The 64,779-nt window shown below is 35.3% G+C and overlaps 1 protein-coding gene across 1 annotated transcript; it reads right to left on the bottom strand.

The window, feature by feature from the left end:
* Positions 1–36,111: 36,111 nt before the first annotated feature.
* LOC145297790 (E3 ubiquitin-protein ligase MARCHF2-like) lies at positions 36,112–37,752 on the bottom strand. Its single transcript, XM_080144075.1, has one exon. It carries the CDS (start codon positions 36,950–36,952, stop codon positions 36,284–36,286), a length of 669 nt encoding a protein of 222 aa, XP_080000201.1. The 5' UTR covers positions 36,953–37,752; the 3' UTR covers positions 36,112–36,283.
* Between the last annotated feature and the right edge of the window lie 27,027 nt (positions 37,753–64,779).

Below are 64,779 nucleotides of genomic sequence, written 5' to 3' on the forward strand. Positions count from 1 at the left end.
TAGATGGCGACTCTCTTTTGAACCCTGTCCAGGAGAGAGAGACAAGCAGCAGATGCACCAGCCCAGATGTGACAACAGTACTCCATACATGGGCGAATGGTGGCCTTATAGAGGTATAGGATACTGTCAGGCGTAAGTAGTTTTCTAGCACGGACGAGGGAGCCAACCTTCCTTGCAATAGCCTTGGCAATGCTCTCAATGTATCTATTCCAGTTCATATTCCCTGTAAATGTTAGGCCGAGGAATTTTAAAGAAGTACTTTCAGGCAATGTGTTCTTGGCCATTGCTATTGGTGGTAGAGAAGGTTTCTTGTAGTTATTGAAGGAAACAAGCTTAGTCATAGCAGCATTGAATGTGACCATCCATTTTTGTCCCCATTCCTCTAGAGATTAGAGGTCATCCTCTAGTTTTTCTGCCATTTTCTTGGATATGTGTTCATTTGTTTTCCCCTCATATCTGTTATAAAGAGTGGTGTCATCGGCAAATATACTCATCTCCGAAACAATTTAATCAGGGAGGTCATTTATGAATATCAGGAATAATAGCGGTCCAAGGATAGATCCCTGAAGTACTCCCGCATTTATGTCATATTGTTTGGATGCATGACCGTCGAGGACAACTTGGATTTTTCTCTTACTTGAGAAAGATTTAATTACATTATGAATTCTTCCAGTGATTCCATATGATCTAATTTTCCTTAGAAGACCATCGTGCTATACCCTGCCAAAAGCCTTAGATATATCAAGACCTACCGCTCTACCCTCTCCTGTTTTGTCCAATGAACGGTATATGCGTTCAGAAACTACAGTTAAGATATCTGCTGTTGAACGGGCTTGCCTGAACCCATATTGTATGTCAGTCAGGAGTTTAGCAGCTGTTAGGTGCTGGACTAGTGCTTGATTAACTAAGGACTCAAATATTTTGGCGAAAAGCGGGAGGAGGCTAATGGGGCGATAATTTAGTGGGTCAGTTCTTTCACCAGAATTCTTGAAGACTGGTACAACAGAAGCGGTTTTCCAGCAGTCGGGAAAGCAAGATTCGTTAAGGTATTTATTGTAAAGTTTGGAGAGAACTGGAGCAACCTCGGCATAGCATTTTTTTAATAGCACAGCCGGGATGAGATCTGGTCCACATGCTTTAGAGGTGTCTAGGTTTTTTATAATAGCATGTACCTGAGAAAAGGTGATTTTCAAATCGTCAAGTGTGGCGTCTGTTCGCAGAGAAAAATCAGGGAGGGAGTGGTGAACCGGGTTCAGTTTGGAGTTTGTTGCAAACCGACTGGCAAACAGATTAGCCTTGTCAGTTGCGGTGCAGCAACCTCATGATTGTTTGATAGTGGGGGAATAGTTGACTATCCATTATTTACTACGCTGTTGTAGATTTTCCAAAAATCCCGGGTTCCTAATTTCTGTGCTTCAGTGCGTTTTCTGGTGGTTTCAGAGTAATCTGCCTTAGCTGTCTCTATCACTCTTACAATTATTTCTAGCTTTTATAAACTTCTTTTTATTTGAGATGGACTTATGTCGGTTGAATCTGCGGAACCCATGCTGCCTTTGACAAATGGCAGCTGCACAAGCAGAAGTAAACCATTGGGAGAGTGGGGCTTGCTATAGAACTTCCGTGCGGGAACATGTACCTCAATTGCAGTTTTGAACCATTCAGTGGTTTCATTTGCACACTGTTCCGCTGAAAGAGTAAAGATATATTGCTATGGGGCATCTCTGATGTGTTTTCTGATGGCTTTCCAATCAGCCTTTTTGTAATACCTCATTGTTTTGAGAAGTAGATCTTCAGTTTAAGGGCGAGAATTTAGGCTGATTTCTACCATTATCACAGCGTGATCAGCATTCCCAAGTGGGCTGTGGGCATTTGTTGTACAGTCATCGGGAACCGTTGTCAGAAAGAGATCTAGAAGTGAGGCCAGTTGATCTTGCTGGTCTGGGAAACGTGTCGGAAATGTAACCAACTGAGATAGGGAATGGGATATAGAGAAAGTATGTGTTGTGCTACCAGCTACCTCTGTGTGATTAGAGAATCCTAGCCAGTTACTGTAGTGGACATTGAAGTCACCAAATACATGTACATGTGCGCTAGTATCGAGGGAGAGTGTTATATCTATGCTGTCTGAGACTTTGTTTATTAGGGTACAGTCTTGGTTTGAGGGAGAGCGGTAGAGAAAATACAAGTAGCTAATATTGTGTTGCATATTTAGTCTGAAGCACATCAAGGCCTGATCGTCAGATTCTAGTTTTATTTCTCTAGTCAGGTGGAGGTTGTTACGAATATAGACTCCAAGCCCATGCATATGTCTGCCCGAGTCCTTACGGTAGACTGGGAGATAACCAGGCATGTTAAAGTGGTTAGGGGGGAATGGAGGAGTGACTGTTAGTTTCACTTAATGCTAAGATATCCGGGGTGTTTATAAGGAGAAATGACTCAACATCATCTGAGTTAGTTCTAAGCCCGCGGATATTAGTAAATGCAAGCCTCAAGGGAGGAGGCAGGTTGGTTTTCTCTGAGTTTGGTCCTGGTTTAAACGTAACTTTTGCTTGAGCTGTCTTTCTATTTTATGTAAAAGTTTCAGTTAGGGTGAGTGAGTGAGTGAGTGAGTGAGTGAGTGAGTGAGTGAGGGGGTGCTGGACAAGTAGTTGTGCAGAATACCAGACATGCAATACAAGCAGACCATCAGCTGTCCTCACCCACAGGAGTGTGGCCTTAGGAAAGCCCACCGGGGATGAGTGCAGGATCCCTTTCCATGCGCGACATGGCACTACAAACATCCCGGTATTATACAACTGTTGATGGAGCAGCCGCTCTAAGCGCTACCAAAGAGTTAGGGCGCCTGTACTATCAGTCGGAAACAGCAGCCAGGAACTGTCAATCCGGTACCCTCAATCCATTAGGCAAAAGGTGCCCAGTCCAACTGCACCGACATATATGGCATTGAAGCACCCCACTGTGTCCAGTTAAGGGGGATGGGATGTGGTGGAAGCGGGGAAAAGCGGCGTTCATTGCCCTAGTCAGGAAACAAGGTTAACCACTGGGTGATTCAGACGAATCCCTGTAATAGTTCCTCTACACCTGGCCAATAGGCAAAGAAGGAGTATGAAAGCCGTGCGATAAACAGAGCCTATCTCCTCCTTAAGCAGTTTAGGTTTGCCAACCGGTGATTTGTTTGAGTCACCAGCTCTAGGAAGGTTGTCGTCCAAGACTGAAGAGGCCTCCCTCCCCTAGGTTTAGCTTCAGAGTTTTCCTTCTCCTAGACGGATGACCTGGGAAGATCTACGGGTCCATCAGATCCGAGGGGGTTCACCCCGCGCTTGGGTCCCAATACAGGTATTTCTGCGACCTCGCATGGGTAGTTAATAATGATTGGTTATTTAGGTTAATATCTCCTGAAAAAAATAGGCTATTTACGTTAACATCTACAGACAATTTTCACTCCTCAACCGTGGTTAAAAAAGGACATTACTCTGCTTAAATGCTTATGCAAATATGTTTCAGTGACCACGCTGCTAGGGAAAATCACATCCTCAGGCCAAGAAAGTATCAGTCAAAAACATTACTTTTTTATATTAAAACTAATCTATGGGAGTATATGATTGCCAGGGTATATATATATATATATATATATATATATATATATATATATATATATATATATATATATGTGTGTGTGTGTGTGTGTGTGTGTACTCGTATGAATTTGTTTTTTGTGCATTGATATTCGTCTAAAATACCCTTTTTTCTATAGATTTAAAAAGAAAATAAACTTTGTTATATATGAGTTGTGGAATTGAATTCGTCTGCAAAAGATCTAGCAAAATTACATATTTATTCAAACATTAGTTTTAATTAATTCCCTATTAGTTTTTTTTTCGGTTTTCTCATGGGATGATATTCTTTAGTTAACTATTACGTGCAATTATATAACTGCGGATATTACATATGATTTATACTTGCGCAATATTTGCATATAAAGTTTATAGTAAACACAAACACTTTCTATGTATAAATATTATGTAAGGGTATATATATATGTTTTAAAAATATTGCCTCTGTCGGCTTTTAGTCTACAAATATAAAACTTCATATATAGGGTATTCGGACACACGCGAAGCTTTATATTTCGGTTTTAGCCGGTAAAAAAAACGGAGTAAAAGTGTGAAAATTACAGAAATAAAATTTCCAGGTGACAGTCGAACGACAGCATTACGAATATGCATGCGTAACATAATATCTATTGTTTCATTTTTTTTAATTTGTAGCCTTACAGAAAACATGGTTCATAGCTTAAGCATTAACGTCAAATGGAAAAAAAAGTTAATTGTAAGCTAAACGCTTCGGTTTCGTGTCTCGATAGTAGCACACGATTCATTTATTTATTTTATTTTATTTTATTTTTTTCAAAACTTTTCAAATAATTACTACATATTGGGTCCAATATAAAATAATAATAAATACGAATCTGCATTTATATATATATATATATATATATATATATATATATATATATATATATATATATATATATATATATATATATATAGTAGAAATGGTAATTAATAAAAACTGAAGAAAGTGCTCAATACTGTTATATATATATACATACATATATATATATATTTTTATATATATATATATATATATATATATATATATATATATATATATATACTAGCTGGTTCCTAGACGTTGCCCGCTCATACATCATACAACACGTCTAAACATGTTATGCATTATAAAATCAACCTTCTATTATTATATATCACGAGGAATAATTTGCACGGAGACCTATTCGCATCGTCAAACCCAAATATCTGTTGACTTAATATTGTAAACGAACGGAGACGGAGTTTGAGGAACGACATTATCATTATTATTTATTTTTTTTTTTTCATCTTATTTTTTTTTGGCGAATATGTATATATATATTAAAGAGTTTTACTAATGCCCAGGTAACCTACATCTAAAATTTCAAGAGTGTGTGCGCGCGTGTAACGCTGGAGAATGAGATATGACTTCATTTTCATTTATAGTCGCGCTAATTAAAGAGACGTATCTTAAATCATTTCATTTTTGCTCTATTTGTTTTCTTCTGCGTGTTTTCCAGCACTTTCCTTCTGTCTTTCATTCCAAATATTTTTAAAATTAAAAAAAAGGGTCAGCTTCATTTGTGAAGAGAGGATTCTCATCTGATCTGACAGGCTGTGTGAGTAGAGGCAACGTAGATCAACCGTAGAAACAGTGTGAATGGTAAAAGGAAGAAGAGAGAGAGAGCGGAGAGAGAAATAGAGAGAGAGGAATGAGAGAAAGGAAGGGAGGGAGAGAAAGAGAGATAACGCAAGATTGAAGAATCAAAACAAATGTTAAATAGACAACAGTGACAAGACGATGGGGAGAGGGGCAGTAGAAGATCCAGAATCATTTTTTTTTTTTTTGTATGAGGTGGTGTAGAGGGAAAGTTGTGAGGGTGCTGAAAGACAAATTGAAACAAACTGGAAAGCGATTGCCTTTCCGACCCCGACACACACACACACACACACACACACACACACACACACACACACACACGCGCGCGCGCGCGCACACGCACGAACGCACGCACACACGCACGCACACACTCATACAAATACACAGATAGAGACAGATCGCACTGCGTGACCTGCATGTCTTCCACTGTAGCTCAATCCCCCTGGGTCTTCAAGATTTTCGGAATTATTTCTTTCTCTGTTCTCAAAAGTTCTCCCTTTCCTTATTCAAGAAATCCAAGCAATTTTTTTTTTCTAAACGTCTTTCTCGTCGCCCTCCCCTCCCTTTCTTGGAAACTCTGTTTTTCATATCCATTAAAACCTGCTTGTTTTTACGGCCCTTGTTTACGCCCCTTTGAACATTTGGTGTCAACGTTTCTGGCACTTATTTTGCTCCCCGCGGAAGAAGCCGCACAGCCTGACATGGAGGGTCTTGCTCCCACGGAAAGGCTCCACTATGTTCTCCGATTTCCGGACACGGATGGAATTTCTTTTGATGTAATCGACTCTGGACGATTCCCGGTTTACACACATAAAAAATAAAAGAAAATGTGAAAAAAAAATCATGAATCTTCTTCTTCTTCTTCTTCTTCTACTTCTTCTTCTTCTACTTCTTCTTCTTCTTCTTCTTCTTCTACTTCTTCTTCTTCTTCTTCTTCTTCTTCTTTTTCTTCTTCTTCTTTTTCTTCTTCTTCTTCTTCTTCTTCTTCTTCTTCTTCTTCTTCTTCTACTACTACTTTTTTTAAACAACTCCATCATAATAGTTTTATATATTATTAGCCTTTCAACCCGGCGTTGCTCGTGTGTTTGACACGTCATTTTTTTTTAAACTTTGACCCCTATTATGACCTCTTAACATTTACAGTTTTGGGCTATTAAGTTTGATCCATGTCCAAGGAACTTATATCTAAAATTTCAAGTGTTTAGACCCCAAATTGTCGGAGGAGTTTGGTAGAGTTCTCAAAGGAGTTGAACTTTGACCCTCTTAACAGACAAATTTTTGGCCGAAAACAAAGATTACAAAGATTTTTCAAAATTTCAGTACCTTGTATATCAAATTCCGAGTCTGTAGACTAAAAATTGATAGAGATATTGTGTAGGGATATGTACACAGACACACACACACAGACACACACAGAGACACAAACACACACACACTTTCACTTTTATATATAGAGAGATTTATCACTTTTCTTGCAATTCTTTAAATTTTTTCTGTTCTTTAATTTTTATAAAGATTTTCTCTTTTATCTATTGTTTATTCAATAAATCAGTTTGGAATATAACCATGGGGTTTAACTGGACATGGTTACAGTAATTAGCTAAATTTAAAATAAACAAAATAACCTTTAACAGTTGCATACGTGACACACGCTAGGAGACGTGCGTCTTTATGATAACGTAACGAAATTAAATTTGAGAGTTTTGAGTTTGGTCACTAAAGTGAACAGACGTGCTTCAAAACCAGGAAGTGGGGCTGAAAGGAACAAGTACAATCGTTGCGAAGACCACTGAGCCACTGAAATAACTATATTTTGTAAAATATAAAGTCTTCATCGTTTCTGTGGTTTAACAAAGAAAGAAAAGAAAACCTATATTTCAATCGGTCATGGTGTTGGTCGTTGCATGTTCCATCACAGAGTCCAGCAGTGAAGATAGAAGTACTCCTACATAAATAAAAGAATTCTTCTTATAAAATATGATATGTAAATACGAACTGAAATATATCCCGATAGCTATACTATACAATATGACTCAGTTGATACGTCGATATCACCTCCCTCTCTATACAACCTTCCTGTTTTTCTTTCTACTTTTAAATCTTGTTCTTCTACCATTTTTCGTTTTTTCTCCCCATTTTCTTTATCTTGATCGATTCATTTCTCGCTCGCATTTCCCTTCTTCTTCTTCTTCTTCTTCTTCTTCTTCTTCTTCTTCTTCTTCTTCTTCTTCTTCTTTTACTTTTTGTCCCTATTTTCTTTCCTCGCTCTCCTTCACCTCTATCTACTCTCCCCTCCAACTCTTCATTCTCTTCCTACTTTTCTCTACTTTTTTTCATCCCTCTCACACGAAAACCAAGAAAAAAAAGGATAAAAGAAAATGAGACAAAAATCATGAATCGTCCTCTTCTTCCCACTTCGAGGCTTTTGTTATTCTTCTTCTATTTCTATTGTCTTCTTTTCTTCTTTTATTATCTTTTATCTAGATTTATTTTATTTATCTATTTTTCTTTCAATTCCCTTTTTCTTTCTTATTTATTTCTTTTACTTCTTTGTTTTTCATTTTTTTTGTTAAGTTTGCTTATACCTTTCACTATTTTTCCTCTTATTTCCTTTTTCTTTTTAACGCTCTAATCGTTCCCCGGTCTCTTCCTTCTTCTTCTTCTTCTTCTTCTTCTTCTTCTTAACTAAGTTTTAAACCCTTTTCTTCGAGTGTATCCTAGGCTTTCATGAGCGGAGAAAAAAGGCTTCCTCCAGTCTTGACATACTATGGATACCCACGGTAAGGGTACATGCACGTGAAATTTTTGAGCCAAATGTTGCACAAAACCAACCACACTTCTCCTGAGTCGGCATTGTTGAATATCAGTGGCAAGTGGAGGGTCAGGACGACTGGAAACAATGCCGATATAAGCAGAAAGCACACATACAGCGACTAGAATTCCCCAATAGTCACTCATCTAGAACTAGCCAAGCTCAACGTTGCTTAAATGCACGGGGAACCATCAGTCATAATAGGCATTTATAATTTTCAAACATGTGTTATTGTTTCTGGTCATCTTAGACATTTCTCTTATTACCAGAATCACGCGGTTTCAATTCAAGATAAATGTGACAGTTGATTGCGCAACCCTTGCCTCAACGTTACATGCACAGTTACCCTTGTACAGGGTATTCACTCTCCTGAGGCAGAACGAAGGCAATAATGATGATTATGATATGATGATGATGATCGTTGAATGTGTTGATGTGATGGAACCAGGCGCATACAATTACTTAGGAGTACATCACAATCTATAAATATAAAAACGAAAATGTGTGCGTGTATATATGTATGCATAGTTTTTGTGTATGTCCGCAAAAGGCTTTTTTTCCGGGGTCTGCTCGCTCGGCTAAATTCTTCTTAAAACTTTTTATATGACCTCTAAATCGTAATATCTACGACTTAACAAAGGGGATCGCCTGTCTATTTAATTTTTCCGACTTTGAAACGTTAAATGTTCCACATTTTTGGATCGCCGTGTGTTGCTTTCTTTTTTCGGTATAAAAAAAAGAAACGAAACTCGATTCGATTGGTCAATGTTGGCTTTGCCGTCATATCAGACAATTGCTTTATTACTCCACCCCTAATGATAAACGGAGGAGCCGATTTTCCTTCCTTCCCTCCTTCCTCCCTTCTAAAAAACAATCATTAAAAACTTTCCTGCACCAAAAATATATACTGCTGAAGAGGCATTGCTTACGCCGTGGTAACGCTCCTGTGATGTTCTCATTAAGTGGCCACCTGTCAATAAATCCTCTTTCACTTACTCTTTTTTGACTCACTTTCTAATGGCTCTTACATTGCCACTTTCGCCGTAGCACAGTTGTTCAGGCTCAGCATATTGGTGTCAACGCTCCGGATTTAAGCCTACCTGCCCCCCCCCCTGTTTGCCAGTTTTAAAATCGCTATCGTTAAGTTTCCTTTTTGTTCTGATTTACACCCCCAAACACACACACCTTCAAACACCCGGGCAACGCCAGGTACTCCTTGCTAATCTATAAATATAAAAGCGAAAATGTGTGTGTATGTATGTGTGTGCGCTTTTTCTGTATGTCCGCAAAAGGCTTTTTCTCAGGGGAGCGCTCGGTCGGTTCACTCGTTCATACAACTTTTTATATGTTGTCTGTATAATAATATGTACGAATTAAGAACGGGGGTCGCGCGTGTATTTCATTTGCCCGACTTTTAAACGCTATTTTTTCCAGATATTTAGATAGCCGCGTGTTTCTTTCGCTATTCGGTATAAAAAAAGCGAAACTGTATTCCAATTGGCCGGGTGGTCTCCAGAAAGCGATGTAAATGTTTGGTCAATTTCAGCTTTTCACCCTCATATCAGGCGATTGCCTTAGTTTAGACAACACTCCCCCAACAAACGGGGGAGCTGCTTTTCCTCCCCAAAGTTGGGGTTGCACCTCATTAAAAACTGTCCCGCAGAAAATGTTAACTCCTAAATAGCCGTTGCTATCGTCGTAAATCTAAACTCCGCGACTTCTATTTGACCTCATTAAACAGGCACCTGTCAATTCTACTTAAATAAATTCAAACGTCTTTCACTTACTCTTTTTTGCTGGCCAAGTGGTAAACGTCTCACGTTTTTCCCCCTCAAATTCGCCTCAGGGCTTCGGGTTCGATCCTAACTACCTACCAAAACTTTTTTTTTATTTAAAATCACACACACCTCCAAACACCCGGGCAACGCCGGGTAACCCGCCAGTATTCAGTAAATAGGAGAATAGAGATGACTCCCCCATATATAGAACTTTATTTAGAACAGAAACGTTGGCGCTTTTTTCTGAAGGACATGTGCATATATTTTTTATCAAGTATTCTGACCACTCACGTTGCATGTCCTTGTGGATAATTTTAGTACGAATTTTAGGAACCTTAAACCTACTTTTATGTCGGCATGTAAATATCACTATTTATTACTACACTCTGTTACTTTTTATTGCTATAGATATATATATACATGTTTTCCAATTAATTAAGTTCTTTTTCAGAGAGAAGAAACAAAAATAGAGGGGTTTGTTAAGATGAGATTTTAAAATGACCGCACGTTTTGTACCCTGAATTAAATTTTCAAGGGATAAGCGTTATCTGAATGACCTTTCCATACGTTATCCGTGATGCCCCATATGAACCGTACCTATCAGTCATTTTGACAACGACATGACTGCGACGGACTGACCGCAAAGGCTATGTTTTATTTTTTACAATTGACAAACGTTCTCATGGCCGTAAAAAAAGATTATCTTCTATGTTCTGGTAATAATTGTCAGTTTGATCAATGTATTATTTTTATTAGTTCTCTCTGTCTGTCTGTCTGTCTGTCTGTCTGTCTCTCTCTCTCTCTTTCTCTATCCATCTATCTATCTATCTATCTATCTATCTATCTATTAGTAACGGGACGATACCAATATATTTCCCGATTTCGATACAATTGCTAATTCTGTTTAAAATTTCCAATTTCAATAAAATTACCAATACCGATTCTTTCAAAATATTTCAATATTTAGCTACAAATTTGTTCATTATTTTTGTGTGTGTGGGTGGGGCAGATTAATGTAATACTTGGGTAATATTTTTCGCTAACGTACAAATACACTTGCAGTTAGAGGGGGGAATAGATTTAGTTTTACTGGTAGTTCAAAATACAAGAACGAAAAACTAACTCTTAAATAACGTAAAAAAAAAAGACAATTAAAAGAATCGTTGGTTCCGATTACAGTAGCGATTTTGATACAAAAAAAATGTTCTGATTTTTCCGAGTCACGATTCCGATAATCCGTCCCAACTCTACCATCAATCTATTTATCTGTTTATAACGCTTAAAAATACTTATCCATCATCTTTGAAATTTGCGAGATGTCAGTTTTACATATCCCCGGAAGTTGAATGACGTCATATGCCACATCCAATTTAAAATTGCGAATTAGCCTTGAATAATAATCGTTGTTTAAGTGAATGTGTCATGTTAATTCTCTCTTTCTCTCTCTCTTTCTATTTTTTTTTACACAGTGATCACCACTTATTAAGGCCTGGAAGCCACTCAGGGATAAGGGTTATTGCAAGTACATTACGTTAGTGTGGAGATTTGATGAAGTGTTTACTTAAGGGGGCGGTTCATTAGGAATTCGTTAAAGTTGGACTTGAACACATCCAAGTTGTAGTCCGGTGGGAAGCAGGCAGACAGAACAGAGTTCCCGTCCTCTTTGCACTCCTCCCTCTCTTTCTTTCTTTCTTTCTCTCTCTCTCTTTCGCACGCGCTTAAAGTACTCATGTATTGTATCAGAAATTTGGGAGATACCAGACTTACATACGACCGAAAGTTGAATTCCGTCATAGGTCATATCCAATCTATATAATTCTAAAACTCAAATGACCTTGTAACGAGTGATGCAACCCACTTTCCGGTTTACGACATCCGGTTGTGCATCCGCGCATAAACATTAACCCATAACAACGTAAACAAATAAACACAATCGCTTCTTTTGCAGATTGTGATCTGCGCACTGAAATATTAACGTTATTATTTCAAAATTATTATTTAACATGGGAAGAGTGGGGGTGTTTTGCAACTATTCTTTATTACAACTATACTGTCGCTATTTTCTTACAACTAAACAACTTTAACCCGTTGACAAACATAAGAATAATGGTAGTAAATCCAAGACTACTACTACTACTACTACTACTACTACTACTACTACTACTCTCTTTGCCTTCCTTCCTTTTTTTTTATTTTTTGTTTACATTTCTAGATACAAAATAGTTGTGTGAGAACGGTAAATTTGTTGACACATTTCCTAATCTCTTTCAATATTAGTTTTATTTTATTTTATTTATTTAGGTTTTATTTTTTTGCTTCAGGGTTTATTAATTATTATTTTTTTTTTTAGATTTTAAGTTTCTATAACTTGGTTTAAGGATTCCAATACGGGATTTTCATTCTTCTATTTCTCATCGGTAGGTTCATGTACGTTTTTGCTGCTAAATGACTTTTGTCAGCGATCGATTCGTAGGAAAATCATGTTTAATTTTCGGATTTTAAGCGATTATTCAGAAAAATAGGCAACTTTATGCGAATAGGGAGAATTTTTTTTTCATGTTTGAGTGATCCGTCCGTGATTTTTCATTCCAATATACTTTCATAGAAATGTTTCTGTTTTTTCAAAAAAATAAACTATTTTCTTTACGTCACAAGTGTCACGCTCATACATGAATTCCATAGCTAATATAACATACTGACCAAATGGGTCACGGGTAGTCTAGTTTTAAATACGATCCTTTTTTATGATTTACAAATGTTTTTGTATCAGTTAAGAGTTCCCCATTTTGGCGAGTCGTATTCTGGTTACATTAAACATTATTAAAAGATACACGTGGAGTCAGGTACCTTCTGAAGAGGTAGAGTGATGCTACCATTTTTCCAGCGACATAAGCACTATTATATCGAAACATGTTTTGACTTGGTTTATCATCATCTTAAGACATTAATTTTATTTCCAACGCACAAATAGTTATTTTGTAATTTTCCACCAAAAGAACACGCATGGTTGAATTTATTGTCGTTAACCCGTACAATTTAATAATAACAAACACTCTTAACTCAAACATATTTCCAGATAACGAGATAATATCTACACCTTGATGCTTTCACCTCGGCGTCCAAGTGCAACGAGGCCATTAGTTATTGACCGTGTCGGTACAATTCAAATCTCTTGGACTCACACGTTGTCCAGCGCCACCGCAAAGGAACGAACAAATACAAAAGAAACAAACATAATCCTCCTCAACTTTTTTTTTTCTGTTTAAACAAATGCCATTTATTTACGGTTACTTTCCAACGAATGTCTGCTTCTTGTTCTTTTTACAGTTCATTTTGTTTACTATTACATTAACAAAACCCTGCCGTCTCAACACCAGCTTAAAAGTAGCATGCTGCCACCACGAGTCCACACATCCATCTCACCTTTGGTTCTGGCCTTTTTTTTTTTCCTTCATCAGGCATTTCGTATCTCTCCTTTACAACGTGGTGTATTTTTCTCTCCTTTTCTTGTGACGCAAGGTCGCGCACACTAGCTAATCTATATAGTGCTTTAACGGCTGCTGCTAATATTTTCGCTAGTTAGCTATCCTTCGGCTGCTGCTGATTCTCTTACACGCGCAGATACACGCTCTATTACACAAAATGAAAATGCTAGAATTGGTTTCTGCGCATGTAGCCTGACTCCTACTTTATTAAAAACAACATATAAACTCATTCTTAGCCAATCAGATGCATTTTTTCGAATTTGTAAAAAATGTAGTATTCAATACACCTTTAATGCTATAAGAAGACAGGGGTTTCTTCAATAAGCAGTTGAGCCCAAGTACACAGACACGTGTTCTCTCGCTTCCCCTCTGTTTGAAATTGAGCCTACTGCCATGGCTCAACTCTCACTTGCAAAGCGCGACACACACACACACGCACACACACACACACACACGCGCGCACGCACACTGTTTGAATCGCTTCGTTTTCGCCTACTCATTGAAATATTCCCAACCGTTCTCGTTGAACTTTCTTTCAAATATGAAAACAAATGAACTTATTAATGACTTTAGGTGAAATATATTTTGTATAATTGAGTGGCGTTTTTAATTACGATTTTCAGACCCGTGTAACACACGGCCCTTAAAGTATTGGTTCTGATTTTTTCGATATCTTATCTACAGAGTACCCGGTGTTTTACAAGGAGTCTAAAATATTCATGAACATTCTACGTTTTTCCTACTGATGTAAAGTTACAGTTTAAACACATATAAAATATTGTAACGTAACCGTTACACTTAATCTATATCGTTACATTTCAACCCGTCGGACGCACATGTTGTCTTAAAAAGTGATGCGACGATTGCAATATTTTGTTCCGATTTAAATACAATTACTGATTCCATAATAAATTTTTGATTCCGATACTATAACCGACTCCGATTTCGATTCCTTATAAATCTTTAAATATTTAACCACAGAGTTATTATTTTGTCCCGATTACAATAAGAATACGTAAGAAATATCAATTACACACTCGTGGGAATTATCTACAGATTATAGTTTTACACGTAGTTTAAAATCAATAAATATTTATTGTTTTATTATTAATACCGGCAGCGGGAGATTTTGCGTTAAATAAAAATAAATAGAAAAGACAATTAAAATAATTGTTTTGACATTGAAAAATAAGGGTAAATTCTTCTGATTCCGATACCACTTCTGATATCCTGAAATGTTCCGATTTTTTCTAATTTCCGATTATAATTAATCGCCTTAGCTCTAATCTGAGAATTCGGTGCAAAGAAGAGAAACGACAGAAATAAAAATCTAACTTGGTATTTTTAGGGCAAATGTTAAGTATGTTTTCGTGGTTCTTCTGAAAATACCGCATTCCATTTTCTTTAAATCTGCCTTTTAAAAATCTTTCTCTCTCTGCCACCTGACGCCGAATGTAGCTAGCGCTTGACCGCTCTGATTTTCACACGTCTATCTTCCCCGGTTAATTCTGCTTCTCCACTTCATCACGTGCTGCCCCTTTTTTCTTTTTCTTTTTCATTTCTTCTTTCCTGTAATGGCAGCGTGTGCACACTTACTTAAACGGCTGCTGTTGCTAATATTTTCGCTAGTCAGCTATCCTACGGCTGCTGGTGATTTGGTTTATCGACGCATTGTTACAATAGGAGAGCACTTTTTTTTTCAACGTATGCCAGTGGAATCATTTTTTTTTGGTTTTATTGCTTATGTTATATCATGTTTCTTGTTTGCATACATATAAAGACTAGTTGGTACTTAGTAATTTTCTGTATTTTTTTAGATGAGGCGTTTTCATTGATATAGAGTGTCGGACTGACTTCTTCATCTTGGTTGTTTGAGTCACAACGTTTCGCCCGTTTTGTCCTCCGTCCTTCATCAGGTGTTTTGTATCGAACTGGGGAACCGAACCCAACCCTTTATTATTATTACGGGGGTGACATATGGCCGAGTGGTCCTAGACGTTGTATCAAAGTTTACAGTTACCCAAAGGTGCTGAGTTCAATCCTAAATGAAGGCAGTGAAAAGTAACATTAAAAAAAGAGAATCAGCAACTATGCCCCAGAGCCTAGCGGAAGTCCGAACACGGTACCCCGTAATAATAATAAAGGGTTCGGTTCGAGACTCCTAACAAACGGTTCTCCAGTTCGATACAAAACACCTGATGAAGGCTAGTTAATACTTGTGCATAATTTGAACCAGGCGTAACTCAACGTCCGATCGGCGTTGCTCGAGACACGACGTTAACCGCCGAGCTTCGCCGCTTATAAAAGCGTAACAAACGCTGCTAAAACAAACAAACAAAAAAATGAGGAAAACATGTAAACATAATAATGTTTACAGAAGAAATAAACAAAACAAAAAATAAACCCAGAAACAACGACCTACCGTAACAAGTTTTTTTTTTTTTGTTTTCTTACTCAGCGTTGCTCCGGATGTATAATATTTTGAATTTCGAAATAAATATTCATTTTTTTACCCTTAATTTGTACAAATTTTTTCTTGGGGTGTGTGTCTGTTTTCTATCTGCTTGATGTTACTAAAGGGAAGTAACTGTGTTTTCCGAGTTGAGAAGGTCCCTTTATACCGATACATTCCTTGAATAATCTATAAAATGTGGGTGTGCATACAGAAAGAGAGAAGAATGAGTTGGGCGAAAAAGGACAAAAAACAAAAGGGCCAGAACAATAAGAAGAAATAGACGTTTTGATAAGAATATATTGCACTTTGACCCCGGGCAATGCCAAGTAGCCCTGCTAGTTTAATTATAAGCCTCAACGCTTTTTTTTTCACTGTATACATTTCTCTGATATAGGATCATCCCCAAAATATCTTGCCCAAATCAAAACCCCTCAACGTAACCCTCAAAAACAGGTGACTCCCCAAAATAGTGATACTCCACAATTGTTGACCCCCCCCTTTAAAAAAGTAGCTTTCCAAAAATGTCCTCAGTCGCCTTTATATCAAAACATTAGAGAGACAGATATACAAACTAACAAACAGAAAGAGACAGATATACAAACTAACAAACAGAAAGATAAATAAATAGATATTGAGATAAGAAGAACGGAGACTGCATGACTGATGTGCTGTGAATGCGTCCGGAATTGAAGTTGTACCTAAAAAATATGTCGACCCTTTTTTCGCAGTCCGTGTCACCATTCTCTAAGCGAATAAAAAGCCTTTAGCCCAACTCCACGTTCGGAATGCGTCAACACGTGATAAATTGTTCTTCAAGTCTCTTCTCAAGATAAACCTAATTTGTCTTAGCAAAAACACGGCTGCCAGTAATGGATTTTCGGATCCATTTTATCATTGACGCATCTCGCAATGCGAAGTCATATGTACGTCTACAGACGCGTACAAAAAGGGGGATATCAACCTCATTACGATCTACACATACAGAGACAACAGGACTATTAAACAGGTGCGAATTATCAGACGTTATAGTAATTAAGAAAAAAAAATGGTTACTCTTTTTGGAAAGAGTAGCTTTCGTGCTTCGGGACACGGGTCGTCAATATTCGCTATTTTTTAAAAATCATTTTGTTATGTCAGCTTTTATTATATTTTCACGGATATTGGTATTTATTTGCTTCCCTACGAAAGTAAAATGTGACACAAGGTCGTTTTTAATGTGTGGAAAAAAAAAAGCTCTCCAAAAAGGAGCACTCTGGAAGTAGGCAAAATGAAAAAAAATTGCCTTATTATAGAGGGTTTTCCCTACATTGACCAAGGAGAAATTGACTTAAGGGTTGCATCAGTACAGATACTACACTGTGATCTTGGTCCGTAAGCCAGATCCTAATTATATTAATTTGCCTTGATCACGTGCTGCCCCTTTTTTCTGAAAGTAAGAAAAAATTAAAAAATTGTCTTAGTATAGACAGGCTTTCCCTTCATTGGCTAAGGCCAAATTAATATAATTGTAGTATCAGAACAATAATACACTGTGATCTTGGTCTGGAAGCCAGATCCTATTGGTATTTTCATTTATTTGTTTGCCCACGTAAGTAAAATGTGACAAAAAGTTGTTTTTAATGTTAGAGAAACCAGCTCCCCAAGAAGGGGCACTGAATTTTAGGCAAAACTGAAATATTGACTTAATACATAAGTATTTTCCGCACACTGACTAAGGACAGATAAACTCGGGTATAGTATTAGGTCAGATACTACACTCTTATCTTAGCGTGAAGGCCAGATTCGATTAGTATTTATTCGTATTTATTTGCTTCTTCAGAAAACCAAAATGTGACACGTCGTTTTTATGAGGGAAGAACCAGCTCCCCTAAAAAGGGGCACTCTGGAAGTAATCAAAAATAAAGAAAACATCCTTAGTATAGAAGGGGTTTCCCTCCATTTTCTGAGGACAAATTAACTTTTGCGTCGCATCAGAACAGATACTGCACTCTGATCTTATTTATATAACTACAAGGGTGTGAGTTCATATAGAGACGTTGTTTTAATTTGAATAAAACAAAATACGCATCAAGTGCACTTGAAAGCCAAATCACAACGTAATATTGGAAAATAAACAAATATTTTATTTGTTTGAAATTTTTAACAAATATATTTCAGAGATATACTCCATCTTCAGTATGTTGTTTTGTTTCTTTTTTTCCTAAAGTTGGAGAAAAAAACCTGTTTGTAAAGAGCCGTGCGTTGTATCTAGAAGTTGTATTATATTTATATAGGTTATTATTCACTTGAAAAGTTATAATTAATGTTGACACAATAAAGGTAAAAATTAAAAAATAAAAAAATCTTAGGCATGAAGCCCTATAAGAAATTGGTGGAATCGAAGGAAGGGTGCAAACTCTTTTTTATTGCCTATAAAACGTTAGAGATTACTTCTGACTGGCACCATTTACCACAATACCACATTCACTCTATGGAGTTAAACCTATTTAATAAATTCCTTAAGCGTTTTTGTAAAAAATTGTATATATTGCACGTGGGTGCGTGTGAATAATTTTTTTCTCGAAGGTCAGTTCCTATTTATTAACCTACCCATGAGGGCAGAGTTGAATACAGTTCGTTTTTTTGATATTGGGAAAATCCAGCTCCTCAAAAAAGGGAACTCTGGATAACAACAAACAGTAATAATTGTCACAGTTATGAAGGATTTCTCCACCATGGACTGCGGACCGAAAAGGCGAAGTACAGCATGAGAACAGATATTACACTATGATCTTAGCATATATTTTATTGCTGAAGTTTAAAATTGGAAATCCAAATAATATAAAAAAAAAAACAAAATTAGCCACAAGACCCTCTAAGAATGGTGGTGGTGGGGGTACAGGTTCTTCATGACTATAGAAAAATGAAAGAAAAAGTTGACTTTGAAGTCTTACTCTTGACTGGCAACATTTACCACAATACCACATTCACTGTGTGGAATAATCCCTAATTGATTGCTTATCGTTTTTTGTAAATCTATGTACATTTTAAAAAAATATTGTAAAATGTTTGTGTGTGCGCATTTTTTTATGTGTGTGTGTGTTTTTATGTGTGTGTGTGTGTGTGTGTGTGTGTGTGTGTGTGTGTGTGTGTGTGTGTGTGTGTTAAATAAAAAGTTCAAATCCATTTGATAAAAATGTCTTACATTTATGATTTCTATGTACAGAAGTTCGTGGTTGGGGTTGGGTAAATCTAAGAAAATGTTCATGTACAGAAATAAAGAATAACAACTTAGAAAGGTATAGACCCCCCCAACCCCCTTAAATTTATGTGATAGATTCTTCACTGTTTTCCGGGGGACCGAAAACAAGCAGGAATATCTCTAATTAGGGATCGGGGTGGTAGCAATGGGAGTTGGGGAGTAAAAGACAATGGGGGGGGTTGGAAGGTGACCACCGAGTTGGGGATGACCAGGGATGGCAAAAATAAAGAAATGGTGCAAAGGGGTTGGGAAGACTCTGAGGTTCTCTTATAAAAACAAACAAACAAACAAAAAAAAACAGGGGCTAGGATCTCATTTATACCACCAGGCAAGAGTATCTTTACTTTTCTATTACTAACCTAGCGGGATGAGTTCCGAAGGACCCAGCATCGCCTGTGCCATGCTTAAGGAGTGAACACGTATTCAAACTTGGCTTCTCGACGGATGCACAAACTAGTGTTGTTCACCCACCTCTTATTAAATTCCACTCTATAACGTCCGCTCTTTGTGACGTCTTCGTTACTTTGCGTATCTAGACAACCCGATGTCATTATGACGTCATCATGTTTGCACGAATACAAGTACATAACAAACAGTTAAAATTTAAAAAAAACTGTTAACTAAGTGTTCTTCTACTATATCTTTTTATTATTGCTTTTTTTTTTTTTTTACTCCAAACAAAGCACAGTGCCACTTGGATGTAAGGGTCTACTATTTGGGACAAAATTTGCAGGGATACTATGTAGGGAGTTGAGCAGCGATATGTCTGTTCCCATTACACTTGAACTTCTGCATATCAGTACAGTCGGGGAATCTGAGATCTGGGAGGGAATTCCAAAGTCTAGCAGTTTGAGGCAAGAAAATATTTTAGTAGAAGGCTGTCCGGCGTCTACGGATCTCTGCTATGAAGGGGTGGAATTTTGCTACTTGTCTGACGAGTAAGGGGTTACAATTGCTTGGAGCTCGTGGAAATACATTCCATAAAAATGCCTGTGAAGTAGGAACGGGACGACCAAACAGAAATAATAAATTGTTTTTATTCCAAAAATTTTTTTTGATCAAATTCTGTAAAAGAGTGGAAAAATGGCAAAAGACGATGAATGCTACAGTTTCGTTTTCGATTCTAGCCGATGGCACACACAAATCTGCAAAAATTAAAAGATCATATTTAAGCGTATTTTATGACCGGACAAATCCGTGCGCTCCCACTCCATCCCGCTAGTCTATATATATACAGTGTTTGTAGGTATAAAAAAAATAATAATAGTAAGTAGCGGGAGCTGTGGAAATTCGACAGCGTACTCTTTTAAGTGTAATATATTGATGTTGATATTTTGTGGGTGTTCACCGTAAATGGTTACACCCTGATGTTACTGTAGCTCTTTTGTTAAAACTGCAAAAGTATTTATCTAAGCTAGCAGAGACGCCTGACATAGCTCGGTTATAAAATACACTTAAATATGATATTAGAATTTATGAAGAGTTCTCATATATTATTATAGAGTCAATTTTCTATTGAGTTTATATATTATAAAGTTGTCATTTAAAAAAAAAATATGGCTTGGGTGCATCAGCTTGAATCGAAACTGAAACCAAAACTCATAAAGAAAAAATATATGAAATACTTATAACTTCAGTTCCTTTAGCTATAATTGAAACTGAAACCAAAAGTTAAAAAGAATTCTTGGTAAAATTATTTATTACAAGAAATGGAAAGTCGTAACAATTAAACTACAACCACTCGAAAGAAAACAGATGTCAGCGTGACACATAAAATAACACACACACTATCGTATTAATATATATATATATATATATATATATATATATATATATACACGTTTCCTGGTTCAATTTTAAATTCTGAAAAACCAACACATAGAGACATATATTCGATTTAAGAATTTATTGTTTGACAAAGGAATATATAAAAGGGGTAATTTTTATTTCCTTAATCCATGGATTTTCAACACTGAAATGCAGTTAGCAAATTGTTCAGCTGCGAACGGACGCTATTTTGCTTTTCAGCATAATTATTGAAATATAATTAGCCACAACCACTCAATTATTGAAATATAATTATCCACAGCCACTCAAAAAACTATTTTCAATAATTGTGCTGAAAAGCAAAATAGCGTCCATTCGCAACTGAACATTTTGCTAACTGCATTTCATTTCCTTAGATGATATGAGCTATTGTTGAAAATCCATTTATTAAGAAAATTAAAATAACCCCTTCTATATATTCCTTTGTCAAGCAATAAATTCTTAAATCGAATATATGCCTCCATATGTTGTTTTTCCAGAATTTAAAATTGAACCACGAAACTTATATATTGCTCTATTCTTAAATATTGAGCATTTCCTTTTTGGCTAGGATGTCCTTGAAAGTATTACTTTAAGCAATATCTATCAGGATTTTTCATCTGAATTCTATCATGTATTATATATATATATATATATATATATATATATATATATATATATATATATATATATATATAATTATGTTTGTACGGTGGGTTCTTATTGTTGAGCACTTTCTTACTGTTTAAGCACTTGACGTTCAAATGAAAATAAATAATCATTCACCCCAGGTGAGCGGATTGCGTTATTATAATCACTTGATCACTCTCGATGATGTTATCAAAATAATTTGATAACACTCTGCCTTCTTGAATGATATTCAATCTTTACATAAATGTTAATTTTCACTATGTTTTCGCCACGGTTCACGCTGACCGAAAGGTTTCTTCGTTGCTAATGGAGTCATAGATGGCTTCGTAGTCGGGTTCGGATCTATTTCACGACACCCTATTTTTTTTTTAATTAATTGCATTAAAGTTTAAAATTCAAAAGCCAAGTATTTCAAATGCTTGTAGTGCTAACTTTAATCCAAATTGAACATTTATTCTTTAATAGAATTATTCAATTATCGATTTTCGATACTTTTCGGAGAGGTTCCAATATAAAACCTATCGAAAAACATTCTCGGGCACATAAAATATATTTGCAGGGAAATTAAAAAAAAAAGGTTGCTTAACCGTTCCAGAGTTCATAGAGAACGAAATCACACAGGCACACACACAGAGGGAGAGAGAAAGAAAGAAAGAAAGAAAGAGAGAGAGAGAGAGAGAGAGAGAGAGAAAGAAAGTTTTATGTATAATGAGAGATAACCGGGATGGTGGATGTCTTTGATATTTCGAGAATATGATCTCTTTTTCAGAATCTAAAGGACAAAATAATTACTGTTAAAAGATATATGAAATATTGACATGCAAGACTACAACTGTGTATTGCGGCATATTAATTTATTAGAATCTATTTATAAAATAGATATGCACATTAAAAAGACGCAAAAGTGTTTGTTGGTATTAGCAGTTAACAATATATACAGCATTTCTGGGTGTAATTCTGTATCGCAGAGTTACATAAGCTCCAACTATCTTGATGTTAATATATTAAGATAGATAAAATAACAAACCGTACCTCATTTTTTAACTTTGATATATGAGGGATATTACGACGAAATAATTGAATACAAAGTCTAATCACGTTTTTTCAACGCCTCTAAATAAAAAAATATATACCCGATATGTTGAGTGTTGGTCAGGGGGGAAAAACTTTGAGTGATGATCTGTCGGGGAAAGGGTAACATTAGGCAAAGGATAGAAGTTTAGTTGGATGATAGGGAGAAAATAAAATGTCTTGGAATGGAGAGAAAATGTTGTATTCTACAATGTCGACATTGTTTGTGCAGAAAGTAGCAAACCATTGAAGAAAAAATTCTTTAAAGCAGACGTGTTCATGCGTGACAGATAAGCTTGCGAAAGCGAGAGAGACGCAAAGAAAGACGCAGAGAGAGAGAGAGAGGGGGGACAAAGAATAGAGATATAAAGACAGAGAAAGCGAAAGAGATAGAAAGAAACAGAAAGAAGAGAAAAAGAAAAAAAAATTGGAAATGAGAAGAGAAATAGAGAGAGAGAGAGAGAGAGAGAGAGAGAGAGAGAGAGAGTGTGTATGTGCGAGAGAGAAAGAGGGGTAAAGTGTGTGGGAGATATGGGGATGAAGCAACTAATACATGGACAGAGAAAACAGAGGAGAATATTAGAAACAGAGACACTAAAAAGCAAAGAGAGACAAAAAGAGACAAAAAGAGACAGAAAGAGACCAAAAGAGGCAGAAAGAGTAAAAAGAGACAGAAAGAGACAAAAAGAGGCAGAAAGAGACAAAAAGAGACAGAAAGAGACAGAAAGAGCAAAAAGATACAGAAAGAGCAAAAAGAGACAGAAAGAGACAGAAAGAGCAAAAAGAGACAGAAAGAGTAAAAAGAGACAGAAAGAGACAGAAAGAGCAAAAAGAGACAGAAAGAGACAGAAAGAGCAAAAAGAGACAGAAAGAGACAAAAAGAGGCAGAAAGAGACAAAAAGAGACAGAAAGAGCAAAAAGAGACAAAAAGAGGCAGAAAGAGCAAAAAGAGACAGAAAGAGCAAAAAGAGACAGAAAGAGACAGAAAGAGCAAAAAGAGACAAAAAGAGACAGAAAGAGCAAAAAGAGACAGAAAGAGACAAAAAGAGACAAAAACAGACAGAAAGAGACAAAAAGAGGCAGAAAGAGACAGAAAGAGACAGACAGAGCAAAAAGAGACAAAAAGAGGCAGAAAGAGACAGAAAGAGCAAAAAGAGACAAAAAGAGGCAGAAAGAGACAGAAAGAGCAAAAAGAGACAGAAAGAGACAGAAAGAGCAAAAAGAGACAAAAAGAGAAAGAAAGAGCAAAAAGAGACAAAAAGAGACAGAAAGAGCAAAAAGAGACAGAAAGAGCAAAAAGAGACAGAAAGAGCAAAAAGAGAGAAAAAGAGACAGAAAGAGCAAAAAGAGACAGAAAGAGACAGAAAGAGTAAAAAGAGACAGAAAGAGACAAAAAGAGAGAAAAAGAGACAGAAAGAGCAAAAAGAGAGAAAAAGAGACAGAAAGAGCAAAAAGAGAGAAAAAGAGACAGAAAGAGCAAAAAGAGACAGAAAGAGACAGAAAGAGCAAAAAGAGACAGAAAGAGACAAAAAGAGGCAGAAAGAGACAGAAAGAGACAGAAAGAGACAGAAAGAGCAAAAAGTGACAGAAAGAGACAGAAAGAGACAGAAAGAGACAGAAAGAGCAAAAAGAGACAGAAAGAGACAGAAAGAGCAAAAAGTGACAGAAAGAGACAGAAAGAGACAGAAGAGCAAAAAGAGACAAAAAGAGGCAGAAAGAGTAAAAAGAGACAGAAAGAGACAAAAAGAGGCAGAAAGAGACAAAAAGAGACAGAAAGAGACAGAAAGAGACAGAAAGAGACAGAAAGAGCAAAAAGAGACAGAAAGAGACAGAAAGAGCAAAAAGAGACAGAAAGAGCAAAAAGAGACAGAAAGAGACAGAAAGAGCAAAAAGAGACAGAAAGAGACAGAAAGAGCAAAAAGAGACAGAAAGAGACAAAAAGAGAAAGAAAGAGACAGAAAAAGGCAGAAAGAGACAAAAAGAGACAGAAAGAGACAGAAAGAGACAGAAAGAGCAAAAAGAGACAAAAAGAGGCAGAAAGAGACAGAAAGAGCAAAAAGAGACAGAAAGAGACAGAAAGAGTAAAAAGAGACAGAAAGAGACAAAAAGAGGCAGAAAGAGACAAAAAGAGACAGAAAGAGCAAAAAGAGACAGAAAGAGCAAAAAGAGACAGAAAGAGACAGAAAGAGACAAAAAGAGGCAGAAAGAGACAAAAAGAGACAGAAAGAGACAGAAAGAGCAAAAAGAGACAGAAAGAGCAAAAAGAGACAGAAAGAGACAGAAAGAGCAAAAAGAGACAGAAAGAGACAAAAAGAGAAAGAAAGAGACAGAAAAAGGCAGAAAGAGACAAAAATAGACAGAAAGAGACAGAAAGAGACAGAAAGAGCAAAAAGAGACAAAAAGAGGCAGAAAGAGACAGAAAGAGCAAAAAGAGACAGAAAGAGACAGAAAGAGTAAAAAGAGACAGAAAGAGACAAAAAGAGGCAGAAAGAGACAAAAAGAGACAGAAAGAGACAGAAAGAGACAAAAAGAGGCAGAAAGAGACAAAAAGAGACAGAAAGAGACAGAAAGAGACAGAAAGAGCAAAAAGAGACAGAAAGAGCAAAAAGAGACAAAAAGAGACAGAAAGAGACAGAAAGAGACAGAAAGAGCAAAAAGAGACAGACAGAGCAAAAAGAGACAGAAAGAGACAGAAAGAGCAAAAAGAGACAGAAAGAGACAAAAAGAGAAAGAAAGAGACAGAAAGAGGCAGAAAGAGACAAAAAGAGACAGAAAGAGACAAAAAGAGACAGAAAGAGACAGAAAGAGACAGAAAGAGCAAAAAGAGACAGAAAGAGACAGAAAGAGACAGAAAGAGCAAAAAACGACAGAAAGAGACAAAAAGAGACAGAAAGAAACAGAAAGAGACAGAAAGAGACAGAAAGAGACAAAAAGAGACAGAAAGAGCAAAAAGAGACAGAAAGAGACAAAAAGAGACAGAAAGAAACAGAAAGAGATATAAAGAGATAGAAAGAGACAGAAAGAGCAAAAAAAGAAAGAAAGAGACAGAAAAAGACAAAAAGAGACAAAAAGAGACAGAAAGAGACAAGCCCTATAACTTTATGATGAGTACAAAGTGTAATACTGTACGCTACATAACAACTGTTATTTTACTGGAAATATTGAATTCCGCTCCAAACTATTTATGCATCATCTCGAACAGCCATGTTCTTTTTCTTTAGACTTCAAACTTCTTTCTGAAAAAAATTGGAATTAACCAAACTTTTTTACACACGCAATCATACCAGCTGAGAAAATTACTCATCAGAAATATGTCTTTAATTTCTGCAGCAGCAAATGTCAATTATAGATAGAAGCCTTTTTATTGATCAGCGGCAAATTTCCCGATTTTCTCAGAATATTAATTTTTTATACTAATTCAATTCAGGTGGTGTCCTGCTTGATATAGGCACTGGCGGCTATGGCCCTCCATCTACTTCTCTCCCTCGAACCATTCATGAATTCATTGTTACTCTTCATATTTGATGTTATCATATGCTCAGACTCTCAAAGTGAACTTCTCGCTGTCGTTCGCTGATTCTTCTACCCACGATCTTTCCTGTTATTCTTTGCTGGTTGCTGGAGAATAGTCTGATGGCAATCATGTGCCACATTTCTATCGTGGTAATCCTTATCGAGCGAAGTGATCTGACTTAGAACCATGACCATGCTGTTTCTTGATTAAAGAGTATGATATATTGCCATAACTTTATTTGCATATTTGTACATGCAGTATGTTGCAGTTTCTTTCTGTCCGAGCAGTGCCCATGTTGGGCGAGAGTCCTGACCATAGTACTCATCGGTCTCTTCTTCTGAACACAACGAATTACGAAACGAATTATTTCTGTTTGCTTCTGTATTACACCAGTCACGTGCTTTCGATGATCTCACGTTACCGTGATTAGAGGGATAAGTGGCTTTTCGACCGTCTTCAAGCGTCTCCCACAAACTGGTGGAGGAAAAGAGACGTGTTACTTTTTCCTTTAATAGTAATGATGCCCTGTTACCTTAAAATACTGATGATCTGGACTTTACAGAAATGGAAACGCACCTGTGGCGAGCACAGTTTTTAGACGTTTACGCTTTCTGCATTGTTTTACGTTTCAAAAATGGTTTGCCTATTTTTCATTTTTTTTTTACATAGGTATCATCACTTATCAAGGTCAAGAGGTAACTCGAGGCTAAGGATTAAAGAGTGTACAGTAGAAATTGGACAATATAGTAATCGTTAGTAATGGAAATTCGATAAATTTGTTAACTTATATAAAACGGCTAATCAAAAACTTGTTTACGTTAGACTTGAAGACAACCATATTATTGTAGTCAGCTGGAAAGCAGAAAAACGGAAGACAATTCCATAGGCGTGCAGTTCTGAGAAAGAAGTTTTGTTCATGGAATCTACGTTTAGGTTTAGGCACAGATAAAGAGTGGGGAAAATTAGTGATGGCGTTTTCTGCTAGACGAGTGTTTCTTGTGAAAGTTTGGCGAGGGGAGACCATAGATTGGAGCAAACACACACACACACACGCATACACACACATACGCGCACACATACACACGCAAATACGCATCCACACGCATACACACATACGCACACACATACACACACACGCGCACACATTTCTACGATCGTTACAAACACTGGGACATTGCCTTCTTTGTCTCTCTGGTGCGGTTGATCCTCTGTTGTTTTCTGTTTCGAGTAAAACAGATATTCTTATTATTGCAATTGATAAATGCAAAGGAAGTTTTAAACGATTTAAAATCATTACAATGTTTTAAACAATTTTACCTTTAAGAGAAAATATTAACACTATCAGGGAGGCCAGGTGTTTTCCGGGATTGAATGAGGATCACCGGATGCTCTACACTTCTAATACTCGTATTGTCATAGAAATCGACTGATTTCCTGCTCTGTTCGGAAATCCACCGTGGTGCACCAGGAAGAATATTACGTGCCTCCCCGCAGACTTGATGATATGAAACTATTTCATATAATTATTTGAATTAAATAGTCAAATGCAAAAGTTAAGTACCATTATTTAATTCATTTCCATCACGCCCATTACCAATCAAATACCATAGTATTGATTCTATAGTCTTCTTTTTATGCTATTATTAATCTTCTTAAATGCATTTCTGATGTTAGGCTGTATAACAGTGTTAACTTTGATAAACATCGGACGATTCCTTTTTTAATCAGATTTATTTGATTATCGGTTTTTTTTAGAGTTATCTGATGTATTTCGATAAAAAAAAAACTATCTAAGAACACTCCTGGGCACATAATCTACATTTTGTGTGAAATTTCATGAAAATCGGTCAGACTGTTTTGGAGTCCATAGGGAACGAACAAAGGCATAGACAAAGTGACTTTTATGAATGAAAAAACTAGTCCTTACACTGAAATGATTGTTTTGATATCTTCTAATAAAAACATATTTTATTAGTATTCACATTGAAATGTTTTTCCAAGGTTTAAGTGAAAAAAATTTTTTATTAAATGTTTATTTTTTAAATATTTCCTAAAATTTTTTTTTTAGTTTTAAAATGGGAATGTATTTTAAATGTTTGCATAAAAATCGTCAAATATCTTGTAAAAATACTATTCTTATTAGTCTTTAAATCAAAATTAGTACTTGGACGTCATCAGATAAAAATCTGATGACATGTAAAGACTATTTTAATGTTGACACCTTAGCATCTATTTTTAAGATGAAAACCAATTAAACAGTTTTACACATGTCTGAATACCTTATATACAAAATTTTACGTTTATAGATACAAAATCGTAAAGTACTGAAAGAACATTTTCAGTCATAATAAAAGCGCTAACTGCCACTGTATCGATTAATTTGATTGGTCAAATCTAACCAAACATGTCACGTGCCTTTGTGCGCCAATTTCTACTTCCTTTTCAGTTTTTCAGTTCCTTCCAGACGACCGAAGGAGGAAGAACGCATTTTTATTATGTCTTCTAAGAAGGAGACTTGAACGGTGACATTAGTGCCTTCTATATTTCAGATCTCAGCTTTGGCTTAAGTATAGAATATTTGTAAACGCCTACGAATTAAGCTTACTTATAAGACAGAATGTCTTCAACAGAATTACGGACTATTTTTATCATTGTGAACTTTTTATCTTCGCTATTAAGCCTGTTTGCGTTGTTACAAATTTTTTAAGGCCAGGAGGTCCAATGGAACACGGCTAGATTCATCCTTCCCTGCAACAGACTACGAGAGCATACGGATTGCAAAAAAACTCAAACTATCGCTTTATTGAAGCCAACTACCCGCCCAAACGTTGGATAGAAGGGGGCGCACTATTTTGCAATAATATCCTGTGTATCAATAAAGTTTGTCTTGAATTTTACAGGTAGGGTTTGTTGTTTTGTGATTATCTCATTCCATGCCTTTAACAGATATATAAAATTCCCAGCTTGACATAAAAATAATTCATAGAGTATATAGGTTTAGAAGTGTTCTCACACACACACACACACACACACACACACACACACAGGTACATTTTCACTTTTATAGCTATATGTTCATATTCATCCATTAGAAAGAATATCACCACTTCGACGCAAGGGGCTACTATGTGGGGCCATGTCAAGGAAATATTAGCAAGATATTTATGTTACATTTAAACTTCTGCATATCAGTACAGCCAGGAAAGCTGACAGCAGGAAGGAGATTCCAAAGTCTAGCTGTCTGAGGGAAGAAACTATTAGGATAGAAAGCTTTCGGGCATTTAGAGACAACAACAGTGAAGGCGTGAGATCTTATTGCTAAACGGGTTTGTCGGGGATATGTACGTCGAGGGGGTACAAGTGAAACAAGTTCATCAGAACACGCCCATTAAAATATTTGTAAAACAGGCACATTGATGCAACATTGTGACGATGGGACAGGGGCTGGAGCTTAGTTAGTAAAATGGGACCGATTAGATTGACAACTCTTTTTTTGACTTTATCTAAGAGGGAGAGACTTGTGGCAATATAGATTTAGAATTAAAATAATATATGTTTATTACAACAAATATTTTGTAATATTGTATATTCTTTCTATTCTAAATATATTAAAAAAAACACATTTTAAAGTAAATAGGTTTTTTTTATTTAAATCTTTAAAATACATAGCGCTGGAATTACGTAAGTATAAATGCGATCTGACTTTTCTTTGATATGCAAGATTTGGCAAGACTTTCGTTAAACCGGAAGTCTATAGAAACAACTTCATCTCATTTATTTACATTTTATGTCTGTCTGTCTGTTTGTTTGTTTTTGTCTGTCTGTGTGCCCCTCTTTTTCAAACTGTATTTCCTCCTAGATGAAACATCGCAGAGCAATGTGGGGTGACTCAAATAATTGCATCATTTGTTGACCCTTTTGTATGGGTCTCCAAGTGGTTAAAATAGTTGCTATGCCGTCAGAATAGCTACTAAGGGGTAACATTAAAAGTAATTAAAATTTGGCAAGTGTAAGTCGACTTAAACTGCTCTTCTACGCATGCCCAAATGCGTATATATTTGTACATTAATGTTAACTAATTTATAGCTTTTTCTTACCCGACTAACGATGGCTCACACAGTAATGTATCAGGCTGGAAGAATACAAATCTTGCTTTCAATTTCGGTTTCAACTCTAACTAATGGCATTCAATTTATATATATTTAAATTTTCAAATCACCACGTTACATTGGGTACAATGCAATATGAAATAATCAATAGAGAAAATATTAGCCGTATCTTACGACAGGACGGTGCCCGATGGTAATTTTATTTTGTAACAGCTAACTATATCTTATATAATATATACTGACATATAACAAGAAAGTGAGAGAGAGAGAGAGAGAGAGAGCACGTGACAGAGACAGAGGAACCGAGAGAGACAGAGGGGGAGATAAAGTTCGTATAAGACAATCAAGCCAGTGTAAAAAACATTTACATTCTAAGAACTGAGTATAGACTTAAAGGGGAAGGATATTTCTAGAAATGTGATTTTTTTTTCCAATGAAACCTGCAAAGAAATGACAATAATTAAAATGCATTGCATTAACAAATAAATCAAAATAAAATAAAGAAAAATACGAAAAGATAGTTTACTGCTGAGCACATAGTTCCAATTTTCTTCAAGTCGAGGATGGGGATGTTTATACGCTGACATTTACCACAGATATGCTATCCATCATGCGGGAAAATTATATACCCAGCCTTCCTCTAATGAGAGGTACATACACAAATTCAACGTTATACGATCAATACAACAATATATATATATATATATATATATATATATATATATATATATATATATAAGGGGTATCTATATATATATATAGGCGAAAATGTGTGTATGTTTGTGTGTCTACTAAAAGATTTCGACAGACAAGACGAAAATTCACAAACTCGGTATCATATTGAAGCCCTAGCAGTATCAGAATTTTGGGGACATTCGCAGGCGAAGTCGCCATATTGAATATACACCTATCTTTCTATCAGATTTTAATAATAGTAAAACGTAATTTAAACCCGTAAATTTTATTTCAATAAAACAAGCAAAGACCAAATTTTAATATCATAAAAGCTTTAATAGAGAAATAAACAATTTTATTTATTTTTCCGTCGATTTCTTCACTTAACATTCGAACAATAACATTACTTGAATCTTACGATAATTATTTTAACGGCAAATAAAGAACTTACCTGGTTAATGAGTAAGATATGCTTTCTTTTAATCTTCCTGTATGAGAATTTATTCATATTTATGTATTATAATCCATGTATTTTTAAATGGAAGGATTTTTCCAACACACGGCGACGACGGCGTGTCTTTAAAGCAAGTTGTAACGACACCGGAAGTGAAAAATTATCTATTACTTATGTACGGAGGCCTATAAGTGTAAAAAAACCCCACTAATTCAGAAACCTTAATAATCTCGATATTGGATTATATTCCTTCAAATTTTCCACTTTTAAAGGTTTTCGGAGGCGCTGAAAACATAAATAACCATTTATATATACGGCAAACGAAACTAGTAGTTTCCAAGATAAAAAATCTTACAAATGGTCACAAAGTGGGGGGTCACTTTTCTATAATGATGTGACGTCAAATGGGCACCCACTTTATGGCCACATTGCAATGAACAGATTGACGGTAGCAGTACGTTTTTGCCTGACTTAAGGGAGATAACTTGTCCGGTTTTTTTTATTTTTGTGCCTTGACGCTATCGTAGACAAAATCTGATAGTTTTCATTTTTTCATTAACACGAATTACGATATGACGCAGATGTGCAATGGTATTTTTCTTTTTTAATATCTTAAAGAAATACCTGAATATTTTTTTTTATTATACTATAAATCTGCATTATCCGAATTCGTCTTTTTTTTTATATATCGAAAAAAAGGAAACCAGGAATTAAATATAATTATATCAACTGATGGACTATTAATTACTGGAACATTCTAAACAAAACTTAAGCTTCCACGTAAAAAAAAAAACCCAAAAAAAACACGTGGTTATCGAAAAAAGAAGGATTTAAATTTTGGACTTTACCGGTAAATTACCAGATAAGTGATATTTTTTGTTGTTTTAAATTTGAGTATTTTATTTATTCATGTTTTATCTTCAATTTGTGATATATAAAACGTTTCAAGCAAAATAAATTATTAAAATTCTCATAGACATTCCAAAATGGGGGGGTGAATTTATAAAACAACGTTTGTCTAAAATATTATATTTAGTTTATCGGAAAGAGCATAAAATTTTACATTCACCCTGAAAAAAACGTAACAATTGAACGAATAGGAAAATTTTGATAGATTTTTAAAGTTTAAAAATTGAAAAATATTCATCTCATAAAAATCAATTGATTTCACTACGTAACAAAATGGCTTCCCAGAACGCACGCACGCACTTTGTAAACAATGTTTTTTAAACAATGAAAAATAATATTTCTATTATTTTTTAAACAACTTAAATAGTTTATTTTGGAAGCATATTCTATAAAGAAAATAAATAACCCACTTTAAAAAGAGAAATTACGAGTTTTCTATATTTTAATCGCAGTTTTCTGTTAGGGGTGTCAAAAATTCCCCCAAAATTCTGATACTGCTATTGAAGCCCCACCTTAGCTAAAAAAATATCGAAAAATTGGCCAAAGACTTTAATTTTTTCACCCCACGACGACTTCCGTGCGTGCACCTGTCAATTTGGTTCTTACTTAAATAAATTCAAACGTCTTTCACTAACTCATTCTGGGTGGGCGATTTTATTTTCAAACTTTGCCTCAGGGCTTCAGGTTCCATCCTACTCCCGGTTTATTTTTTTTATTTAACACCACACACACCTCCAAACACCCGGGCAACGCTGGGTACCCCCGCTAGTCTATGATAAAAGAAAAAAGTCAAAAAAGTAAGTTAATATATCGATCGATGAATTTGTTATGAGGGCAGTAACTCTATGATACTATGAATTGAACTTTTTCCGCTTAAGGTAAACAATTAACAGTAAGAAGTATTTACCGAAATTATAAACTCAACCAAACGTAATTATAGGTTAGAATTAACTAACACTAAGAATTATAATTGAAGAAATAAGAAACTAGATTAGTGAACATATGTATGTATGGTTACAAATTAAAATTATAAATAATTTAATATAACCGTAACAAACAGTTTTTTTAGTTTAGTTTTGTTTCGTAAATACAAAAATGTGTAATAGATTATAATTATTGATGTTATTTTGATGTGCATGCATACATTAATTAGAATTAATACATTTACTTATTATTTAAAATTAAAATAATTATTATACATTACGTCAAATATAATCTAATCTATAAAAGTGAAAATGTCTATCCGTGTGCTTGTGTGTGTGAATTTCTCTACCAAATTACTCTGTCAATTTTCGGTCTACAGAATAAAGATTTGACATAAGGAGTATTAAGATTTGGAAAAACTGTTTCAATCGGGTTTCGGCCAGTAATTTGGCTGTCAAGAGGTCAAACTTCAACGATTTGACCTTTGAAAACTCTACAAAACTCCTCCGCCAATTTGGAGTCTAAACACTTGAAATTAATAAATTAGGTTACTCGGACATGGATCAAACATTTTACTTGGATTTGAGCCCCAAAATAAATGTTAAGGGCTCATAATTTAGGTGAAAGTTTTTAAAAATTGACCTCTGCGGTCTCTACCAAATTATTCAGCCAATTTTTGGTTTAAACATTTGAAATTTTATATAAAGTGTATTCAGAGATAAGCCAAGTTTTTAATCGGGTTGGCTCAAAAAATTGAGCTGCCAAGGGGTCAAACTTCCAAAGATTTAAGCTTTTCCGTGTCTAGCAAACTACTCAGTAAATTTTTGGGTCTAAATATTTTATATTTGTAAATAACGGGTATTCACACATGCGCCAATCATTTTAGTTTTTTGGCTGCCAAAAGGGCAAAGTTTAAAGAGTTGATCTTTGCAGATTCTACCAAATTCCTCCGCCAATTTTTGGTCTGAGCACTTGACATTTTTGATGTAGGTAACTTGGACATAGGTAAAACATTTTATTTTGATTTGAGCATAAAAGAATAAATGTTAAGGGGTCAACATTTGGGTCCAAATTATAAAACAAAAAACAATTACGTCTGCGGTCTCTACGAAATTACTCAGACAAATTTTGGTCTAAACATTTGAAATCTTATATAAAGTGTATTATTCACATGTGGGGCAATTTACGAATAGTACATACATTCCAAGCAAAGCCCGACTGAATTACTAGTATAATAATAAAAACAAAATCTGAATTAATGAAAATATATTTGCGTATTTTAAGAACAGGTAATATAAATAAATAAATAATAAAGTAATAAAACATTGGTGTCATATGCATCTCTTTTATAAATTACATTCATTCATAAATATGTATTTTAGAAAGCTGCGCGTTTGTTATACGCCTCGCAAATTCCATTGGTTTTGGGTGTTATTCTGTGCATATTCAAATACCTTGTTGATTAACCATTAATCTTTTACATCTATGAACACATTATACACTTCGATTTCTTTTAATGTTCCTACCAGCCGTTGGCTGTCGTTTCAGAGCTTCGGTTTTCTGAATGGCCAACTTGGTAACCCCGGGTGTGTCTTTCCAACCCTCCCACAAAAGCTGATTGTTCTGGAACAAGCTTAGGAGTCACACACTGTAGACCAATAAATGTGTGTAACAGACGATGACAAGAAATTTCACATCTGGTGACAAGTCATATTTTAGATAATGCATGTACAGCAAAATTAACAAAATGCGCAGCAAAATCCCACCTCCTCATTTTCATAGATGCCGGAAAGCAGTCCGCTATAATAATTTTTGCTATCGAACTGCTAGACTTCATAATTCATTCTTCCCTGACTGTACTGATATGCAGGATTTTAATATAATGTAAACAGACTTCTTGTCACCTAACTCCCAAGACTTCTTATTTAGACACGATGCCAAATAGTAGGTCCTTACATGTAAATAGATAATTCCTTCCTCCCTAACAGTGCTGGCATGCAAGAGTTTAAATGTAATGTGAACAGGCCTCTTGCTACACAACTCCCTCACAATACTCTTTTACACAAGATGTTATGTCAAAGCATTCGTCATTGTTATTTTATTTACCAACAGTTCAGTACGGTTTTGCTTGGGCTGTTCATAACCTTATGTGCACATGTATATACATATTAAAAGGTTTGACTCGTGTCCAGGTAATCTACATCTAAAATTTCAAGTATTTGAACACAAAATTAGCGCAGGAGTTTGGTAGAGTCTGCAAAGGTCAACTCTTTTAACTTTGACCTCTTGGCAGCCACATTTTCACCCAAAAAAATGATTAAAAAGCTTGCCGTGTGTTTGAATACCATTGTTGCAAATTTTCAAATGTTTAGATCCAAAATTAGCTGAATAGTTTGCAAGAGACCGCAAATGTCAAATCTTTTGAACTTTGACCCCTTGGCAGCCCAACTTTCGGCCACAAAACCATTAAAAAGCTTGACCTTTGTTTGAATACACTTTTTGTAAAATTTTAAATGTTTAGACCCAAAAATTGGCTGAGTACTTTGGTAGAGATCGCAGAGATTAATTTTTTTTTAAACTTTGACCCAAATTTTGCCCCCTTAATATTTATTGTTTGGCGCTGGCATCGAAGTCAAAAGTTGGATCAATGCCCAAGTACTCTACATCTAAAATTTCAAGTGTTTAGACACAAAATTAGCAGACGAGTTCGGTAGAGTTTTAAAGGTCAAATCGTTGAGCTTTGATCCTTGGCAGCCATATTTCTGGCCCAAAACGGATTGAAACAATTTTCCCAAATCCCAATACTCCTTGTGTCAAATCTCTAGTCTATAGACTGAAAATTGACAGAGTAATTTGGTAGGGAAATCTACACACACAGGCAGACACACAAACAATATCACTTTTATAGATATATAGATTTTTAATTATAAATGAATAAAAACACAAATCAATGAATACAAACATTAATCAATGATCAGTTTCTTAGAAATACTTTTTTCTAGCTTACAATTAATTCACATCTTTACGTTATCGAAAAATTATGTATTTCTTGTAAGTTATCTCGAGTTAAAAGTACTCTTTGTATACCTAAAAAAGGCGTGTTGATTTTCGATTGGCTTCTGGTGCCCATGACAGCCTAAGGCACTTCACTTTCGTTTACCGTTCCTACCAGCAGTTGCCCGCCGTCTCGGGGCTTCAGTTTTCTGAATGACCAACTTGGTTACCTCATGTGTGTCTTTCCAGCCCTCCCACAAAAGCTTGTTGTTCTCGAACCAGCTTATCAGCCAGACCATGTAGACAAATAGCTGTGTGTAGCGGACGATCACGAGGAATTTCACGTCCCACGACAAGTCCCATTGTAGATGGTGGAGGTGCAGCAAAATTAGCAAAATGCTCAGCAGGAACATAAGCGTTATCAGAAAGAAACTGACGAGGTTCCAGACGAATTTAAACATCTTAAGCCTCAGCTGCGAATCGCGGAGAAAGTCGATGAACTTAATGTTCTCTTTGGTAAACGTATACTCGTAGCCGCATACTTCGCACTGCTTCCGTTTGGAGAACTGTAACCATTGGTTTAAACAGGCTACGTGTATTTTACCAAGAGAGCCCGAACAGTAACACGGAGAGATCAGTTCATTTGCATAGTCCTCGTTGTTCTGGCAAATTCGACAGCAATCTTCTTCGCTGTTTTCTTTGTACAGTTCCTCTGCGTTGTGTCCATTCTCAAATCGAACTTGAGTTGACGAATACGGAAAATTCCCCTCACCGACGCCCGAAACTCTCAAGCTCCGCGAATTGAAATTATTTAATTCCATCGTGTATTCTACACTATTGACAGATGTCTTGAGCGCGGCATCCGTCAGCAGATCATTCGGAAGTGGTGTTTCTTGGTGCTCGGATCTAACAGAACCAATGTTCACCTGTTCGAGTACTGGTTGGGTTACGTTTATAATTATTTCTTCTGGCGAGTACGGTATTTTTACTTAAAGTGGGGACGACATTCTGCATTTAAGCGATGAAAAGGTCGGTCTTTGATAATTTCGTACAATCGGTTAATTGATGAAATCGATACGATGAACTGCTTTTTTGTGAAGCTGAGTGTAGAAGAAGGCGGGAAGTACTATCGTGTCGTCTATTGTTTTCTAAGAGTTGTCGTTCTAAAAACATTCAGTAAATACAGTTTTCATATATATATATATATATATATATATATATATATATATATATATATATAAACTTATGTGCCTGCTAGAGTGTAAAATATGATTAAATAATATCGTTTTTGTTTAAATATATATAATAAAACTAGCTGTGGCCGCAGGTACCTAAGAGTACAAATATTATCAGCAACCACACAAGCTGATTAAAAATTTTTACAATCGAAAGTAGTTTTCCGACTTAGGTTATCTTGACTTAAAACAGTCCAATTTCCACAGTTTCGACTTCGGAGATTTTCTTTTTTGTAAGCTTCTGTTCGAAAGTATAATGCATGAAAAGAAATTCAGAACATACCATTCTTTTTAAATGTTCGGCTCTAGATTTGCCAGCGAAATAAATTGCGTATAGTTTTTGTATCGAATTCAACGCTTCAATTAACTCTGTTTAAAAAAAAAATAATAATAATTCCGCCTCGCATAATATGACGTAACAGAGGTGACGCATAAATGACATTATTACGTGTCAAGCAAGAATAAAACGACGCGATTAAAAGCTGTTTGTATATTCGACCGGGGTTTCCCAACGAGTGAAAACATTTTGGTTTCATGTAAGGTGCCGCTAAACATACTAATGTTATTGTATCGTTTCTCATTTACGCAAAGAGAAACTTGTTTTTTTATGGCACACCTTTTAACGTTCATCCAACATGTATTGTAGGAGTAATGCCTATTTTTTATCCCGCCTTAACAGATCAGATACAACTACAAATTACATTGTTATGATGACTGAACTTAGGCATTCATGATCTGAAAATTTCATCCTTTGTTGCAGGTATCGATGATTTAAGACTGTAATAAAGCAACCCCTGTCATGGACGTGCGTCAGAAGCAAATAGGTTTTGTTTAATTCCTGGTAAAACGCATTGAGAATAGTACTGAATATGTAGAAAATAAAATTTTGGAGTACAAGTTGTCGCTCCTTGTAATGGTAGCATTCCGCTTTTCGTAGCCCTTCAACTTTCTGAGTTTCAAAATAAGAGTATCTACTTTTGGAACGACCCTCGTACGGACGTCCCTGCGAAGCAATCGTTTATTGCTGGCAAAAGTATATTGAGAATGGTGGTTACTATGTAGAAAAATATATTCTGAGGCGGAAAAGATAGCTCGTTTTAATGTAACTATCCTCGTCTTCGCAGGTCTTTAATGTTCCGAGGACAAAATAGGAGGATTTACTTTTTGAACGACCTTTATCTCTAGATAATAAGGCAAAACTTGTTTTGATAGGTGAATATGCTCTTTTCGGCAATATGAAACCGATATATTTTCCTAGAGCATTGCCAAGGCTGCTGTGAAGAAGGTGGGCTCTACCTACCGCGTTAGAAAGTTACTTACGCCTGAAAATATCCTATACTTCTACAAAGCCACCATTCGCCCATGTATGGAGTACTACTGTCACTCCTGGACAGAGTTCAAAAGAGAGTCGCCAACCTTAAAGGTCTTGATCTGTTATCTAAGCTTCAACCTCTGTCCCATCGAAGAAATGTTGCACCATTCTGCCTTTTTTGCAAGTATTTTAATGGTGGATGCTCTGACGAACTACAAGCCCTTGCACCTTCTCGACGGAAATATTCCCGACAAACTTGACAAGCAGCAAAGTCCAATTCTTATTCCTAGATGTAACAAAGCCTCCTCCTCTAATAGCTTCTTTCTCCAGAACTTCAAGCATTTGGAATTCTCTTCCGGGTTCCTGCTTCCCCAATAGTACTGACACGCAGCAGTTAAAGTGTAATGTGAACAACATTCTCGCTGCTAAACGGCCTACATAGTACCCCTAAGTCCCTGATAGTAGCACTCTGTATAAAAGTGGCAATGTACATTACCTGGGGTGAAAATCTAATAAAAAAGAAGCTGTTTACGGCGAACAATTGAATATCTTATATTATTTTTTTATGGGATCTATTTTTTTATATATGAGAATTATAATTTGTGCATTGATTTTTCTTGCCCGCTGTTACCCTCAACTTCGTAGTTGTTGTTGTTGTTTCACTACGTGTCGGCCACCTCATCCCCTGGACTTCTTCAAGTAGTTAATCGCAATGGGATAGGAATGTTAAGTCTTGTATCTGTATTCCCCAGAAATTACTGCCTTCCATTTTTGGTGTATCATCACGTTTTGGCCAACTAACCCTCTGGCCTGCTTCGAATAGGAGTAAAACCGCTATCTTCAAACAATGATCACATGAGCTCGTAGAGACTCAACGATTCTGTTCATGGCGACAAAGGATGGAGTACTTGTGCCACATCTGGGCAGGAGCTCCGAGAAAAAAAATTATACTGCCTTGACAGAGTTCAAAATATACTTTGTAGCCTACTGAGGGGACGCCCTCCTCTATTTCCTGCAACCTTTCTCCCACAGAAGAGATGTTGCGAGCCTGTCTCTGTTTTATCGTTGTCATGGCAAGTACTCGTCTGAGCTTTAATCTATGCCCCCCTCTTGCAAATTTTCATGAAAAACATTAGCTGAAACCACTATAAAAAAATTCCCCCACTCTTTTTCTGTGCCTTCCATAAAAAAGCTTCTTTCTCAGAACTGCACGCCTGTTGAACTCTCTTCCGTTTGCCCACGTTCCAGCAGACTAGAATATGGTCGTCTTCAAGTCTAATGTAATAAAGTTCTTGATGGGCCGCCCTCTAAGTTAATCCAGTTTACCAAATTTCCGCTACTAACGATTAATACGATATTGCCCCATGGACTACTGTACACTCATCAACCCTTACCCTCGAGTAGCCTCCTGGCCTTGATAAGAGGTGGCTATTTTGAGATATCCAGTGGATAGAGGTCAGAAAATTGGTTGGCCAAAATGTGATGAAAATCAACTATGAAAATGAGGAAAACAGTCTGCAAAAAACAAACAAAAAAAATAAATGCACAAATTAGATATCTAAAAATAAAGTGAAGGAATGCAATTTGTGTTATGGTTACAGAAATATTTTTCTCCCAAAAATACATAGATTTTTGTTTTGGTAACTTTTGGATGGAAGAGGAATACAAATTGTGGTAATGGTGAGTATAGTTTACAAGAAAACCGGGAGGAAACCAACGACGAAGAACTTTTGCAAAATACAACAAAACTTAGTTTGTTTTGTTTGTTTTTTTTTTGCTTTTTTTTACATGGGGATCACTTATCAAGTCCCGTAAGCCACTCGGGGATAAGGGTTATTTTGTGTACAATAATCAATGGGATAATACCGTAGTAATAGTTGGTATTGGAGATTTGATAAAGCGTCTTACTTAAGGGGGCGATTAATCAGGAATTTGTAGACAAATAGCTGTGTGTAGCGGACGATCACGAATAGCTGTGTGTAGCGGTCACAAATAACGGACGATCACAAATAGCTGTGTGTAGCGGACGATCATTGAATATGTCCAATTGTAGTCAGGTGGGAAACAGGCAAACAGAAGAGAATTCCAGAGGCGTGCACTTCTCAGAAAAAAGCTATGTTCATGGAATCTACGTTTTGATTCAGGCACAGATAAAGAGTGGGGGAAATTACTGACAGTGGTTTTAGCTAGACGGGTGATTATCATGAAGGATTGGCGAGGGGGACCAGAGATTGGAGCTCGGACGAGCACTTACCATGGAAATAACGATAAAACAAAGACAGGCTCGCAACGTCTCTTCTGTGGGAGAGAGGTTGCAGGGAAGAGAAGAGAGCACCCCCACTTAGCCATGAAGTATATTTTGTACTCTGTCAAGGCAGGATAGGCTGTTTTTAGAAGTTCCTGTCCAGATGTGGCAGCAGTACTCCATCTTTGGACGTACTTGGCTTTAATATAGATAGAGAATTGCACCAGTAGTGAGATATCTTCTGGAGCGGTAGAAGGATCCTAACATTTTTCCGGGACCCCGGCAACAGACTTGATGTCCGTGTTCCATTTCAGGTCAGGAGTAAAGGTCAAGCCCAGAAGCTTATTCAAACATTGAGCCTCCACTAGACGAGAGCCATCCATTTCAATTGATGCCAGAGGAGAGGGATTCAGAGAGAACTTTGTCGTTTACGGCCTTTGGTGTGTTTCCGTAGATGGTCATGTCATCAGCATAGATGTCAACGAATGAATTAAGTATGTGTGTTGGAAGATCATTGATGTAGATCAGGAAGAGAGTTTGGCCCAGGATGGACCCCTGGGGACTTCAGCATTAATGCTGTGGGCCTCTGATTTCTGCTCATCAATCACTACTCTTATGAACCTATCGGAGAGAAATGATTTAATTATTGAGAAAACATTTCCAGTTATACCGTAGCTGGAAATCTTGTGTAGTAGGCCCTTATGCATAACCTTATCGAACGCCTTTGATATGTCAAGAGCAATTGCCCTAGAAAGGAAGCCTTTGTCGAGAGATTCATTAATCCTATGGATAAAACTGTTAGCACATCAGCTGAAGATCTAGCAAAACGTAAACCATATTGCATGTCACTAAGGAGGTTATTTCTGCTGAGGTTGTTGACTGAGGTGGTTGACTACTTCTTTATTTAATATGGATTCCAGTGACTTTCTCATGACACACAAGAGACTAATTGATCTGTAGTGAAAGGGAGATGACTTATCACCTGAGTTCTTAAATACAGGGCACACTGACGAGGTTTTCTAGGGTGTTGGAAAGCACTTCTCCTTAAGGCAACGCTTAAACAGTTTTGTAAGTATGGGGACAAGTTCTGGTCGGAGCTTTTTCAACACTATAATTGGAATGCCGTTTGGGCCAGTTGCTTTACTGGAATCAAGGTTCTTGATTAGTTTGGCGACCTCCTGCATAGATATTTGTATGTTAGATAAGGTGTTGTTGGGTGAGAGTGGGTTTTGTGCAGCAGCGAATGCAGGCGGTATATTTCGGCTCTCCGACAATCAGGGTTCGAGATGATAGGCTTGCCTTAAAATAAAAGATTGAAGCTTCAAATCCATCTTGTTTATCGATGCATCTGTCTGCAGTGACCACTTCCCAATGAGATGGCAGACCAGCGTCCAAGAAGATATCATCCCTTGGCCAAGGCAAGCAGGTATGTACGATTGATGTAATTTGCACATACATGTCTCGAGACCTTCCAAGGCAAAAGAACGGTGTAAGGATAAGAACACACACCCCACACACACATATAGCAGTGAGCTGCACGCAACATACGTTGGGATTACATACGTAAGAGAATACACATGCCCACGTAAATATGTAAGAACACAGACATTTAAAAGTAAACATAAAGTAATAAGAAACAGTGGATGTAAACGAAATAGTAAAGTGGACAATTAAATAAGTAATAAATAGGAGGACGCAAAAGCATTTAACAATTATATATATTTCTCATTCCGTGGAATTTCCACGGGTCCTGCTAGTTGAACCAAATATGACTTCCAGCGTTACTCAGCAAATAAATACTTCATAGAGCTACCTCATTTTTAATGGCGACCCTATCCTCTTATATACCCTTCATTTTCCGATTTATATTTCTTCATATATGTTTTGTGAATTATAGTTGCTTCCTAAGAAGTTCCCGATAGTTCGTGCACTCTTAGAGGGGGGAGAGTGCAGGGAAAGAAGAGAACTTAGTCGAGGGCCAATATTATCACCTGATTGATATCGCCCGTTCCGGGGCGCGCGCTGTCCATCGCAAAATAATGGCCTCCTTTTGACATGACTTCGAGCTATGGCATATAAATATTCCCGACAGCATAACGAGAAGGCAAAAACAATACGAGCATCGATCTTATTCTCGTGAGAAACGTGGGACAATCGGTCCGGACGCCCCTCGTCATTATTCAGTTCGACATGAAGGAACCTTTAGGGTGGTTGTGGGTGAGGCCGTTCTCAATTAAACCAACGTATATATACACTTACGCCGTTCAATTTATTTTGATTACTTGTGTCAGTGATTTGTTGTCGGAGGTTGACATTGCTATTCGAGATTTATATTTTTTGTGTTCCTATTCGTCATACGAGATATATTATATAAAGGGTTGCTCAGAGATGGACACATAATACATATAGGCATAAGCGTCAAATAGTATACCCTCCATATATATATGTATATATATATATATATATATATATATATATATATATATATATATATATGTATATAGTAATTTATAAAATATATATGCCGATTAAGCTACACTGAATATTCTGCGTTTCATCCAACTATAGGATTCGTCAGGCTTATTCGCGAATTCTGTCATTGCTTCTTGTTTGTATATATGTTGAGGATTTCTAGTTGGCCAATCAGCTTTCTAGTATCCACCACGCCCCTTCCTATCAGCCAATGGGCATGCATTTTATCAAACAAAGGATCTGTTTTAGAACTAGGTTAGTGGTTTAAGGTGGCCGTTCTCCTTTTTTTTAATACATATAAATATACCTATGTGTACACAGTAATGAACATATATATATATACATATATACATATACACACACATATATATATACATATATGTGTGTGATCGTTTATGTATATTCATGTTTATTTAATTAATTTATTTGTTTGTTTTCTATTGTTATTGTTAGTTTTAAAGCTATTTCGTATCGCTATCCTAGAGTAAGTTTTATTTTGTGAACACAGTTGTTTGCTATTTCCCGCCTACAGTTTAATAGATTTTGAGGTTCTTTAAAGTACAGGATAGAAAATTTTTCATGGAGGCATAATTTACATGGGTCGTCTAAATGTCTGCATGTGGTAGCTTGTCTCATTATTTTCCATTCGACTACCGGCGAATGTCCGCTTTCTTTGAGTTCCCAGCATTTATTCGCTAGTGTTGTTTTTATACGGTGTTTTTTTTATTTTTGAATGTGCTTTTGTGGTCATAGTATGTATTAAAAAAAAAGGAGAACGGCCACCTAAAACCATTAACCTAGTTCTAAAACAGATCCTTTGTTTGATAAAATGCATGCCCATTGGCTGATAGGAAGGGGCGCGGTGGAGACTAGAAAGCTGATTGGCCAACTAGAACTCCTCAACATATATAAAAACAAGAAGCAACGACAGAATTCGCGCATAAGCCTGACGAATCCTATAGTTGGATAAAACGCAGAATATTCAGTGTAGCTTAATCGCCATATATATTTTATAAATTACTAACTAGCTCTACCTACGTATTGAGCACTTTTGACGTAAATACTTAAAGTTTACGCATAAATCTATACTTTCGTATATTAAATTTATGTGAATAAATGAAGTAGTTATATATATGTATATATATATATATATGTATATATATATATATATATATATACATATAATAAAGTTAATAAAACATGTTAAAAACACTTTGAAAAAGAGTTTAAAGCATATTTAATCTGAAAAGGAAGCATTTGATAAGTGGATAGTCCTTAATCCGCGGAGTTTCGGAGAAATACTTCCCAACTTTTATATATATATATATATATATATATATATATATATATATATATATATATATATATATATATAGTGAAATTCTCTGCCCGTGGATCTGTGTCTGCACATACCCCTACCAAACTGCTTTGTCAATTTTCAGTCTACAGACTCGAGATTTGACATAAAATGTACTGAGGTTAGGCAAAATCGTTTTAATCGATTTTTGGCCAAAACTTCGGCTCTCATGGGGTCAAAGTTAAACAATTTGACCTTTGAAAACTCTACCAAACTTTAAAAACATGAAATTTTAGATGTAGGTTACTTGGACATGGATCCAACTTTTAAATGTGAATTGATCTAAAGACATTAGTGTTAAGGGGGTTTGAATTTTAAAAAAATTGACGTCTGCGGTCTCTAGCAAATTACTCAGCCAATTTCTCGTCTAAATATTTGAAATTTTGCATGAAGCGTATTAAAAAATAGCCCAAGCTTTTTAATCGTTTTTTGTGGGCAAACATTTGGCTGCCAACAAGTCAAAGTTCATAAGATTGAGCTTTGCGATCTGTAGCAAACTATTCAGCTAATTTGGAGTCGAATCATTTGAAATTTTACATGAAGGGTATTCAGACAGGCAGCTAGCTTTTTAACAAGTTTTGGGGCGACAATTTGACTGCCTAGAGGTCAAAGAGTTGAAATTTGAAGACTTTACCAAACGTCTTTACTAATTTGGGGTCTAAACACTTGAAATTTAAGATGAAGGTTACCTGGACATGAGTCAAAGTTTGTAAAATATATCCACATATGCACTAAGGTTATTAACAGTACATATTGGCCTGAGCAAAGCTGGGCTGAACTGCTAGTATATATACTAAAGAATAGAAGGCCAAGAATATCTCCCATATCGCTCTGTCTAAACATTGAGCACTCTTTGGAAGACACATTGTGTGTTTTTTCGTTTGTGTTTAAAACTAAACGATACTACCAATAATATATATATATATATATATATATATATATATATATATATATATATATACTAGCAGTCCGCTCGGTCTTTTCCGGTCGCACAATACGCTTAAAGATGATATTTTAACTTATGTAGATTGCGTACGTATGATTATAGTCAATCCCGTATAAATTATTTGTATTACGAGGAATAATTTGCCCTGTGGACTAATTCGTAACTAAATAATTTAATAAATGATTAAACGCATAAAAAATAAATAATTATAATATCGTTTATCAAATTCAGTCTGTGTTGCTCAAATATCACGTCATATTTGGGATAGACGATCTAAAACTTAGTCTTTCTGCTGTTATAAATGAAATGGAAGAATTTTTACAGGGGAATATTTTACGTAACACCGTCCGGTGCAACTTACAATATTCCCATGTAAGAATCATTCTTATTTATCTATAAGAAAAAAATATTTTTAAGATCGAATTTTTCGCTTCTTATTGGATGTATTTCTCTGCAAAATTTGTCTAAGAACACGTCTAGACATGTAAATTAGTTATTTTGAAATTTGCAAGAGATAGGCTCAGCCGTTTCGGGACCTATGAGGAAGGAACTCACACACACAAAATGACTTTTATGTAATAGTTTATATATATATATATATATATATATATACATATATATATATATAATTCTTTATGTAAATACAGTCATATCTTGCTACGATGTGCAGACCGTTTCAATCATATTTGATTTCATCAGGCAAGAAAAATTAAAGTACACAAATTTAAAAAGTTCTATACCTTTTCAAATTTCGAGGAAAAAATTGCCATGACTGGCAATAAGGAAAACTTAAAGTTCGTACCTTAAAGGCTTTCCTTATTGCCAGTTATGGGATTTTTTATCTCCTCAAAATTTAATTAAAATTTTATAATAAACTAAGATGAACGTACAAAATATATAACGATTTCTTCACTTTTGACCTATTTTGGACTCCGTAAGAACTATTTCAACCGGCTAAAAACCCATAAAAGAACGGTCCATAAAAATTCCAATCATTTGTGGTCTCTACCGCGACTCTCCGACTTTTAGTTTCGGGAGAGATAGAGTTTTAAAATATGGAGAAAGACAGCCAGACATGCACCAGTTTCGTAGCCTTTTATATATAAGATTGTTTATACTAGCGGGACCTGTGGAAATTCCACAGCGGCAGTAGAAATAATAATTATTTCTTATTAAAAGTTATTTTTTAATTAAATTAAATGAATTATCTTACTCTGAGTATTACGTTTTTAAATACACCATGACATACATAGTACGTTAAAGGTTCTAATATATTATTTAATACAAGCAGGGAAGGGGCACACAGATTTGCCGGGGCGTACAATATGCATGAATATCATATTTAAATTCATCCAAATTGCGTACATATTATTATCAAGTCGTGATTCCAAAAATAAAACAAATGTATTTGGGTGGCATCAGCTGGAATCGAAACCAAAAACTAAACTGTAGCATTCGAAGCCGGTGACGTTACCACTGTACCAATGTGACACGCATATGAACTGATTAAAAATTAAAAGTTAAAAATAAACTAAGATGAATCTCAGCGTCTTTTAGTTTCGGGAGAAATAAAGTTTGAAAATATGGAGACGAACAGACAGTCATATAGCCGGTTATATATAAGATTTCACAACAATTTTTACATTACAATTTTAAGAGCTAATTTTCTAATGAGAAATCGTGTCAAAAGTGCCATTAATACAGGATAAAACAATTAAAACAGAAAAAAAACAAGTTATAAAGTTAACTTAAAAATCAACCGTGTAGTGCTCAATTCATAACACCACATAACAGTCGGTGTTTTACTTTTCGCAACCCGTCTCATAGGTTGTCGCTATTTTCTACATAATCTTATGGCCGCAACACCGGTGTTTTAAGGTCAGTTCTTGAGAAAGTTCTTTTAAAATTTATAAATATTAAGTAAGAGATTTGTTGTTATTTTTGTAAATTTTTAAGTTATTGTATACACCCCCGGGAAATTTCCGCCTATATTTTTCTCAAATATTTTCCTTGTAATGGATTGCAATTTGAAAGACAACAAAAGATTTATTTTGATTTTAAAAGAAAGCCAGACTGTACCAGTTCGTCGTTAATGTACAACAAGCTACATGCGACCTGAATGTTTTCATAAACAGTTGAATATAGTCGACGATTGGTAAGCAAAATGAGAAAAAGATGTAAAAACAAAATATTAACAACGTCCCCATCTCATTGTTACGAACGAATTTCTAAATAATAATGTTACTATTAAGAATACCATAGTTAAAGGACACTCTAACTTGACATCTAAATCTTAATTGGGCATGGAATATGTGCATACATTAAGGCTGGCTTTCCGTGTGGTAGGGATATCTCCATAGAAGACCCTAAATTACCTTATATGTTCTTCCGGGTAGCACTTGTTTACACCACCGCATTTATATTTGTCCTCTATCGCCCTCACAACAGCGGAGTTACTATCTTTAAGTGTATATCTGACAAAATTGACCAAATCCTGTCTGCTCATCCTTCGGATAATATCAACATTTGTGGTGACTTCAATGTCCACAATGAGGAATGGCTGACCCACTCGAAAAAGACAGATGATAAGGGGAGGTTCTGTCATGATTCACCATTGCCTATGACCTCACTCAGATTGTTCACAGAACCCACCTGTGTGCTCAATACTTCCGGTCAGTACGCAACCTTTCTAGACCTTTTTCTTACTATTCTCCTGAGCTATGCTCATGTTCTGTTCTGCTTTATCTGGGATCTTCCGACTACTCGGTTTTATCAGTTAAGATAAAAATGAAATGCAACAAGTCTTCAGACGTACCTCAACACCGTACAGTATATCGATACTCTAGGCCTGACTGAGATAGCTTCCGTACATTTATATCTGATCTACCTCTGCTTTACATGTTTATAAATGATGTGTCCTCTATAGTGTCAGACCTGACCGAATGGTTTATTTTAGGCATAGACCGATTCATACCATCCAAAAAATGTTAACAAAACCTAACAGTAAGCCATGTTTCTCCCCAGAATGGGTTGCTGCTATCGCGCATAGAAATAACTATTTCCATAGCTACTAACGTTATAGATGCTCGGAGACTAAAGCTGCTTTCAGGAATGCCAGCAACCACTGTAAAAAATTAATAAAAAATGCAAGGGAACTATATTCTCAGTCCGTTAAATCCGAAGTAGCTGAGCAGCGGCTTGGTTCCCAACAGTTTTGGCAAATAGCAAACAGGATCCTGAACAGAGGCGTGTGTTCTATCCCAACAATCATCAATGCACCTGAGGTCATCTCATCAGCATCAGACAAGGCCAAACTATTTGCCAATAACTTTGCAGCTAATTCTACCCTATGCCACGAAGGCCATCAACTCCCCGTATTTCCTCCTATAACAGACACCACGCTATGCTACATACAAATATCTGTGCGTGAGGTTGCAAAACTAATCAAGGACCTTGATTCCAGTAAAGCAGCAGGCCCTGACGGCATTCCAATTATAGTGTTAAAGAAGCTTCAACCAGAACTTGCCCCATGCTTACAAAACTGTTTAAGCGTTGTCTTAATGAAAAGTGCATTCCCACACCCTGAAAAACCTCATCAATATCCCCTGTATTTCAGAATTCAGGTGAAAAGTCATGTCCCTCTCAGTAAAGACTAATACGTCTCCTGTGTGTCATGAACAAGTGGTGGGAATCCATATTAAATAGAGAAGTAGTCAAACACCTAAGCAGAAATAACCTTCTTAGTGACATGCAATATGGTTTCCGTTCTGCCAAATCTACAGCAGATTTGCTAACGGTTATATCTCATAGGATTAGACAATCTCTCGACAAAGGCTTCCTTTCTAGGGCAATTGCACTTGACATATCAAAAGCCTTCGATAAGGAATGCCATAAGGGCCTACTTCAAAAAATTTCCAGTTACGATATAACTGAAAATGTTTTCACAATCATTAAATCATTTCTCTCTGATAGGTTCATAAGAGTAGTGGTTGATGGGCAGAAAGCAAAGACCTTCAATATTAATGCTGGAATCCCTCAGGGGTTAATCCTGGGCCTAACTCTCTTCCAGATCTACATCAGTGATCTCCCAAAATACATACTTAAATTATTCGTTGACATCTATGCTGATGAAACGACCATCTATGGCAACACATCTAAGGCCGTAAATGAGAAAATTTTCTCTGATTCTCTCCTCTCTGATCTTGAGCGCACGGTACAGTAGGGGAAGAGGTAGCTGGTTACTTTTAATGCATCTGAAACCAAGCTCATATCTTTACATCCTCAACGCTCTGAGGCCAATCTGGCATCAATTGAAATGGATGGCTCTCGTCTAGGGACGGCTCCATGTTTTGATAAGCTTCTGGGCTTGACCTTTACTCCTGACCTGAAATGGAACACGTACATCAAGTCTGTTGCCGGGGTCCCTTGAAAAATGGTAAGATCCTTCTACCGCTCCAGAAGATATTTCACTGCTGATGCAATTCTCTATCTATATAAAAGCCAAGTACGTTCAAAGATGGAGTACTGCTGCCACATCTGGGCAGGAGCTGCTAAAAATAGCCTATCCTGCCTTGACAGAGTACAAAATAGACTTCATAGCTTAGTGGGGGATGCTCTCTTCTCTTCCCTGCAACCTCTCTCCAACAGAAGAGATGTTGCGAGCCTGTCTTTGTTTTATCGTTATTTCCATGGTAGGTGCTCGTCTGATCTATCTAATCCCTGGCCTCCTCGCTAATTTTTCACGATAAACACCCGTCTAGCTGAAACCACTTTCAAACATTTTCTCCACTCTTTAACTGTGTCAAAACCAAAACGTAGATTCCATGAACAAAGTTTCTCTCTTAGAAGTGCACGCCAGTGGAACTCTCTTCCCTCTGCCTGTTTCCCACCTGACTACAACTTGGATTCTTCAAGTCCAACATAAACAAATTAATGATAAACCGCCCCCTTAAGTAATGACACTTTATAAAATCTCCAATACTAATTATTACTACGACACTATCCCATTGATTAATGTACACGCAATAACCCTTATCACGGAGTGGCTTTCGGGCCTTGATAAGTGGTTACTTCCTTGTTAAAAAAAACGGGTTTTAGTCCTTCGAGCGGCAGCAACTCTCGTTTCCTTCACTGAAAGTGGCGTAAATATAAAACACTTAGTAGAGACAGAATGCAGGTACACAATATCGTTTCTGTTAAATTTATTAATACAATTTTGATATTTTGCGTTTTAAAATACAACCTATTGGAATAAAAAGTGGGTTAAAGTCTGACTAAAAAACGAATGTTTTATTTCATATGATAAGAAACTAGTCGGGTGTGCTTTCGGATATTATTTGGATTCTTCGAACTATTGTTCTCATCTTGAGTGTCGTTTTCACAACGCTTCGCTCAATGTAACCTCCAACTTTCTTCAGGTGTATCTTTTTGAACTCAGGAATGTTTCGGTCGAATTTGGACGGAATTTCGAACGAAACACTTTATTTATTTCGCGGGCGTAGCCTGCTCTCGTTCCGTCTGTCGTGACTGGACAGATGTCCTAAGAAAACATTCCTGAGTTCGACAAGATACACCTGAAGAAGGTCAAAGTTTACGAAAGGTTGTGAAACTTACAGATAATACGTATAATAAATCGTAATCTCAGAAACGTATTATTTACACGTGTGTACTTTTGTTATACTCAGGGCCGATATTCTCGCCCTGCTAATCGCAAATATCGTTGAGTAAATACAGGATTCCTTCGAAATTCCGTGCAGATTTCCGAGGTCGACAGAATCATTCTCAAGTTTGATGAGATACAAATGAAGAAGGCCGAAAGTTACATCGAACAAAATGTTATGAAAATAACTCTTAAGATGCGAGTAGTAGTCCGAAGAATCCCAACAATAGGAATTTTTATTTACTATTTGGCATTTCTGTTCTCAATCAGCAAAGACGCAAACACCTAAAATCAGAACGTTTTAATTTTTGGCCCAATTCACATCAAAAATCGACTAGTCTCTAACTCTACCGATATGGCAAAGCAAATGGAGGCCTTCAAATGTGTTTTCCCATATAAATAACGCCTCATATATATATATATATATATATATATATATATATATATATATATATATATATATATATATATATATATATATAGTAAGTTATAAAATGTATATGGCGATAAAGCTACACTGAATATTCCGCGTTTCATCCACTCTAGGACTCTTCAGGCTTATGCGCGAATTCTGTGGTTGGTTGTCGCTTTTATATGCACATCTTCTATTGGGATTTTAGTTAGCCAATCAGCTTTCTAGTATTTATACCAGTTTTTAGTTTCTACTAACTAGCTCTACCTACGTATTGAGCACTTTTGAAGTAAACACTTAAAGTTTACGCATAAATCTATACTGTCGTATATTAATTTATGTGAGTAAATTAAGTAGTTATATATACATATATATATATATACATATTTAGTGGAAATGGTAATTAATAAAAACTGAAGAAAGTGCTCAATACTGTTGTAGAGCAAATATGCGTTTTATTTTTTATTATCGTATCTTTCTGTTAAGTTCCATTATTGTTTCAGCTACCCGGCCGTTTTTTTTGGCCGTCTGTAGCTTCCTCAGACTTTTTTTCCATGTAGAAAAAATTGAACATATCAATTTTCACTGGCTCCTGTTGAAGGTTTACGAAGCCGAAGTAGTTGATCTGAGCACAGGTAAGAGATAGGTTCGTCGATTTCAGTCTAGCGACAAAAATGTGAGTAAGAAAGTGCTGGTCAGACTTTTACGACCGAGACGTCAACAGAATCTGAAAAAAAAAACTGCATTCAGAATGTTGATGAATATGTAGAAACAAATGCCGGAACAGAAAAGCTCGTTTGTCTTAATGATACCACTGGTGATTTCGTAGCACTTCAAAGTTTAAAGTTTGGAGTTTAAAAATAAGAGGTGTTACTTTGGGAACGACACGCCCATATTCACTTAGTAAACATAAAAATATATCAATGTGTATTTATCAAAGTAACATTGAGGCGTTAAACACACAAATAGATAGGTTTAGTCGGATGAGTTTTGTTAATAAAGAAATTCACCGATGAATCTTGGTATTTGGGGAAACAATGCAAACGATGTATTTTGTGGCGGCCATTTTAAAAACACAAGATGAACATCGTTCTACTTCCGGTAAAAATGTCAACTTTGATATCCTTTGTGGATTTTTGTGACTAGTACACCAAATTTCAAACCTTACTATGTCTCTCTTTCTGTGTGTTTCAGTCTTTTCTTTTCTCTCTTCCATGTATTTTTTTTTCGTTTGTCCCAGCGTTCATGAACCCTTGACTCTATTTGACGAAAATATCGATATTTTCACCACATCACTCCATGCAGAAATTTTTCATACTAAAACTCATTGAATTACAATTAACTTCTACTTCTTTACTGTTATCTATTTCACAACTCTCGTAATCCGACCTCATAATTTCCCCTCCTATTTTTTTTAATATTTGCTATTGTTTTTTTTTTTTTACATTTTCCCCCCAAACAAAGCACATTGCCACTTTGATGTAGGGGGCTACTATTAGGGACACAGATGGGGAGTTGGGCAGCAAGATGTCGGTTCACATTACACTTGAACTTCTGCATGTCAGTACAGTTGGGGAAGCAGGAACCAGGCAGGGATTTCCAAAATCTAGTGGTTCTGGGGAAGAAACTACTGGCGTAGAAGGCTCTCTTACATCTAGGGATCTCTACTGTGAAGGGCCGGAATTGTACTGCTTGTCGGGTTTGTCGGGGGTATTTACGTAGAAGGGGTACAAGTGCTTGCAACTCGTGAGAACATACACCGTAAAAGTACTTGTAGAACAGGCAGAGGGATGCTACATTGCATCGATGAGACACGGGTGAAGCTTGGATGATAGTTCAGGACCTATTAGGTTGGCGACTCCAACAAATTTTAACAATTTCTTAGATTGTTGTGAGGGAGTTTTTCTTTTTTTTCCATCACTATAGTTTTCTTTTCTTCTTTTGTCTCTTTCTCTCCTTTTTTATGTCAAGTAAATACTTCTTAATTCTCTTTTTTTTTCTTCAAAACTTATTCCCCTATTTTCTTCTCTAAATTTATATTTTGTACTTGTTCTTTATTTTTAGCTTATTTTTGTTGCATTTGTTTTCATTCCTCTACTGATATTTTTTGCTGTTCTTATTATAGTTCTTGCCTTTATTCTAATTTTATTTTTATACATCTTTTTTATCCTTTTGGCTTATTCTGACTTTTCTCCCTCTTCCACTCTTATTCATTCGCATTAATTTTATTATTCTTTTTCTCTTATTTTTCTTTTTTTTCTTCTTTATTTCTCGCATTTTTCTGTTCCTTCTTCTGTTATATGTCCTTCTGTTTCTTCCTATTTCTCTTCTACTTTTTCTTCGTATTTATTTTTTTTATTCTTCTACGTCTATATTTCTTTTTCTTCTTTTTCTTTTTCTTCATCTATTTTTCTTTTTTTTTCTTCTTCTTTTTCTTCTTCTTCATCTATTTTTTCTTTTTCTTCTTCTTCTTCTTTTTCTTCTTCTTCTTCTTCTTCTTTTCCTTCTTCTTCTTCTTTTTCTTCTTCTTCTTCTTCTTCTTCTTCTTCTTCTTCTCTTTCGTCATCCATTGTTTCATCAGGTTTCTTCTCATTCTATTTTATCTTCTTTTTTTCTTTTTCTTTTATTATTTCGTCCATTGCTTCCACTCTTTTCTTTTTCCATTTATTTTTTATTTTTTTCTCATTCTATATTTTTCTTCTTTTTTTTGTTTTAGTTATTTCCCTCTCTTTCTACTAATTTTTTACCGTTTTTTATTTCCCCTTCTTTTATATTTCTTATTTTTATTTTCTCGTTTCTTTCTATTTCTTTGTCTATTTTTTCTTTTCTTTTTTTCCTTTTCTACTCCATATTATATTCCTTTTTCTTTTTCTTTTTTTTAATTCATCTTCTATTATTTTTCTACTTGTTTCCTCTTTTCTATTTAATCCTTGATTTATTTTTCTATTTTGTCTTTTATTTCCTCTTAAACTTTTTTTTTTACTTTTTTTTATTATTTCTTCTTTCTATTTAATCTTTTATTTCCTTTTTTATGTTTATTTTTATTTTTATTTTTCGCTTTTTATGTCTCTTATATCTTCTACTATTTCTTCTTCCGTTTTCAATTTCTTCTTTTTTGCTTGAAGTTTTTATTCTTTATCTTAATCTATTCAATCGTCCTTTTTTACATGGAGTTCACCATTTATCAAGGCCCAATGGCAACTCAGGGATAAGGGTTATTGTGTGTACAGTAATCAAAGGGATAGTGTAGCAATAGAATTGGAGAATTGGTAAGGTGTCATTACTTAGGGGGCGGTTCATCAGGAATTTGTTTGTTTTGGACTTGAAAACATCCTGTTTGAAGTCGGGAGGGATACACGCAAGCGGAACAGAGTTCCACAGGCGTTCAGTTCTAAGAAAGAAGCTTTGTTCATGGTATCTACGTTTTGATTTAGGCACAGATAGGGAGTGGGAAAAATTTTTGACGGTGGTTTCAGCTAGTCGGGTGTTTTTTAAGAAAGATTGGCGAAGGGGGACCAGAGAATGGAGCTCAGACGAGCACCTGCCATGGAAATAACGATAGAACAATGACAGGCTCGCTACGTCTCTTCTGTGGGAAAGAGGTTGCAGGGTAGAGAAAAGGGCATCCCCCACCAAGCCACGGAGTCTATTTTGTACTCCGTCAAGGCAGGATAGGCTGTTTTTTTGCAGCCCCCGCCCAGATGTGGAAGCAGTACTCCATCTTTGGACGTACTTGGCTCTTATATAGATAGATATTTATAGATAGATACTTATTTATTACGTTCTGATTATTATTATTATTATTATTATTATTATTATTATTATTATTATTATTATTATTATTATTATTATTATTCTCACTTCTTTTCCTCTTTTTTCTTCGGCTCCGGTTACTTAATATCCTCATCTCCCTATTTCTTCCCGTTATTTACCATTTTTTCTTGTCATTCTTCCCCACTTTCTTTTCCTTTATAAAAACAATAAACAATAGTAATAACTCTCTTTCGTCCTCGCGACCATTCTCATATTTCGAGTGTTCTTAAGTCCTTCCAACCATCCAACCATCGCTCTTCTAAAAACGCCCCTACCCATTGCCACATAACTTCCCACTAAGAAATGTCAGGTAAAAACTGACCATACATCTACCCGACCACAAACATTCCCCCGTTTTCAGGACTCTAATCTCCCCCTCCCCCCCCCCCGCCGAGAGACCATTCTCGTTTGTGTCAGTGCTTACTGACACTTGCCTTTCTAATAATCGCTAATATAAGCGGCTGACACGACCAACATCAAGCCATCTGTCAATACACTGTGACAACGACAAAAGCCTATATACGTCCGGTATAAGTAGGCAGAAGTGAGTGGCCAGAGTCTTGGGAATTGGCAGGGTGAATTGATTGATTGATAGGAAAAGAGGGCAGATCGATTCATCAGGATGGGTTTGTCGATTCGACTTACGACGCTCTGACTCAGCGTTTACAGTGTTCGAGCAGCTCGCTAGTTAATGACACGCGAGCCATCCGAAGACGCCTTACGTAAAATAAGAAAAGAAAAAAATACCACCATATTAATGATCTTTTTACATGACAAAGATAATATTTGTTTAACGGGTCTCGGTCTTATTGATGATAACATTTACACTATGGAAGCATGATATTGTGTAGCGAGATGAAATATGTGAGGAGTTTTATGTCTTATATCTATCTATCTATCTATCTATCTATTTCTATATATACATATATATATATATATATATATATATATATACATACATACAACCCCCCCACATATATATATATATATATATATATATATATATTGTGTACAGAAAGTTGTTAGTTGAGACAGATCATTGGTACCGTCGGTTTCAAGCCCGATAATAAGGCCCGTTTAAGGTATCCTTATCAATTATCAAGCTCTCTTCAGCCAATATTGATAAGGATACCTTAAACGAGCCTTATTATCGGGCTTGAAACCGACGGTACCAATGATCTGTCTCAACTAACAACTTTCTGTACACAAAATAAAAGTACGCTCTTAAAATTTGGATTTTCCTTTTAATTGAGCACTCTGCTGGAATTCTTTTTCCAAAACAAACTAATAATATATATATATATATATATATATATATATATATATATATATATATATATATATATATATATATATATATATATATATATATATATATATATATTATTGTTGGCTCGAATTAATAAGAATCGGAATCGGGATTCGAAAAAATAAGAAATTTTGGAGGGTATTGGTATCGAAATCGTAAAAAAATATTCCTACTTTCTTTATTTGACTTTTTTTGTTTAATTTGATTTTCTTAAAAAAGAATAGTATGATGATAGTAACACTAAAATAGTGAAAATCTGTTGATCTTAACCTATTCGTAAAACAAAAACCCCTCGCAAGTTTATCCTTACGTTTAAGAAAATCTATGCAGATTTATTATGTTTTTTTTTTTAACGATAATCGTGAAAAAAAACCCCCAACTTTATAGTAAAATATGTAGAGATTTAGAAAAAAAAGCAGGATCATAATTGTATCGGAATCGGGAATTCATACGGAATCGGTAATTGTATCGGAATCGGTAAAAATACTGGAATCGTCCCATCCCATATATATATATATATATATATATATATATATATATATATATATTATTATTATTATTATTATTATTATTATTATTATTATTATTATTTTACTTAATGTACACACACACACACACACATATATATATACATATATATATATATATATATATATATATATATTTATATTTATATAGGTAAAGATAATTAATAAATATTGCATATAGCCTTATTCTGAAATCCGAGGAATAAAAAAAAATATAAAAGAGAGGCAGAAAAAGACAAAAAGACATAGCTTTAGGCCATGGCAGATAGTTTTTTTTGGTAATACAAATCCAGCAAAGTGCTCAATTATAAGAAAAAAAATGCGTATTTATACATATTTTTTTGTTTACAGAAAGTTTTTAGTTGAGACAAGTCATAGGCACCGTCGATTTCAAACCCGATAATTAGGACCGTTTTAGATACCCATATCAATCTCTCGTCACTCAATATATATATATATATATATATATATATATATATACATATATATATATAATGTATATATATACATATATATATAATGTATATATATATATATATATATATATATATATATATATATAAGCAAAGAGTTAATAAAACACTTTTACATATTTAATTTCTAAAAAGGAAACACAACAGAAGTGGATTGCTCTGAATCCGCAGACGTTAGGAATTAGCAAAATGTGAAATAATATTTTGCTCATAACGTATTTAATGAAACTGCACGTACTTGCTAAAAATTTTTTAAAAATGCAATTAAGCAGAGGGAATGGGGGAAAAATGAAAAATGATTTCACATGAATGGATGTTCGGTTGAAGATTGAAGGATACAAGGACGGTAAAATCCAAAAGTGTTCGTAAAATTGGAGTATCCAGATGTAAAGAATCGAAGGGCATCCTGTTAACGGAGACTGAGCTATATTTAAGACAGAATAGCCCCAGGCTAAACTTGTACGAGATATCGGAGTAGTAGGGGACCCCAGAGGTAGTGCGTGATGGCCCACCGATATGTGGACATGCCCTGACACCCTACCAACCCTTACCCACTGTCTTGTGTGACCTTGGTTGGGCAAAAACTAGGGGAACTAACCTCAATATCAAACATCACTGCATTGTGAGCCTTAACACAGCTAAAAGCTAAGAGATTGGAACCTTGCACCTTTCCTTAAAAGTCTATGAAAGCACATCCAAAAAGAAAAGGCGTAGTAGCGGACACGATAGGGGAACTGTTTACCGCACTGAGATTACTTTCGGCCAGAAGCTGCGACCTCCTCTGCTGCTAGTCGTCCCGGGTTCGCTTCACTGGACATGAGCATTACAGATTCAGAGGGTGTCTATCTGATGCGCAACACCTAAACTGCGCAAGCAAGTTTGGAGCCAATGTGGGAAGTCCTGTGGCGATGGAGTGAGGCTACGCCAACACCGAGGGAAAAATACTGAGGCCCCAACTAGTAATCGTCAAAACTGACGAACTGCATGATGATTGTGTATATATATATATATATATATATATATATATATATATATATATATATATATATATATACTAATTGTCAGTGCGACTTAGCCCGCCTTTACATTACGCTCAAACATGCTATTTTAATTTATGCACATTGCGTATGCATTATTATAAATTCAATCCTCTATCAATTATTATATATTCCGAGTAATAATTGGTCCAGTGGACTAATTTTCAAAATAAATAAATTAATTAATTAATTAATAAATTAATTTGCAATACTAATTTGCAAACTAAATAAATAAATTATATAATCACCTTCATCAAATTTCCTCTGTGTTTGTTTACAATATCAGGTCAGCTGATATTTGGGCGTGACGATAATGCCGTTTTGATTAGTGTTTAGTTTTAAAATATGCAAACGAAGAAATGATTTGCGGCGATTTTAAATGGTGTCTCTTCTTTTTCAGTAAATCGAACCCAGTAATGAAAAAAAAAATTAAAATAGTGAGATACACCAAGGCTTGAACATGCGATCAGTAGTCGAAATCTCTAGCACTAAGCTACATCTCCAGATTATAATGAATGATGAAAGACCAAGAAGAGAAAGCACTAGCCAGACCTCTGCTGAGTGAGTACGAAGAGGACTGGAACCTAAAAAAGACTTATTGCCACCCAAATTTCAGTAAAGACAGGACTCGCACATGAATTAACTGTATTTGTAATAATCCAACCTGCATACTAGCAGCAAAATGCCGAATAGATTTCAACTTTGATAGTAGATGTGTCAATGCATCAAGTGACACAAAAATTGCAACACTTTTTTATGGTTTTATGTCAGGTTGGAATAAAGATACTCATAGATATGATATACAGATTGATTCAACATCACTGGTAACTGTTTTATGTGAACGATTGGCGCTGAAAACACGGATAAGATGCAAAATTTATTGGTTTGTCACGTAAACTGACCGAGTTTGTGTTTTAAAATGTGATGGAAAATGACTTGTAAATTGGAAATTTTCAACTTCGAAACTTGAAACTTTCCATACTCTGTGTTGTAGTGTTGACCAAACTCGATAATACACCACACACACACACACACACACACACACACACACACACACACACACACACACACACACACACACAGACACACACACACGCACACACACACAAACACGCGCACGCACTCACGCACACACACACAATGCTGCCAATTTTTATGGTTGTTGGGGTACTTTGGCGTTATATTGACTAACGCTGCACAACCACACACAAATTTAAATGTATTGTTATCAGACATCTTGCTACCCAGCTTCCGACAAAAGTTGGCCCTCAAAATCCCGCTCTCATCACGCTTTAACAACAATGTGTATAAATAATACTGGTTAGTTGTAATACTAATAAGAGTAAAAAACGATAATAAAAAAAACTAAAAAAAAAAGAAGATAAAATCGGATGCGATATGAGAATTGATAATGGTCGAGTTAATGACTGACGACCTGGAAGTTCCAAGTTCGAATCTAGTTCGTTTCTCAGAATCACGTTCACTTTCGAGATTAGCACCCTTCTTGCGGTCCTTCCTGTAAATAGGCGATGTCTTTCTAGAAAGAAATCTACTAGAAAAACATCAGTAAACACCAAGAATAGAATTTTCGGATCCATGCGAGATGGTAATATTGATGATGATGATGATGATGATGATGATGATGATGATGATGATGATGATGATCGATATATTTGTATGGTTCAAATTCCAATTATATTTAACTATGAGGAAACTGTTTTATTATTGAAAGTGTTTTTATGCATAAACATTCTATTTTAAATCACATTTAAAGTCAAATCTAGAAGGTAGAAAGTTTTCATTATGTTAATTCGTATTATCGATGGTAACATTAATTTAATAACCAGTATTTTAAATCACATTTAAAGTCAAATCTAGAAGGTAGAAAGTTTTCATTATGTTAATTCGTATTATCGATGGTAACAGTAATTTAATAACCAGTATTTTAAATCACATTTAAAGTCAAATCTAGAAGGTAGAAAGTTTTCATTATGTTAATTCGTATTATCGATGGTAACATTAATTTAATAACCAGTATTTTAAATCACATTTAAAGTCAAATCTAGAAGGTAGAAAGTTTTCATTATGTTAATTCGTATTATCGATGGTAACAGTAATTTAATAACCAGTATTTTAAATCACATTTAAAGTCAAATCTAGAAGGTAGAAAGTTTTCATTATGTTAATTCGTATTATCGATGGTAACATTAATTTAATAACCAGTGTTTTAAATCACATTTATAGTCAAATCTAGAAGGTAGAAAGTTTTCATTATGTTAATTCGTATTATCGATGGTAACATTAATTTAATAACCAGTGTTTTAAATCACATTTATAGTCAAATCTAGAAGGTAGAAAGTTTTCATTATGTTAATTCGTATTATCGATGGTAACATTAATTTAATAACCAGTGTTTTAAATCACATTTATAGTCAAATCTAGAAGGTAGAAAGTTTTCATTATGTTAATTCGTATTATCGATGGTAACATTAATTTAATAACCAGTGTTTTAAATCACATTTAAAGTCAAATCTAGAAGGTAGAAGGTTTTCATTATGTTAATTCGTATTATCGATGGTAACATTAATTTAATAACCAGTATTTTAAATCACATTTAAAGTCAAATCTAGAAGGTAGAAAGTTTTCATTATGTTAATTCGTATTATCGATGGTAACATTAATTTAATAACCAGTATTTTAAATCACATTTAAAGTCAAATCTAGAAGGTAGAAAGTTTTCATTATGTTAATTCGTATTATAATTTGTTAACATTAATTTAATAACCAGTATTTTAAATCACATTTAAAGTCAAATCTAGAAGGTAGAAAGTTTTCATTATGTTAATTCGTATTATAATTTGTTAACATTAATTTAATAACCAGTATTTTAAATCACATTTAAAGTCAAATCTAGAAGGTAGAAAGTTTTCATTATGTTAATTCGTATTATCGATGGTAACATTAATTTAATAACCAGTATTTTAATCACATTTAAAGTCAAATCTAGAAGGTAGAAAGTTTTCATTATGTTAATTCGTATTATAATTTGTTAACATTAATTTAATAACCAGTATTTTAAATCACATTTAAAGTCAAATCTAGAAGGTAGAAAGTTTTCATTATGTTAATTCGTATTATCGATGGTAACATTAATTTAATAACCAGTATTTTAAATCACAATTAAAGTCAAATCTAGAAGGTAGAAAGTTTTCATTATGTTAATTCGTATTATCGATGGTAACATTAATTTAATAACCAGTATTTTAAATCACATTTAAAGTCAAATCTAGAAGGTAGAAAGTTTTCATTATGTTAATTCGTATTATCGATGGTAACATTAATTTAATAACCAGTATTTTAAATCACATTTAAAGTCAAATCTAGAAGGTAGAAAGTTTTCATTATGTTAATTCGTATTATCGATGGTAACATTAATTTAATAACCAGTATTTTAAATCACATTTAAAGTCAAATCTAGAAGGTAGAAAGTTTTCATTATGTTAATTCGTATTATCGATGGTAACATTAATTTAATAACCAGTATTTTAAATCACATTTAAAGTCAAATCTAGAAGGTAGAAAGTTTTCATTATGTTAATTCGTATTATCGATGGTAACATTAATTTAATAACCAGTATTTTAAATCACATTTAAAGTCAAATCTAGAAGGTAGAAAGTTTTCATTATGTTAATTCGTATTATCGATGGTAACATTAATTTAATAACCAGTATTTTAAATCACATTTAAAGTCAAATCTAGAAGGTAGAAAGTTTTCATTATGTTAATTCGTATTATCGATGGTAACATTAATTTAATAACCAGTATTTTAAATCACATTTAAAGTCAAATCTAGAAGGTAGAAAGTTTTCATTATGTTAATTCGTATTATCGATGGTAACATTAATTTAATAACCAGTATTTTAAATCACATTTAAAGTCAAATCTAGAAGGTAGAAAGTTTTCATTATGTTAATTCGTATTATCGATGGTAACATTAATTTAATAACCAGTATTTTAAATCACATTTAAAGTCAAATCTAGAAGGTAGAAAGTTTTCATTATGTTAATTCGTATTATCTATGGTAACATTAATTTAATAAACAATTTTCCTATTTACTTGCCTCCCTGCGAGGGCAGAGTTAGACACACAAGATCATATTTTATTGTGGAGAAAATCCAGCTCCCCAAAAAGGAGCACTCGGGATACGAACAAAATTGAAATTGTCTCAGTCAGTAGGGATTCCTCCTCTGATCAAGGAGAGAAAATGTGGAGTTTAGTATCAGAACAGATACTACACTTTGTTGCTAGGCGCAGTACGAGAATATTATTCATGCTATTAGCGATATTGATATTCCTCTACTCATGATTTTTATTTACTCACTAGGAGTAATCACACAGGCAATCATCAAAGATTTCTCTTTGAAAAAAAAAACTTGTGGTTTGTTCTGGACTCTGAGTGAAAAGAAGTCTCTCCAGATTTCCAGTACTTGCTACCTTTGCAGATAAATTCTTATTATCGCAACAGCCGTTTACGATTGATTTCTCCTTTACTCCAAGCTGACATAAAACCATAAAATAAAGTGTTGTAATTTTTTTGTCAGTTGATGCATTGACATATCTACTATCAAAGTTAAAATCTATTCGGTATTTTGCTGCTAATATGTAGGTTGGACTACTACAACTACAGTTAATTCACGTGCGAGTCCTGTCTTTATGAAATTTGGGTGGCAACCCGGAAAATAGCATAAATAATCCTGTTTCAATATTAGAATTTTTAAAATCGTAAAAAAAAAAAAAAAAACAATCTTATATCTCCGCTCGACCGTGCAATTTTAAATAACGACGCTGCTGCCTTACCGACTCAGCTATGACCGCGTCACTAAAGTTGGGTCTTTTTTTTATATTTAAACTAATTCAAGAAAGGCCGTTTTTTTGCGCATGCGTGTATGACTTAATTGTCAATAAGGAATGCTTTTTTGCTACCCTCCTGTAGAAAAGTGTCTTGTTGAGGGGAAAGGAATTATTGTTTATAACCAATGTTTCGATATTTGTCGTCCGAAGGGGCGCTCTTCAAAACGATACCGATCTCGTGAAAATCCGTCATCTCTGTCGAAAGTTTTGCGAGAGATATATACACAGACACAGACACAGACACACATATACACACACACATTTTGCTCTGCCAAATATTCTGTGGTTCAGTGGCATTACGAAATTTTACAACCTGCGCGGAAGTTATATGCTACGCACTGTATATGATTCTTTTCGGTTTGTTGAATGTCTGCGTGGGTTATGGGACACATTTTATGAGGGTTTTTTTTGTCTCTAGTCTTTTTACCAATATATCTTTTGATGGGTCTATACGTATTTGTACTGGCGCAGTTTATGGTGGTCGCGTGACATCTCTTCTCCTCCCTAAAGAAATATTCACAGAAATTATATTAATATGTACTAAATTAGTGCTGTTTGGCTTCGCTGATATAATATACAGTCAAGTTGCTGGCGTTTCAATGGGGAGTTTATTGGCCTCAACTTTAGCTGACATCTTCGTCCCTTATCATCGGTCCTTTCTTTTCAATTCTGGAATTAAAGCCAGTACGTATGTTTGATAAGTTGACGATAATTTCTGTCATGTTTGTATCGTAAAGTGAAGCGTCAGCATTTTTTTTAATAAGTTAAATTATCTTCATCGGGATCTACAGTTCATTATGGAAGGTGAGGAAGATAGTATTCCTACTGGATTGATACGTCATTCAATAGAACTCTTATGATTTGTTCAGGTTGTTAAACTAGACGCCGAACTAGGAAAGATCTGGAAAATTTTCATTAATAAAGGTTATTCAGAAGAC

The sequence above is a fragment of the Euprymna scolopes genome, chromosome 18 (genome assembly GCF_053919585.1).
Source record: "Euprymna scolopes isolate OS-2025 chromosome 18, ASM5391958v1, whole genome shotgun sequence".
Classification (NCBI taxonomy): domain Eukaryota; kingdom Metazoa; phylum Mollusca; class Cephalopoda; order Sepiida; family Sepiolidae; genus Euprymna; species Euprymna scolopes.

Coding starts and splice junctions, on each gene's coding strand:
- LOC145297790 (XM_080144075.1), bottom strand. CDS start 36,952: ATGGAATTAAATAATTTCAATTCGCGGAGCTTGAGAGTTTCGGGCGTC.